Source organism: Coregonus lavaretus (genome assembly GCF_964263955.1).
Source record: "Coregonus lavaretus genome assembly, contig: HAP1_SCAFFOLD_559, whole genome shotgun sequence".
NCBI lineage: Eukaryota > Metazoa > Chordata > Actinopteri > Salmoniformes > Salmonidae > Coregonus > Coregonus lavaretus.
The window spans coordinates 206,898-278,045 of NW_028163104.1; the positions used below are offsets into that span (position 1 = coordinate 206,898).

At 44.0% G+C, this 71,148-nt stretch overlaps 3 protein-coding genes across 4 annotated transcripts in view; 2 read left to right on the plus strand and 1 right to left on the minus strand.

Moving 5' to 3' along the window:
- The first annotated feature begins 8,233 nt into the window (after positions 1-8,233).
- LOC311118483 (calcium-regulated heat stable protein 1-like) lies at positions 8,234-34,000 on the plus strand. The gene is made up of 4 exons (XM_084193274.1): positions 8,234-8,454; positions 21,518-21,762; positions 24,506-24,628; positions 33,646-34,000. The coding sequence occupies exons 2-4, from the start codon at positions 21,548-21,550 to the stop codon at positions 33,809-33,811; spliced, it is 504 nt and encodes a 167-aa protein (XP_084049400.1). The 5' UTR covers positions 8,234-8,454; positions 21,518-21,547; the 3' UTR covers positions 33,812-34,000.
- A 12,619-nt stretch (positions 34,001-46,619) lies between these two features.
- Positions 46,620-69,814, plus strand: LOC311118476 (NACHT, LRR and PYD domains-containing protein 3-like). The gene is made up of 11 exons (XM_084193268.1): positions 46,620-47,465; positions 47,685-47,858; positions 50,105-51,890; positions 52,043-52,219; positions 52,657-52,830; positions 53,009-53,176; positions 53,356-53,523; positions 53,974-54,147; positions 55,795-55,968; positions 57,843-57,889; positions 69,022-69,814. The coding sequence occupies exons 1-11, from the start codon at positions 47,180-47,182 to the stop codon at positions 69,561-69,563; spliced, it is 3,870 nt and encodes a 1,289-aa protein (XP_084049394.1). The 5' UTR covers positions 46,620-47,179; the 3' UTR covers positions 69,564-69,814.
- Positions 69,815-69,913: 99 nt separating this feature from the next.
- The window catches only part of LOC311118477 (4-aminobutyrate aminotransferase, mitochondrial-like), a 53,554-nt gene continuing 52,319 nt past the window's right edge, over positions 69,914-71,148 (minus strand). For both annotated transcript variants that reach the window (XM_084193270.1, XM_084193269.1), the window contains one exon: positions 69,914-71,148. This exon is cut by the window's right edge and continues 368 nt beyond it. The gene's annotated coding sequence lies outside the window, so the exon portion shown is untranslated.

Genomic DNA, 71,148 nt, shown 5'->3' on the forward strand with positions numbered 1-71,148 from the left:
GTTTGTTAGGGCATGTTAGTGTTTTGTTTGTTAGGGCATGTTAGTGTTTTGTTTGTTAGGGCATGTTAGAGTGTTTTGTTTGTTAGGGCATGTTAGAGTGTTTTGTTTGTTAGGGCATGTTAGTGTTTTGTTTGTTAGGGTATGTTAGTGTTTTGTTTGTTAGGGCATGTTAGTGTTTTGTTTGTTAGGGCATGTTAGTGTTTTGTTTGTTAGGGCATGTTAGAGTGTTTTGTTTATTAGGGCATGTTAGTGTTTTGTTTGTTAGGGCATGTTAGAGTGTTTTGTTTGTTAGGGCATGTTAGTGTTTTGTTTGTTAGGGCATGTTAGAGTGTTTTGTTTGTTAGGGCATGTTAGTGTTTTGTTTGTTAGGGCATGTTAGTGTTTTGTTTGTTAGGGCATGTTAGTGTTTTGTTTGTTAGGGCATGTTAGTGTTTTGTTTGTTAGGGCATGTTAGTGTTTTGTTTGTTAGGGCATGTTAGTGTTTTGTTTGTTAGGGCATGTTAGTGTTTTGTTTGTTAGGGCATGTTAGTGTTTTGTTTGTTAGGGTATGTTAGTGTTTTGTTTGTTAGGGCATGTTAGTGTTTTGTTTGTTAGGGCATGTTAGTGTTTTGTTTGTTAGGGTATGTTAGTGCTTTGTTTGTTAGGGCATGTTAGAGTGTTTTGTTTGTTAGGGCATGTTAGAGTGTTTTGTTTGTTAGGGCATGTTAGTGTTTTGTTTGTTAGGGCATGTTAGTGTTTTGTTTGTTAGGGCATGTTAGAGTGTTTTGTTTGTTAGGGCATGTTAGTGTTTTGTTTGTTAGGGTATGTTAGTGTTTTGTTTGTTAGGGCATGTTAGTGTTTTGTTTGTTAGGGCATGTTAGTGTTTTGTTTGTTAGGGCATGTTAGAGTGTTTTGTTTATTAGGGCATGTTAGTGTTTTGTTTGTTAGGGCATGTTAGAGTGTTTTGTTTGTTAGGGCATGTTAGTGTTTTGTTTGTTAGGGCATGTTAGAGTGTTTTGTTTGTTAGGGCATGTTAGTGTTTTGTTTGTTAGGGCATGTTAGAGTGTTTTGTTTGTTAGGGCATGTTAGTGTTTTGTTTGTTAGGGCATGTTAGTGTTTTGTTTGTTAGGGCATGTTAGTGTTTTGTTTGTTAGGGCATGTTAGAGTGTTTTGTTTATTAGGGCATGTTAGTGTTTTGTTTGTTAGGGCATGTTAGAGTGTTTTGTTTGTTAGGGCATGTTAGTGTTTTGTTTGTTAGGGCATGTTAGTGTTTTGTTTGTTAGGGCATGTTAGTGTTTTGTTTGTTAGGGCATGTTAGAGTGTTTTGTTTGTTAGGGCATGTTAGTGTTTTGTTTGTTAGGGCATGTTAGTGTTTTGTTTGTTAGGGCATGTTAGAGTGTTTTGTTTGTAATAATAATATAATAATATGCCATTTAGCAGACGCTTTTATCCAAAGCGACTTACAGTCATGCGTGCATACATTTTTTGTGTATGGGTGGTCCCGGGGATCGAACCCACTACCTTGGCGTTACAAGCGCCGTGCTCTACCAGCTGAGCTACAGAGGACCACTAGGGTTTGTTAGGGCATGTTAGTGTTTTGTTTGTTAGGGCATGTTAGTGTTTTGTTTGTTAGGGCATGTTAGTGTTTTGTTTGTTAGGGCATGTTAGTGTTTTGTTTGTTAGGGCATGTTAGTGTTTTGTTTGTTAGGGCATGTTAGTGTTTTGTTTGTTAGGGCATGTTAGAGTGTTTTGTTTGTTAGGGCATGTTAGAGTGTTTTGTTTGTTAGGGCAAGTTAGAGTGTTTTGTTTGTTAGGGCATGTTAGTGTTTTGTTTGTTAGGGCATGTTAGAGTGTTTTGTTTGTTAGGGCATGTTAGTGTTTTGTTTGTTAGGGCATGTTAGTGTTTTGTTTGTTAGGGCATGTTAGTGTTTTGTTTGTTAGGGCATGTTAGTGTTTTGTTTGTTAGGGCATGTTAGTGTTTTGTTTGTTAGGGCATGTTAGTGTTTTGTTTGTTAGGGCATGTTAGAGTGTTTTGTTTGTTAGGGCATGTTAGTGTTTTGTTTGTTAGGGCATGTTAGTGTTTTGTTTGTTAGGGCATGTTTGAGTGTTTTGTTTGTTAGGGCATGTTAGTGTTTTGTTTGTTAGGGCATGTTAGAGTGTTTTGTTTGTTAGGGCATGTTAGTGTTTTGTTTGTGAGGGCATGTTAGTGTTTTGTTTGTTAGGGCATGTTTGAGTGTTTTGTTTGTTAGGGCATGTTAGTGTTTTGTTTGTTAGGGCATGTTAGTGTTTTGTTTGTTAGGGCATGTTAGTGTTTTGTTAAGTAATGTTAGAGTGTTTTATTTGTTAGGGTATGTTATTGTTTTGTTTGTTAGGGTATGTTAGTGTTTTGTTTGTTAGGGCATGTTTGAGTGTTTTGTTTGTTAGGGCATGTTAGAGTGTTTTATTTGTTAGGGTATGTTAGTGTTTTGTTTGTTAGGGTATGTTAGTGTTTTGTTTGTTAGGGCATGTTTGAGTGTTTTGTTTGTTAGGGCATGTTAGTGTTTTGTTTGTTAGGGCATGTTAGAGTGTTTTGTTTGTTAGGGCATGTTAGTGTTTTGTTTGTTAGGGTATGTTAGTGTTTTGTTTGTTAGGGCATGTTAGAGTGTTTTGTTTGTTAGGGCATGTTAGTGTTTTGTTAAGTAATGTTAGAGTGTTTTATTTGTTAGGGTATGTTATTGTTTTGTTTGTTAGGGTATGTTAGTGTTTTGTTTGTTAGGGCATGTTTGAGTGTTTTGTTTGTTAGGGCATGTTAGAGTGTTTTGTTTGTTAGGGCATGTTAGTGTTTTGTTTGTTAGGGCATGTTTGAGTGTTTTGTTTGTTAGGGCATGTTAGAGTGTTTTGTTTGTTAGGGCATGTTAGAGTGTTTTGTTTGTTAGGGCATGTTAGAGTGTTTTGTTTGTTAGGGCATGTTAGAGTGTTTTGTTTGTTAGGGCATGTTAGTGTTTTGTTTGTTAGGGCATGTTAGAATGTTTTGTTTGTTAGGGCATGTTAGAGTGTTTTTTTTGTTAGGGCATGTTAGTGTTTTGTTTGTTAGGGCATGTTTGAGTGTTTTGTTTGTTAGGGCATGTTAGTATTTTGTTTGGTAGGGCATGTTAGTGTTTTGTTTGTTAGGGCATGTTAGTGTTTTGTTTGTTAGGGCATGTTAGTGTTTTGTTTGTTAGGGCATGTTTGAGTGTTTTGTTTGTTAGGGCATGTTAGAGTGTTTTGTTTGTTAGGGCATGTTAGAGTGTTTTGTTTGTTAGGGCATGTTAGAGTGTTTTGTTTGTTAGGGCATGTTAGTGTTTTGTTTGTTAGGGCATGTTTGAGTGTTTTGTTTGTTAGGGCATGTTAGAGTGTTTTGTTTGTTAGGATATGTTAGAGTGTTTTGTTTGTTAGGGCATGTTAGTGTTTTGTTTGTTAGGGCATGTTAGAGTGTTTTGTTTGTTAGGGCATGTTAGTGTTTTGTTTGTTAGGGCATGTTAGTGTTTTGTTTGTTAGGGCATGTTTGAGTGTTTTGTTTGTTAGGGCATGTTAGTGTTTTGTTTGTTAGGGCATGTTAGAGTGTTTTGTTTGTTAGGGCATGTTAGTGTTTTGTTTGTTAGGGTATGTTAGTGTTTTGTTTGTTAGGGCATGTTAGAGTGTTTTGTTTGTTAGGGCATGTTAGTGTTTTGTTTGTTAGGGCATGTTAGTGTTTTGTTTGTTTGGGCATGTTAGTGTTTTGTTAAGTAATGTTAGAGTGTTTTATTTGTTAGGGTATGTTATTGTTTTGTTTGTTAGGGTATGTTAGTGTTTTGTTTGTTAGGGCATGTTTGAGTGTTTTGTTTGTTAGGGCATGTTAGAGTGTTTTGTTTGTTAGGGCATGTTAGTGTTTTGTTTGTTAGGGCATGTTAGTGTTTTGTTTGTTAGGGCATGTTAGTGTTTTGTTTGTTAGGGCATGTTAGAGTGTTTTGTTTGTTAGGGCATGTTAGAGTGTTTTGTTTGTTAGGGCATGTTAGTGTTTTGTTTGTTAGGGCATGTTAGAGTGTTTTGTTTGTTAGGGCATGTTAGTGTTTTGTTTGTTAGGGCATGTTAGTGTTTTGTTTGTTAGGGCATGTTAGAGTGTTTTGTTTGTTAGGGCATGTTAGAGTGTTTTGTTTGTTAGGGCATGTTAGAGTGTTTTGTTTGTTAGGGCATGTTAGTGTTTTGTTTGTTAGGGCATGTTAGTGTTTTGTTTGTTAAGGCATGTTAGTGTTTTGTTTGTTAGGGCATGTTAGTGTTTTGTTAAGTAATGTTAGAGTGTTTTATTTGTTAGGGTATGTTAGTGTTTTGTTTGTTAGGGTATGTTAGTGTTTTGTTTGTTAGGGCATGTTTGAGTGTTTTGTTTGTTAGGGCATGTTATAGTGTTTTGTTTGTTAGGGCATGTTAGTGTTTTGTATGTTAGGGCATGTTAGTGTTTTGTTTGTTAGGGCATGTTAGTGTTTTGTTTGTTAGGGCATGTTAGTGTTTTGTTTGTTAGGGCATGTTAGTGTTTTGTTTGTTAGGGCATGTTAGTGTTTTGTTTGTTAGGGCATGTTAGAGTGTTTTGTTTGTTAGGGCATGTTAGTGTTTTGTTTGTTAGGGCATGTTAGTGTTTTGTTTGTTAGGGCATGTTAGAGTGTTTTGTTTGTTAGGGCATGTTAGAGTGTTTTGTTTGTTAGGGCATGTTAGAGTGTTTTGTTTGTTAGGGCATGTTAGTGTTTTGTTTGTTAGGGCATGTTTGAGTGTTTTGTTTGTTAGGGCATGTTAGAGTGTTTTGTTTGTTAGGGCATGTTAGAGTGTTTTGTTTGTTAGGGCATGTTAGTGTTTTGTTTGTTAGGGCATGTTAGAGTGTTTTGTTTGTTAGGGCATGTTAGTGTTTTGTTTGTTAGGGCATGTTAGTGTTTTGTTTGTTAGGGCATGTTTGAGTGTTTTGTTTGTTAGGGCATGTTAGTGTTTTGTTTGTTAGGGCATGTTAGAGTGTTTTGTTTGTTAGGGCATGTTAGTGTTTTGTTTGTTAGGGTATGTTAGTGTTTTGTTTGTTAGGGCATGTTAGAGTGTTTTGTTTGTTAGGGCATGTTAGTGTTTTGTTTGTTAGGGCATGTTAGTGTTTTGTTTGTTTGGGCATGTTAGTGTTTTGTTAAGTAATGTTAGAGTGTTTTATTTGTTAGGGTATGTTATTGTTTTGTTTGTTAGGGTATGTTAGTGTTTTGTTTGTTAGGGCATGTTTGAGTGTTTTGTTTGTTAGGGCATGTTAGAGTGTTTTGTTTGTTAGGGCATGTTAGTGTTTTGTTTGTTAGGGCATGTTAGTGTTTTGTTTGTTAGGGCATGTTAGTGTTTTGTTTGTTAGGGCATGTTAGAGTGTTTTGTTTGTTAGGGCATGTTAGAGTGTTTTGTTTGTTAGGGCATGTTAGTGTTTTGTTTGTTAGGGCATGTTAGAGTGTTTTGTTTGTTAGGGCATGTTAGTGTTTTGTTTGTTAGGGCATGTTAGTGTTTTGTTTGTTAGGGCATGTTAGAGTGTTTTGTTTGTTAGGGCATGTTAGAGTGTTTTGTTTGTTAGGGCATGTTAGAGTGTTTTGTTTGTTAGGGCATGTTAGTGTTTTGTTTGTTAGGGCATGTTAGTGTTTTGTTTGTTAGGGCATGTTAGTGTTTTGTTTGTTAGGGCATGTTTGAGTGTTTTGTTTGTTAGGGCATGTTAGAGTGTTTTGTTTGTTAGGGCATGTTAGAGGGTTTTGTTTGTTAGGGCATGTTAGAGTGTTTTGTTTGTTAGGGCATGTTAGTGTTTTGTTTGTTAGGGCATGTTAGTGTTTTGTTTGTTAGGGCATGTTTGAGTGTTTTGTTTGTTAGGGCATGTTAGAGTGTTTTGTTTGTTAGGGCATGTTAGAGTGTTTTGTTTGTTAGGGCATGTTAGTGTTTTGTTTGTTAGGGCATGTTAGAGTGTTTTGTTTGTTAGGGCATGTTAGTGTTTTGTTTGTTAGGGCATGTTAGAGTGTTTTGTTTGTTAGGGCATGTTAGTGTTTTGTTTGTTAGGGCATGTTAGAGTGTTTTGTTTGTTAGGGCATGTTAGTGTTTTGTTTGTTAGGGCATGTTAGTGTTTTGTTTGTTAGGGCATGTTTGAGTGTTTTGTTTGTTAGGGCATGTTAGTGTTTTGTTTGTTAGGGCATGTTAGAGTGTTTTGTTTGTTAGGGCATGTTAGTGTTTTGTTTGTTAGGGTATGTTAGTGTTTTGTTTGTTAGGGCATGTTAGAGTGTTTTGTTTGTTAGGGCATGTTAGTGTTTTGTTTGTTAGGGCATGTTAGTGTTTTGTTTGTTAGGGCATGCTAGTGTTTTGTTTGTTAGGGCATGTTAGAGTGTTTTGTTTGTTAGGGCATGTTAGAGTGTTTTGTTTGTTAGGGCATGTTAGTGTTTTGTTTGTTAGGGCATGTTAGAGTGTTTTGTTTGTTAGGGCATGTTAGTGTTTTGTTTGTTAGGGCATGTTAGTGTTTTGTTTGTTAGGGCATGTTAGAGTGTTTTGTTTGTTAGGGCATGTTAGAGTGTTTTGTTTGTTAGGGCATGTTAGTGTTTTGTTTGTTAGGGCATGTTAGAGTGTTTTGTTTGTTAGGGCATGTTAGTGTTTTGTTTGTTAGGGCATGTTAGTGTTTTGTTTGTTAGGGCATGTTAGAGTGTTTTGTTTGTTAGGGCATGTTAGAGTGTTTTGTTTGTTAGGGCATGTTAGTGTTTTGTTTGTTAGGGCATGTTAGTGTTTTGTTTGTTAGGGCATGTTAGTGTTTTGTTTGTTAGGGCATGTTAGAGTGTTTTGTTTGTTAGGGCATGTTAGTGTTTTGTTTGTTAGGGCATGTTAGTGTTTTGTTTGTTATGGCATGTTAGTGTTTTGTTTGTTAGGGCATGTTAGAGTGTTTTGTTTGTTAGGGCATGTTAGTGTTTTGTTTGTTAGGGCATGTTAGTGTTTTGTTTGTTAGGGTATGTTAGAGTGTTTTGTACAGATATCATGCTTGCAAACAAATTCTAGAGTTCAAAAACCATATTAACACTAGATTGCTTTTTATTAATATTGTTTTGTTATATTTAACTGCCGAAAATGCTGTTATCAAGGTTATTTCCTTAGTAGGTGATGTCAGAGGTCAGCATGTGGGGGAAGTGGGGGCTCAGGATGATAGACGAGTTTCCCACTAGTAATTACCAGGATTTCCCCTCCAGTCCTATGTGGTAAATTCCCACTTCCCAAACGGAAGCAAACAGGACGGAACGGGGAGTGACCTCTGTGATTTTGTCCAATAGAAACTCATTGTCGTTGCAAGACGTGCACTAATGGATACACCCCAGGTTAGTCCCTCCCCATTTAGTTCGTAGTGAATACCACCCACTTGTAGCCCACAGGGCAACAGTTTGTCCATTCCTCTAATGGTATTTCTATGGTTGTAGCCCACAGGGCAACAGTTTGTCCATTCCTCTAATGGTATTTCTATGGTTGTAGCCCACAGGGCAACAGTTTGTCCATTCCTCTAATGGTATTTCTATGGTTGTAGCCCACAGGGCAACAGTTTGTCCAGTCCTCTAATGGTATTTCTATGGTTGTAGCCCACAGGGCAACAGTTTGTCCAGTCCTCTAATGGTATTTCTATGGTTGTAGCCCACAGTGCAACAGTTTGTCCATTCCCCTAATGGTAGGTTAAAGCAGGGTTTCCCAAAGTCAGTTCTGGGGCCCTCCCTGGGTGCACGTTTTGGTTTTTTGCCCTAGCACTACACAGCTGATTCAAATAACCAACTCATCATCCAGCTTTGATTATTTGAATCAGCTGTGTAGTGCTAGGGCAAAAACCAGAACGTGCACCCAGGACTGAGTTTAGGTGCATTCAGGCATCAGATTGCTATATCATATGATGTGATTTGCTGATATAAATACCTAACCAGACATTGTAAGTTCTGGCATGCAATATAGTGAGGCAGGAACTCGACCAATGGCCTGGTAATCTGAGCCTAGATCTGTGGTTAAGGTCAACCCTTTACTGTAGGCTCATGTTGCGTAAGGTAAAAGGTGCACTGGGTGGTTGACGTTTGAACTTGGGGACTATTTTTTGGCGTCCTAACCCGCCCGCATGGAGAGAGCTGGACGATCAATATCGAGTGCCACTGAAAACATGGAGCTCCGTGGTGGGGGTTTAGAATCAGCTCTCTTAGGGGTGTTACGGTAATGACAACTCCGTGACTATGTCATCGTTAGATGAGAGCCAGTTGGTCACGCACATCGAGACTCGCACTGAAACGAAGCGAGAAACGAACCCACCTTCACTGCTGTCGTGTACTTTACATTTCCTATCTATTCCAAAAAAAGCATTTAGTTGTGAGAAAAGGTTACGAATTGATTGATTCCTATCTCACACTGTGGGGAGTTAGTTTCATCCATTGCCTGCTGCTCGACCTCAAAAGGAAAGTGTTTTTTTCTCCCCAGAAAAGTTCGGAAAAGGTGAGTGGTGACGCAATTCACTTCAAAGCTTTGCGCAAACATGATTGATTCATAAACACGATTCATATAATGCTTACACCATTCATATCATACGCCTCTTATAAACATTTACACTGTTAGCCTACATTATTGACACAGTTGAATGAAAATCAGTGCAGTCGCTCCATACAATCAAAATAACTGTGTAGTTGGTAATTTTACTATAGATTTGTCATAATTAAGACTAAATCATACGCATTCATGATTGATTAACTGATGGGGATTCAAAACGAAGTGAAGCATATTTTTAATTTAAATATTTGTAGTTTGACGTTGGGGCGGGAGTGGGTTGCGTGGGGGCGGGGTAGTTTAGGGGGGCGAATGGGTGGGTTTGTTAAGAGTCAAAGACTGTTGTAAATCCACGTTTTATTCTGTTGAGTGTTGTCAATATGAATGGTTGTAGAAGGCTAGTGTTCTGTTGTCAATAGGGATGGTTGTAGAAGGCTAGTGTTCTGTTGTCAATAGGGATGGTTGTAGAAGGCTAGTGTTCTGTTGTCAATAGGGATGGTTGTAGAAGGCTAGTGTTCTGTTGTCAATAGGGATGGTTGTAGAAGGCTAGTGTTCTGTTGTCAATAGGGATGGTTGTAGAAGGCTAGTGTTCTGTTGTCAATAGGGATGGTTGTAGAAGGCTAGTGTTCTGTTGTTGTACAACATGATCTGTGCTAATGGTCCCTAGTGGGCAATAATACGATAATAGGAGGGGAGAGAGATGGGGGAGGGAGGTATGGGAGAAGATAACATGATAATGAGAGAGAGAGAGAGAGAGAGAGGACCTGTAGAAAAGGGAGATGAGAAAAGATAGAGAGGGGTGGGAGTGAGGGGGAAGTTACAGTGAGGTAGGGTGAAGGAGGTAGGGGTGGGAGTGAGGGAGAAGTTACAGTGAGGTAGGGGTGGGAGTGAGGGAGAAGTTACAGTGAGGTAGGGTGAGGGAGAAGTTAGTGAGGTAGGGGTGGGAGTGAGGGAGAAGTTACAGTGAGGTAGGGGTGGGAGTGAGGGAGAAGTTACAGTGAGGTAGGGTGAGGGAGCAGTTAGTGAGGTAGGGGTGGGAGTGAGGGAGAAGTTACAGTGAGGTAGGGGTGGGAGTGAGGGAGAAGTTACAGTGAGGTAGGGGTGGGAGTGAGGGAGAAGTTACAGTGAGGTAGGGGTGGGAGTGAGGGAGAAGTATGAAAAAAATGTATGCACTCACTAACTGTAAGTCGCTCTGGATAAGAGCGTCTGCTAAATGACGTAAATGTAAAAAATAAATAATAAGTTACAGTGAGGTAGGGGTGGGAGTCAGGGAGGGAGTAAAAGGTGAAGGAGGTAGGGGTGGGAGGGAGACAGAGAAGAGGGGAAGGTTGAATGGGGAAGTAGCTGTGTGTCTCTACCACTCCAAGGTCAGGGAATGGGGAAGTAGCTGTGTCCCTACCACTCCAAGGTCTGGGAATGAGGAAGTAGCTGTGTCATCATAGAAATTGCTTAACTAGATCCGTACAGTAGATCCTGTGTGTTTCTCAGTGTCCGGGTAAACGTGTACAGTCCTGTTGTTTTGGTCCGCGTCCCAAATGGCACCCTAATCCCTACATAGTGCACTACTTTAGACCAGGACCCATAGACCTCTGGTCAAAAGTAGTGCACTATGTAGGGAATAGGGTGCCATTTGGGATGTAATCCTGGGAACCTTGCCTTTGTCCTGTAAGTATTATGACCGCTCACTCACACTAAGCGTATGTGTTTATAAAACACACTTGCTGTATTATCATGTCATTTCTGCTGTTGGTGAATATGATGTCAGGACCCATAATGTTTAGAAGGATCTTGACAGACAGAGCTGTTTGAATATGATGTCAGGACCCATAATGTTTAGAAGGATGTTGACAGACAGAGCTGTTTGAATATGATGTCATGACCCATAATGTTTAGAAGGATCTTGACAGACAGAGCTGTTTGAATATGATGTCAGGACCCATAATGTTTAGAAGGATCTTGACAGACAGAGCTGTTTGAATATGATGTCAGGACCCATAATGTTTAGAAGGATCTTGACAGACAGAGTAGAAGTTTTGTGTTACAATGTGGATGGATGGAAGGGCAGGCAGTCAGACAGAGAGACAGGCGGTCTGGGTGTTGGTGTGTCTGTGATTCCTTAGAGACCACCGTGAGTTGGCTACTTCCTTCCAGACTCCCCTCTGTGTGTTGTTGAACAGGCACAAAGACATGGACACACACCTGCTCCTAGCTATTAGCCGCTAGCCATTAGCTGTTAGCCTCTCGCTCCTGTTAGCCTGACAGTGGTGTTATGAAGCTGTTAGCCGCTAGCTCAGATCAGTCTGACCCACAGCATTGTAACCCACAATATTTCTGAGTCTGTGTCCCTCCATGCTTTTAAATCAAATGTAATTTTTCACATGCTTCGTAAACAACAGGTGTAGACTAACAGTGAAATGCTTAAGGTCCCTTCCCAACAATACAGAGATAAAGACAATAGAGAAATAATAGAAAAGTAAAACATGTAATAATACAAGTCATTATAAATACAATGAGTAACGATAACTTGGCTATATACACGGGGTACCAGTACTGAGTCTATGTGCTGGGGTACGAGGTAATTGAAGTACATATGACCATCTACAGTGCCTTCAGAAAGTATTCATACCCTTTGATTTATTCCACATTTAGTTGTGTTACAGCCTGAATTCAAAATGGATTAAATATATATATTTTCTCACCCATCTACACACAATACCCCATAATGACAAAGTGAAACATGTTTTTAGAAATGTTAGCAAATGTATTGAAAATGAAATACATAAATATCTAATTTACATAAGTATTCACACCTGAGTCAATACATGTTAGAATCACCTTTAGCAGCGATTACAGCTGTGAGTCTTTCTGGGTAAGACTCTAAGAGCTTTGCATACCTGGATTGTACAATATTTGCACGTTATTCTTAAAAAAATTCTTTAAGCTCTGTCAAGTTGGTTGTTGATCATTGCTAGACAGACATTTTCAAGTCTTGCCGAGATTTGAAGTGGTACTCAGTGATGTGTGTTGTGTTGGATTTTCCCCAAACATAATGCTTTGTATTCGGGACAAAAAGTTAATTTCTTTGCCACATTATTTTCAGTTTAACTTTAGTGCCTTATTGCAAACAGGATGCATGTTTTGGAATAGTTTTATGTACAGGCTTCCTTCTTTTCACTCTGTAATTTAGGTTAGTATTGTGGAGTAACTGCAATATTGTTGATCCATCCGCCGTTTTCTCCTATCACAGCCATTAAACTTGAACTGTTTTAAAGTCACCGTTGGCCTGATGGAAACCATTGGAAATCCCTGAGCGGTTTCCTTCCTCCCTGGCAACTGAGTTAGGAAGGACGCCTGTATCTTTGTAGTGACTGGGTATATTGATACACCATCCAAAGTTTAATTAATAACTTCACCATGCTCAAAGGGATATTCAATGTCTGCTTAAAAAAAACCATCTACCATTAGGTGTCCTTCTTTGCGAGGCATTGGAAAACCTCCCTGGTCTTTGTGGTTGAATCTGTGTTTTGAAATTCACTGCTCGACTGAGGGATAATTGTATGTGTGGGGTACAGAGATGAGGTAGTCATTGAAAAATCATGTTATCCACTATTATTGCACACAGTGAGTCCATGCAACTTATTATGTGACTTGTTAAGCAAATGTTTACTTCTGAATTTATTTAAGCTTGCCATAACAAAGGGGTTGAATACTTATTGAACTCAAGACATTTCAGCTTTTCCCTTTTCATGTCAATCCACGGAGGCAAAAAGGACAATGTCGAAGTTTAATTCAATAAGAGAAAAACAGTGAAAGGAGAGTTGAAGATAAAAGAGAAGGGAGGGCCTGAAAAGTCATGTTTGGGAAAGATTTGGTGACGTGGTAAAAGAGGATGATATCAGTGCTATGTTATGTGTGATGATGGTGAGACATCATTCCACTTTGTCATTATGGGGTATTGTGTGTGTGTGTGTAGGCCAGTGACACGCAATCTCAATTTAATCCATTTTGAATTCAGGCTGTAACACAACAAAATGTGAGGAAAGTCAAGGGGTGTGAATACTTTCTGAAGGCACTGTATGGACTGTTCTGTTCTGAATATATATTGACTGTTCTGTGTGTGTGTGTATGTGTATATATATATATATGGACTTTCTGAAGACACTGTAACTAAGAATAAAGTAGCTCGTCAACAGGATTGATAATAAACCGTAACAGCAGCATATGTGATGAGTTAGTGCAAAAAGGATCAATGCACATTAGTCCGGGTAGCTATTGGTTAACTATTTCACTAACTATTTAGCTATCTAATGGCTTGGGAGGTAGAAGCCGTTCAGGGTCCTGTTTGTTCCAGACTTGGTGCATTGGTACCGCTTGCCATGCAGTAGCAGAGAGAACAATCTAGGACTTTGGTTGCTGGAGTCTTTGACAGGGGTGGAGGGGGGGAAGTGGAGGAGGGGAGGGGTGGAAGAGAAGGGGCTGAATTGGTGGGGAGTGGAGGGGCGGGAGGGGAGGGGCTGAAGTGGGGGGAGGGGTGGAAGAGGAGGGGAGGGGCTTAAGTGGGGAGGAGGGGTGGAGAGAGTATATGAAAATACAACATCTGGGGCAGATATCAAAACTCTTCCTGGTAGGATACACTTGTGCTTCCGAAGAGGGGAGGACTACTCTCAGTCACATATATATATATATTTTCAAATAAAAGTGTTTTATATACCCTAAAAAACATGTTTAAATCCAGCGATAGAAAGATGTTTTTAATATTTTTGTTTTAAGCCTATCCCAAACCTTAACCATTTCAGAGTTAATGCCTAAACTTAACCATAAACACAAAATGTGATATTTGGAACAACTTTTAAATGTTATGTTTGAGAAACATGGTTGGATGTGTAATTCTGACCTGAGACTGAGAGAGCTGGTAGGACAAACACAGACCAGAAAGAAAGGGAAGGCTTCAGTGTTTCGTGTCACTACTAGAACCAACTGGATCTTCTCCATTATGTCAACCTGTTGTTGTTGTTGTGTGTTGTGTTGGCAGTTATTGTGAAGAAAAGAGGAACATTCTCTCGCTTTGAAGTTCACCAACGTTTCGGCTGCAAGCTTCATCAGGCTTTTAAAAAACTGAGCTGTAGTGTTTTCTGCAGGTTAGCGGCTACCAGTGGAGCGCAGGTCAGCTGTTTGTTCACCCGCCCGACTACTGTATATGTGATGAAGTGTAAATCTGAGGCCTGTACCCAAACCGAACACGCAAATATAGAAAAATGCGCTGCAGGCTACAGTCAAAGATGGCAGAATGATTTTTTGACGGGGTTCAGGATTATTTTCTATTTATAATTTCTGACATTTTGGTAGACTATTTGTTAGTCAACTTGTCTATAATTAGATACATGCAGCTTCTCTTCTGTCATTATACAGTGCCCTCCACAATTATTGGCACCCCTGTTTAAGATGTGGTCGAGGACTTCCAAAAATTATCCTTTTTTTTAAAACAACATAGAACCCAAATGCAAAAAAAGAGAAAAATCCAACCTTTTATTTAAGTACAGTGGGGAAAAAAAGTATTTAGTCAGCCACCAATTGTGCAAGTTCTCCCACTTAAAAAGATGAGAGAGGCCTGTAATTTTCATCATAGGTACACGTCAACTATGACAGACAAATTGAGGAAAAAAAATCCAGAAAATCACATTGTAGGATTTTTTATGAATTTATTTGCAAATTATGGTGGAAAATAAGTATTTGGTCAATAACAAAAGTTTCTCAATACTTTGTTATATACCCTTTGTTGGCAATGATTTCAAGTTTTTTTTTTCAAAATGTGTGATTTATTTTTTTTTACCACCAAAGTAATGTACTTAAATAAAAGGTTGGATTTTTCTCTTTTTTTTGCATTTGGGTTTTATGTTGTTTAAAAAAAAGGAGAATTTTTGGAAGTCCTCGACCACATCTTAAACAGGGGTGCCAATAATAGTGGAGGGCACTGTATGTTACCCTGGAAGACTAAATAAACCCTTGCTCAACAGAATAATGTCATGGATCGATAGAATGAATGCTTCAATCTAGTTGACATCAGTAAAGTTTTCTCTGTCATCTTTCACGGAGCGAAGACGTTGAGGGACTGGGGAGACAATACAATTAAAAATTAAAAAAACTTGCAAAATGTCCAAATGACATCAGTTTGACCGGTTGTAAGGAAAAAGAAAGCTGTGAAAACGACCCAACGTGTTTCTGATAAGATTTCAGTTCTGCTTCGATGCATATTTTATGTGTTTGAAATACTATCAGCTTTTATGATGAAGACAGCACCTCTACAGATGGTATCTAACTGAGCATTGCATTCTCTCAGAAAGAATGCAGAAAGAAATAAATCGTATTTCTCCACCTCTGTTCCCGAGTATACATTTAGCCTGCATTTGGTATATAATTCTGCAGGAGTTTATTATTAAGGCTATGTGAGAGGTTATAGACCTACGCCTCGATCACACCGACAGCTTTATTGGGCAAAATGGTACCCAGCATCATCTAGATAGGTGTGCAACAAAAGTTCAACATTCACCTTCTGCTACCGTTTCTGTCAAGCCGTCTACACATACAGTTTGACGCATACGTTCGATAAATCCAACATATGCACCACACAGAACGCACTGCAACTGTCTCTTCAACACGATGCTGCAGGGCAAACGCAGCGTTCCATTGGAAATGAATGTACTCCTGGTGTACCAAAACGCAATGACGCGGTTGGTGTGATCGAGGCGTAGTCCGTGTCCAGATTTCAGTTTCCATTTAACCAATCTCAACAGTAGGCTACAGTTCCCTTGACGTGCCGTAGACCTAGTTGAAGTCCCGTGTTGTGACTGTGGAATTTTGTATAGAGCCTCACCATCATCACACATAACATAGCCGGATATCATCCTCTTTTACCACTTCACCAAATCTTTCCCAAACATGACTTTTCTGGTCCTCCCTCCTCTTTTATCTTCAACTCTCCTTTCACAGTTTTTCTCTTATTGAATTAAACTTCGACATTGTCGTTTTTGCCTCCGTGGATTGACATTAACTTTTTTCTGGCTTGACGTGAACTTTTTCTGCCCGTTCCCAAAAGCATTATTTGGTGATTGGCTGTGCAGGCTATTTGGCGCGTGTCCAGTTAAGTCTTAAAGTTGAGGCTTATGTAGTAATACCAGATAGCCTCAAATAATGAGAGAACAACCTCCATGCAGCCTGTAGATAGAAAATTCATAAATGTATAATTATTGTGCAATTTCTAAGGTATTGTTTTCTCTTTATTCAAACCGCCCGTCTCCCACCTGCCCTTCGTTCTCACAATATTTAATGGCCCCTAAACCCGCCCGCACCGTGGATATAACCGTGGATATAACCGCGGCGACTGCGGGTTATGAGTCAACCCGCGCATCACTAGTGGCTACACGCTATTAAACAGTGATTGACTGGTACTGGACCGTAATTCAGCCACTCAAGTGGATACACTGCATTTAGAATCATGGAGGATAACTTAAAAAAAACGTTTTTCAACTTATTTCCATTGTAGTGTATAAAAAAAAAGAAAAATATTTATTAGGGGACACACACACACACACACACAATGAAGTCAATGAGGCTGGGGGGTGTGTGGGGGGGGTTAGAGACCTTTTGTATAGAGATCAGCGTTGGTCTCTGGTGGAATATTCCATGGGTATGATCACTACTGAAACCAGCCAGTGTCAGCAGGTGTGTGTGTGTGTGTGTGTGTGTGTGTGTGTTGTGTGTAATATCCACACACATGACAACCAGATGAACTCAATGGAACCATCTCCATTGCAGCCAGAGGAAGAGTGTCAGTTTATACAGGGAATGTATCCCAAATGGTACCCTAGTCCTTATATAGAGAGCCCTGTGGCACCCTATTCCCTATGTAGGGAACCATATAGTACCCTATTCACTATGTAGGGAACCATATAGTACCCTATTCCCTATGTAGGGAACCATCTAGTACCCTATTCACTATGTAGGGAACCATATAGTACCCTATTCCCTATGTAGGGAACCATATAGTACCCAATTCCCTATGTAGGGAACCATATAGTACCCTATTCCCTATGTAGGGAACCATATAGTACCCTATTCCCTATGTAGGGAACCATATAGTACCCTATTCCCTAAGTAGGGAACCATATAGTACCCTATTCCCTATGTAGGGAACCATATAGTACCCTATTCCCTATGTAGGGAACCATATAGTACCCTATTCCCTATGTAGGGAACCATATAGTACCCTATTCCCTATGTAGGGAACCATATAGTACCCTATTCACTATGTAGGGAACCATATAGTACCCTATTCCCTATGTAGGGAACCATATAGAACCATATTCTTATGTAGGGAACCATATAGTTCCCTATGTAGGGAACCATATAGTACCCTATTCCCTATGTAGGGAACCATATAGTACCCTATTCCCTATGTAGGGAACCATATAGTACCCTATTCACTATGTAGGGAACCATATAGTACCCTATTCACTATGTAGGGAACCATATAGTACCCTATTCACTATGTAGGGAACCATATAGTACCCTATTCACTATGTAGGGAACCATATAGTACCCTATTCACTATGTAGGGAACCATATAGTACCCTATTCCCTATGTAGGGAACCATATAGTACCCTATTCACTATGTAGGGAACCATATAGTACCCTATTGGCCCTGGTCAAAAGTAGTGCACTATATGAGTGATTCCTCACGAAAGGCAAAAATAGTTTGGGGATTTTCAGGAAACCCAGACCCCAAAAATAGGGCAGGGTTTTGTTATTCTTTGCAGTCAAATACAGGCCATCTGGTGTGTATAGGAAGTCCCCTCACTGTTGTGTGAGTGAGTGTCAACAAAGTTAGTGCTGGTAGGAAAAGACAAGTGCCCGTTTGTTTTGAGGAATAATAATAATATAAGACTGACTGAGATGTCTGATTTAAGATACTCTTTGAAGTGGTTGAAGTTTAACATGTTTTCGGAAGATGGTCAGGGACTCTACATCAGGGGGAAAGTATCACAGAATTCCATCCAGGTCACCAGGAGCAGTATTGGGGGGTGTAACGCGTAACGTAACGAGTAATATATCAGAGTACAGTTCCAATTTGAGTAATAACATTACAGTTACTGATCAAAGATGGTCGTCGCAGTAATGTTCCACCATCTGGGGGATTAGGCCTGGCTCGCAGTCGACGTTCCAGTTCATCCAAAAGGTGTTCGATGGGGTTGAGATCAGGGCTCTGTGCAGGCCAGTCAAGTTCTTCCACACCGATCTCAACAAACCATTTCTGTATGGACCTCGCTTTGTGCACAGGGCATTGTCATGCTGAAAGAGGAAAGAGCCTTCCCCAAACTGTTGCCACAAAATTGGAAGCACAAAATCGTCTAGAATGTAATTGTATGCTGTAGCGTTAAGATTTCCCTTCACTGGAACTAAGGAGCCTGAACCATGAAAAACAGCCCCAGACCATTATTCCTCCTCCACCAAACTTTACAGTTGGCACTATGCATTGGGGCAGGTAGCGTTCTCCTGGTATCCGCCAAACCCAGATTTGTCCATTGGACTGCCAGATGGTGAAGCGTGATTCATCACTCCAGAGAACGCGTTTCCACTACTCCAGTCGGCGAGCTTTACACCACTCCAGCCGACACTTGGCATTAAGCATGGTGATCTTAGGCTTGTGTGCGGCTGCTCGGCCATGGAAACTCATTTCATGAAGCTCCCGACGAACAGTTCTTGTGCTGACGTTGCTTCCAGAGGCCAGTTTGGAACTCGGTAGTGAGTGTTGCAACCGAGGACAGATGATTTTTACTCACTTCAGCGGTTCCGTTCTGTGAGCTTGTGTGGCCTACAACTTCACGGCTGAGCCCTTGTTGCTCCTAAACATTTCCACTTCACAATAACAGCACTTACAGTTGACCGGGGCAGCTCTAGCAGGGCAGAAATTTGACTAACTGATTTGTTGGAAAGGTGGCATTACATTTTACATTTTAGTCATTTAGCAGACGCTCTTATCCAGAGCGACTTACAGTTAGTGAATACATATATTTTTTTTATACTGGCCCCCCGTGGGAATCGAACCCACAACCCTGGCGTTGCAAACGCCATGCTCTATCAACTGAGCTACATCCCTGCCGGCCATTCCCTCCCCTACCCTGGACAACGCTGGGCCAATTGTGCGCCGCCCATGAGTCTCCCGGTCGCGGCCAGCTGCGACAGAGCCTGGATTCGAACCAGGATCTAGTGGCACAGTTAGCACTGCGATGCAGTGCCTTAGACCACTGCGCCACTCAGGAGCCATCCTATGACGGTGCCACGTTGAAAGTCACTGAGCTCTTCAGTAAGGCCATTCTACTGCCAATGTTTGTCTATGGAGATTGCATGGCGGCGTGCTCGATTTTATACACCTGTCAGAAACGGGTGTGGCTGAAATAGCCGAATCCACTCATTTGAAAGGGGTGTACATCAATACATTAAAAGATACAATAATACTAAATGTAATACAACAATAAAATAAATACTAAATGTGATCCTCTGGAGCTCGGTTGGTAGAGCATGACGCTTGCAACGCCAGGATATTGGGTTCGATTCCCGGGACCACCCATATGTGAAATGTAGGCACGCATGGCTAAGTTGCTTTGGATAAAAGCGTCTGCTGAATGGCAGATATAAAATGTGTTCTACACGTTGCATTTATATCTGAACGTTCTGTAACGTTAAACCCTCCTGAACAGGCCCCATGGGCTAGAACCTGGCAGCTCTCTGATTGGTGTTGCCATGGTGAAGAGGGTTCTTAGAATGTCCTAGGGAAGGCACTGATTGGACAGCCAGGGTTTGGAGTGGGTGTGGGTGTGTATGCAGTCAGGCTAGTGCCTAAGTAGCTGAGTGACAGTTTTCAGTTTGAGTCTAGGGAAGAAATAGCCTGGTCCCAGATCTACTGATCTATCATAGGAGAGTGGAAATAGCCTGGTCCCAGATCTACTGATCTATCATAGGAGAGTGGAAATAGCCTGGTCCCAGATCTACTGATCTATCATAGGAGAGTGGAAATAGCCTGGTCCCAGATCTACTGATCTATCATAGGAGAGTGGAAATAGCCTGGTCACGTCCCAGATCTGTTTGTGTATCATGCTAATACTTCTTGTCATATCAAACAGTGGCATGATGGCACAAACAGACTGGTACCCAGGCTAGAGAAGAAACAGACTGGTACCCAGGCTAGAGAAGAAACAGACTGGTACCCAGGCTAGAGAAGAAATGACAGACAAAATAAATATCCTAGACAGTGGAACAGGAAATGAAAGAGATGGATGGGCTAAGAGAGAGAGTTAGGAGGGAAAGACAAAAATGATACAACCCTCCCTCCCTCCCTCCCTCCCTATCTCTTATTATTCTCTGTAGTCACGACATCCACCTCTCCTGTCTATTGTAAACTGTTTAGAGGGTCCTCTCCTCTCTCCTGTCTATTGTAAACTGTTTAGAGGGTCCTCTCCTCTCTCTCCTCTCTCCTGTCTATTGTAAACTGTTTAGAGGATCCTCTCCTCTCTCCTGTCTATTGTAAACTGTTTAGAGGGTCCTCTCCTCTCTCCTGTCTATTGCAAACTGTTTAGAGGGTCCTCTCCTCTCTCTCCTCTCTCCTGTCTATTGTAAACTGTTTAGAGGGTCCTCTCCTCTCTCTCCTCTCTCCTGTCTATTGTAAACTGTTTAGAGGGTCCTCTCCTCTCTCCTGTCTATTGTAAACTGTTTAGAGGGTCCTCTCCTCTCTCTCCTCTCTCCTGTCTATTGTAAACTGTTTAGAGGGTCCTCTCCTCTCTCTCCTCTCTCCTGTCTATTGTAAACTGTTTAGAGGGTCCTCTCCTCTCTCCTGTCTATTGTAAACTGTTTAGAGGGTCCTCTCCTCTCTCTCCTCTCTCCTGTCTATTGTAAACTGTTTAGAGGGTCCTCTCCTCTCTCTCCTCTCTCCTGTCTATTGTAAACTGTTTAGAGGGTCCTCTTCTCTCTCTCCTCTCTCCTGTCTATTGTAAACTGTTTAGAGGGTCCTCTCCTCTCTCCTCTCTCCTGTCTATTGTAAACTGTTTAGAGGGTCCTCTCCTCTCTCTCCTCTCTCCTGTCTATTGTAAACTGTTTAGAGGGTCCTCTTCTCTCTCTCCTCTCTCCTGTCTATTGTAAACTGTTTAGAGGGTCCTCTCCTCTCTCCTGTCTATTGTAAACTGTTTAGAGGGTCCTCTCCTCTCTCTCCTCTCTCCTGTCTATTGTAAACTGTTTAGAGGGTCCTCTCCTCTCTCTCCTCTCTCCTGTCTATTGTAAACTGTTTAGAGGGTCCTCTTCTCTCTCTCCTCTCTCCTGTCTATTGTAAACTGTTTAGAGGGTCCTCTTCTCTCTCTCCTCTCTCCTGTCTATTGTAAACTGTTTAGAGGGTCCTCTTCTCTCTCTCCTCTCTCCTGTCTATTGTAAACTGTTTAGAGGGTCCTCTCCTCTCTCTCCTCTCTCCTGTCTATTGTAAACTGTTTAGAGGGTCCTCTCCTCTCTCTCCTCTCTCCTGTCTATTGTAAACTGTTTAGAGGGTCCTCTTCTCTCTCTCCTCTCTCCTGTCTATTGTAAACTGTTTAGAGGGTCCTCTCCTCTCTCCTGTCTATTGCAAACTGTTTAGAGGGTCCTCTCCTCTCCTCTCTCCTGTCTATTGTAAACTGTTTAGAGGGTCCTCTCCTCTCTCCTCTCTCCTGTCTATTGTAAACTGTTTAGAGGGTCCTCTCCTCTCTCTCCTCTCTCCTGTCTATTGTAAACTGTTTAGAGGGTCCTCTCCTCTCTCCTCTCTCCTGTCTATTGTAAACTGTTTAGAGGGTCCTCTCCTCTCTCTCCTCTCTCCTGTCTATTGTAAACTGTTTAGAGGGTCATTTGGAGCTGTGATGCTGATGCCATTATCAGGTGTATTAGTATAACGACTTAACTGGGTTTCTCCTCTTCTCTTTCTATCCGTCCGTCTGTCTACTCTAGGTGTTTGTCACGACTACCCTTCCTCCCCCAATGTCTTCCGAAGCCACGCCCATCCAGGGGTCAGTATCCCCATGCTCTACGACCCCTCCCCTGACCTCTAGGTCCCCGGTCTCCCCGGTCTCTCCGGTGTCCCCTGGGTCCCTGCGCCCGCCAGGCTCCCAGCACCCAGACCGCCCCCCCTCCCCCATGAGAGGTTACCTCATACCCAGCCCCCTGCCCACCAGACGCACTAGGACCTGCTCAGCGTGAGTACTGCACACACACACACACGTAAATACATTCAGCCTGTACACACAGATGTTCATACACACACGCATAGGCTGTACACACACACACACACACACACACACACACACCTAGTTAAACTTGTTTTAATGCAACAGTTATGAAACCGCTTAACTAGCCTGCTGATATTGTTGCACGCGTTATGTCTAGGGGGTCTTAGTCCTGGTTACATGGTCTGTAACCTGACTCATTATGTCTAGGGGGTCTTAGTCCTGGTTACATGGTCTGGAACCTGACTCATTATGTCTAGGGGTCTTAGTCCTGGTTACATGGTCTGTAACCTGACTCATTATGTCTAGGGGGTCTTAGTCCTGGTTACATGGTCTGGAACCTGACTCATTATGTCTAGGGGTCTTAGTCCTGGTTACATGGTCTGTAACCTGACTCATCACGTCTAGGGGTCTTAGTCCTGGTTACCTGGTCTGTAACCTGACTCATTATGTCTAGGGGTCTTAGTCCTGGTTACATGGTCTGTAACCTGACTCATTATGTCTAGGGGTCTTAGTCCTGGTTACATGGTCTGTAACCTGACTCATTATGTCTAGGGGTCTTAGTCCTGGTTACATGGTCTGTAACCTGACTCATTATGTCTAGGGGTCTTAGGCCTAGTTACATGGTCTGTAACCTGACTCATTATGTCTAGGGGTCTTAGTCCTGGTTACCTGGTCTGTAACCTGACTCATTATGTCTAGGGGTCTTAGTCCTGGTTACATGGTCTGTAACCTGACTCATTATGTCTAGGGGTCTTAGTCCTGGTTACATGGTCTGTAACCTGACTCATTATGTCTAGGGGTCTTAGTCCTAGTTACATGGTCTGTAACCTGACTCATTCTGTCTAGGGGTCTTAGGCCTAGCTATGCCGTGACCGTTTGTGGTAGATGGTGGCAGATTGTGGTAAATTGCGTCATTCTGTCATTGCACCACACTATCACAAGGGGGAGTTAGAACGCTGATCTATCGGTAGTCTAAACTGTGGCACAAATTGGGGGATTTTTCACACCTAGCCGAGCTATTAGACCAGGGTTCCCCAACTGGCGGCCCGCGGGCAGAATTTGGCCCACGGGTGGTTTTATTTGCACCACCCCCTGCAAGTACTAAGCAAAAAAAAAAAAAAAAAAAAAAGTGTTGTTGAATTTTCATTGTTGGACATAAAAGACTATAAAGGAACACCAGGAAATCAGCTCCAAATGATTTGAATTTAAGATACCATATTTCGGCTTCTTGCGGTCAATTTGCAGTCTACAAATTATATGTAATTATGTTCCGGCCCCGCTGACCATCCACTCAAGAAATAATCGGCCCGCGGCTGAATCTAGTTGATGATCCTCGTATTAGACTATCCTTGTGTAGGTTAATGGAAGTGTGAATGTTTCAGTCCGAGTCTCTCTTCAATGGCACTAGAGTCCTGCATCAGGCAACAACAACAAAATACCTGGCGGGTGGTCCCGGAGTTGAGAGAGAACTTGGGTAAATACAATGGCGCAATTACACTTGTCATGTGGACCGACGAATTTGGAAAAATAAGCACAGAGGGCTTTTGGTTCCTCTCCCTCTAAAAACAGAAATAAATCATTCTAAATAACAAACTGGCTTTATTTACCACAGTGTGAAAGAGTGATAAGCCCCTCTATATAAAGTGAGTTTGTGAAACACGGAGTCCTTCTTTGCTGATGTGAAGAAGAAACTGAATGAAAGAGTCCAGCGAGGAGAGGGAAGGGTGAAAGGTTGCCCATATTTTCAAGACCTGAGCTACTTCCTGTATTTATGAAATGTACTAGTTTATTTAGGCATTTTAATATATTCCTTTAGGCTTGGCCTATTTAATAGGCTATTTAATATATTCCTTTAGGCTTGGCCTATTTAATAGGCTATTTAATATATTCCTTTAGGCTTGGCCTATTTAATAGGCTATTTAATATATTCCTTTAGGCTTGGCCTATTTAATAGGCTATTTAATATATTCCTTTAGGCTTGGCCTATTTAATAGGCTATTTAATATATTCCTTTAGGCTTGGCCTATTTAATAGGCTATTTAATATATTCCTTTAGGCTTGGCCTATTTAATAGGCTATTTAATATATTCCTTTAGGCTTGGCCTATTTAATAGGCTATTTAATATATTCCTTTAGGCTTGGCCTATTTAATAGGCTATTTAATATATTCCTTTAGGCTTGGCCTATTTAATAGGCTATTTAATATATTCCTTTAGGCTTGGCCTATTTAATAGGCTATTTAATATATTCCTTTAGGCTTGGCCTATTTAATAGGCTATTTAATATATTCCTTTAGGCTTGGCCTATTTAATAGGCTATTTAATATATTCCTTTAGGCTTGGCCTATTTAATAGGCTATTTAATATATTAGCATAAAGCTGAGTGACTCACTCATTCCTGGCTTTGGATCAAAATAAATAAGTACCAACATTCTTTCTGATCGTCTTTAATAAATAAATGTTTTGACCAAGTTAATCTGCTCATGTTGTGTGTGTTCAATTATTTGTGATGTGGTTACAATGGAGAATGGAAAAAATGAAATAAATCAAATAAATCCTGTTTATAATGAATAATCTGATGCGTGTTGCAGTCATCTTTCCTTTTTAACATGTTGCCTGCCTTTATTGTGTGTGTGCCTGTTTTATGTGTGTGTGTGCCTGTTTTGTGTGTGTGTGTGTGTGTGTGTGTGTGTGTGTGTGTGTGTGTTTAGGGCGGCACGTGCAGCGGAGGGTCCATCGTTCAGCGGCGTATGTAAGTGTTTCTCTCGCACTAAAGGACACGGCTTCATCACACCAGCCGACGGAGGCAGCGACATCTTTGTCCACATCTCAGAGTAAGTGTGTGTGTGTGTGTCACAGCCTCAACACACATTAAAATAATGCCAGTCGCACAAGCCAAGTTTCACTATGGGTGATGAGGGCGGTGACGAGGGGGTACGGTCTGCAGTTCGCTGTGCGTCCTCCTCCTTTTCGTGGCGTCATTAGTCCCTGAGGTCCTAGTGCCTGTCTTTAGAGAGGAGATTTCCTCTCTCCTTCAAAAGCAGGCTATTCAAGTGGTCCCCGTATCAGAAGTACAGAGAGTATTGTCCTATCGGGATGATTGGCAGGTTGTTAGTGGAGTTGAGGGAACAGGTGGCGCTCTACCCTGCCACGCTGGTTTCCCATATTCAGTCTCTGGGGTTCATAGTGAATCACAAGAAAAGTTGTTTGACTCTGGCTCAGTGCGTTCAGTTTCTGGGTCTCGTTTTGGACTCGGTTCTGAATCATGCGTTTTTGTCCCAACAGAGCATTGCAGCTCTCTCTGGCACGGGTTCAGCTGGGGCACTCGGTGCCTTTTTTCACGTGTGCCTGCTGTTATTGTGTCTGACGGTCTCTATGATAGCTGTGGTGCCTCTGGGACTTCTGTTAATGCATCTGTTTCAGCTCTGGGTGATTGCTACGCGTCTTGACGCATCTCGCAACTGCCATCGGTTGCTCACGGTATCCCCGTTGTGCCCGAGGGCGTTGACTCCTTGAAGAGACCTGCTATTGCAGGAGGTTGTCATGGGCCGGGTAGTGTCCTGCAGGGTGGTCACAACAGACTCATCCTTACTGGGATGGGAGTGCTGTGTGTGGGCTACTCGGAAAGAGGGATTTGGTCAACAGCGCAACGGGTGCTGCATGTCAATTACCTAGAACTACAGACTGTTTTGCTGAGGCGTTTCCTTCCGATGCTGGAGGGCCAGCATGTGTTGGTAAGGTCCGACAACAGGACGGTGTTGGCTACTTCAACAGGCAAGGAGGTACTCTGTCTCTCTCTCTCCTAAACCTGTTCCGTTTATATGCTCGTATGGAGCAGTGCACATTTCTTGTCGCTCAGGGCGACGTATCTTCCCAGATGTCTCAAAGTGGGTTCTGATCTACTTTCCAGGTGGGTTTCTATCTCTACGGAGTGGAGACTGACTGCACCCCTCGGTGGTGGCCCAGATATGGACCGGTTCGGCAGGGCAGGCGTAGATCTTACGCATCGCAAGAAAATGCGCATTGTCATCAATTCTTCTCAATGAGGGATCTGGGCGCTCCGTTGGGAACGGATGCTTTGGCGTATCAGTGGCCTCGGACCCCGCTTTATGATTTAGGTCGCCATGGAGATGGTCCGTCAGGAGGTTACGTACTAATGCAGTTGCTCCCAAGGTTATGCCTATGTCTTACATGGTTAGGGTTAGATTATGTCTGTCTTACAGGTCTCTGGCTTTCAAGCTTTCCCTTTCTCACCTCCTCCGTTTGCTTCCAGTGAACACGGAGGTTGAATGGCCTGTGTTATGCACGTATATGGACAGGAACAAGGATGTCCACGTTGTGACCGGTTTTTTGTCTGTTTCGCTAATCCAGCTCGGGGTTTCTAAGCAGAGTCTTTCCCATTGGATTGTGGAGGCCATCTCCCAGGCAGAGGACAAGGGTAGCCTAGCGGTGGGTTTAGATTAAACTGAGGACATCCCTCTTTCTCTGTCTGCTGGGTTCTATAAGAAAATAAAGGGAAGCCTGGTGGTTGAGGTCAGAAGACTGGTAAAAGGTGGGATGGATGTTGAGGTCAGAAGACTGGTAAAAGGTGGGATGGATGTTGAGGTCAGAAGACTGGTAAAAGGTGGGATGGATGTTGAGGTCAGAAGACTGGTAAAAGGTGGGATGGATGTTGAGGTCAGAAGACTGGTAAAAGGTGGGATGGATGTTGAGGTCAGAAGACTGGTAAAAGGTGGGATGGATGTTGAGGTCAGAAGACTGGTAAAAGGTGGGATGGATGTTGAGGTCAGAAGACTGGTAAAAGGTGGGATGGATGTTGAGGTCAGAAGACTGGTAAAAGGTGGGATGGATGTTGAGGTCACGGTACTGTAGATGGAGAACACTCATGTTTCAAGTTGTAGTAGTCGTATGTACAGGAGTCACATGGTATACACCGTCCAACTAAATTCTTACTTGCAGGTTCCCTCTTGATAATGCAACAACAATAAGAAATAACACAACATTAGAATTAAAAATGTAAATGTCTCCGTATAATAGAATAAAACATTTAGCATCAGTATAAATACAGGAGACGCAGCAATTTATATTCCAATATTGACACGTGTCGGGCTGGACACGAGAGCAAGTGTTTAAATTGTGTAGTATTTAGTAGTGATGACGGGAAAAATCGATACAGTTACAAATCGCAATATTATTTTGGATGATATTATGTTGATACTTTCACTCCAAGTATCGATTTTAAAAACCGCTAGGTATCGTTCATTAGCGCTAATCGTCTTTACCTGCGCCAACACGCCAGTATTTTTTATCCTATAGCTTGTTTTCCATTTCTTTTTAAATAGTGAGCCAACATGTTTTCAACACTTATGTCCATGACTAATTTTCTAAAGCTCTCTCTTGTCTCTCTGCAGCAGACATAGTGAGCAATATGTTTGGATCATCGAATGGTAAAACAATCACAGTATTGAATCGCAATAAATATAAACTCAGCAAAAAAAGAAATGTCCTCTCACTGTCAACTGCGTTTATTTTCAGCAAACTTAACATGTGTACATATTTGTATGAACATAACAAGATTCAACAACTGAGACATAAACTGAACAGGTTCCACAGACATGTGACTAACAGAAATTGAATAATGTGTCCCTGAACAAAGGGGGGGGGGGGGTAAAAATCAAAAGTAACAGTCAGTATCTGGTGTGGCCACCAGCTGCATTAAGTACTGCAGTGCATCTCCTCCTCATGGACTGCACCAGATTTGCCAGTTCTTGCTGTGAGATGTTACCCCACTCTTTCACCAAGGCACCTGCAAGTTCCCGGACATTTCTGGGGGGAATGGCCCTAGCCCTCACCCTCCGATCCAACAGGTCCCAGACGTGCTCAATGGATTGAGATCCGGGCTCTTCGCTGGCCATGGCAGAACACTGACAATCCTGTCTTGCAGGAAATCACGTACAGAACGAGCAGTATGGCTGGTGGCATTGTCATGCTGGAGGGTCATGTCAGGATGAGCCTGCAGGAAGGGTACCACATGAGGGGGGAGGATGTCTTCCCTGTAACGCACAGCGTTGAGATTGCCTGCAATGACAACAAGCTCAGTCCGATGATGCTGTGACACACCGCCCCAGACCATGACGGACCCTCCACCTCCAAATCAATCCCGCTCCAGAGTACAGGCCTCGGTGTAATGCTCATTCCTTTGACGATAAACGCAAATCCGACATCATCCCTGGTGAGAGAAAACCGCGACTCGTCAGTGAAGAGCACTTTTTGCCAGTCCTGTCTGGTCCAGCGACGGTGGGTTTGTGCCCATAGGCGACGTTGTTGTCGGTGATGTCTGGTGAGGATCTGCCTTACAACAGGCCTACAAGACCTCAGTCCAGCCTCTCTCAGCCTATTGCGGACAGTCTGAGCACTGATGGAGGGATTGTGCGTTCCTGGTGTAACTCGGGCAGTTGTTGTTGCCATCCTGTACCTGTCCTGTAGGTGTGATGTTCGGATGTACCGATCCTGTGCAGGTGTTGTTACACGTGGTCTGCCACTGCGAGGACGATCAGCTGTCCGTCCTGTCTCCCTGTAGCGCTGTCTTAGGCGTCTCACAGTACGGACATTGCAATTTATTGCCCTGGCCACATCTGCAGTCCTCACGCCTCCTTGCAGCATGCCTAAGGCACGTTCACGCAGATGAGCAGGGAACCTGGGCATCTTTCTTTTGGTGTTTTTCAGAGTCAGTAGAAAGGCCTCTTTAGTGTCCTAAGTTTTCATAACTGTGACCTTAATTGCCTACCGTCTGTAAGCTGTTAGTGTCTTAACGACCGTTCCACAGGTGAATGTTCATTAATTGTTTATGTTTAATTGAACAAGCATGGGAAACAGTGTTTAAACCCTTTACAATGAAGATCTGTGAAGTTATTTGGGTTTTTACGAATTATCTTTGAAAGACAGGGTCCTGAAAAAGGGACGTTTCTTTTTTTGCTGAGTTTAGAATCATGAGAATCACAATACATAACAAATCTGCACCTAGGTATCGTGATAATATCGTATAGTGAGGTCCCTGGCAATTCCTAGCCCTAGTGTTTAGCAATTCTAAATAAAAGTCTAGTAGCAGCAGTCGTTGGGTGTGAGTGTGTGCTAAGGTACAGAGATTCAGTGCAGGTGGTGATTATTATTATTATTATTATTTATTCCAGTTGAAGTGTTCAGCAGTTTGATGGATAGAAACTGTCTCTGAGCATGTTGGTCCGAGACCCAATGCACCGATACAGTCTGCCCGACGGTAAGGGAGTGAACAATCCGTGTGTGTGGGGTCCTTGATGATGCTGCGGGACTTCATCAAGCACCGTTTCATTTCGATGTCCTTTAAGGGTGAAGCACGGTCCCAGTGATGTCCTGGATGGGTGGGAGCACGGTCCCAGTGATGTCCTGGATGGGTGGGAGCACGGTCCCAGTGATGTCCTGGTTGGGTGGGAGCACGGTCCCAGTGATGTCCTGGAAGGGTGGGAGCACGGTCCCAGTGATGTCCTGGATGGGTGGGAGCACGGTCCCAGTGATGTCCTGGATGGGTGGGAGCACGGTCCCAGTGATGTCCTGGGCCGTCTTCACCACCCACTGGAGGGCCTTGCGGTCGTGGGCGGAGCAATTCCCTTACCAGGCCGTGATGCAGCTCTCGATGGTGCAGCTTTAGCATTTGGAGAGGACCTGGAGTGGCATGTCGAATTTCTTCAGCGGCTTTAGGAAGTAGAGGCGCTGTTGCGCCCTCTTGACAAGAGTGGCACCTTGGTTTTCCTGGGCACTGGGACGATGGTGGTCTCCTTGAAACAAGTGGGGACTACAGCCTGGGACAGGTTGAAGATGTCAGAGAAGACGCCCGCCAGCTGGTCAGCGCACACTTTGAGGACGCTGCCAGGGATGACATCTGGGTCTTTCTCACGTCAGCCTCTGAGAGCGAAAACACCTGGTCGTCCTGCTCAGCGGGAGCTCTCCTGGATGGCTCAGTGTTGTTTGCCTCGACACGAGCATAGAATATGTTAAGCTCGTCTGGGAGGGAGGCTTCGGTGGGGCACCACGCAGCTGGATTTGCCTTTGTAGTCTGTGATGGTCTGTGATGGCCTGTAGTCCGTGATGGCCTGTAGTCCTTGCCACATGGGTCACCAGTGATTGATTCAAGTTTGAGTCTGTATTTTATTTTTTTCCCTAATGGATTTGCGGAGCTCATACCTGCTGGCCTTGTACAGCTCATACCTGCTGGCCTTGTACGCGCCACATTGGGGTAGGTCATCGGCGCTCGTTCTGCTGACATTGAATGCTGCGGTACGGGCTCTCAGCATGTTACGAATTTCTCATCCAGGGTTTTTGGTTGGGGTTTGTCCAGATTGTTATTGTGGGTACAACATTAACACATTTCCTAATGAAGCCTGTGACTGTTGATGTATATTGCTCAATGTTGATGGATGAGTCCTGGGTGGATGAGTATTTAAACATATTGCAATCAGTATTCTGAAAACAGCCCTGCAGCATTGAGTCTGCCTCCTCTGTCCAGCGCCTCACTATTCTCTGTGTTGGAGGCTCCCTCTTGAATTGCTGCTTGTAGGCGGGGAGTCGGAACAGAGAGACGTGATCTGATTGGACGAAGTGAGGGTGGGAGATGGTTATTTACGCGTTCACTCACCCCTCCTCCCTCTACAGTATCTCACTCACCCCTCCTCCCTCTACAGTATCTCACTCACCCCTCCTCCCTCTACAGTATCTCACTCACCCCTCCTCCCCCTACAGTATCCCTCTCACTCACCCCTCCTCCCTCTACAGTATCTCACTCACCCCTCCTCCCTCTACAGTATCTCTCACCCCTCCTCCCTCTACAGTATCTCTCACCCCTCCTCCCTCTACAGGATCCCTCACCCCTCCTCCCTCTACAGTGTCTCTCTCACTCACCCCTCCTCCCTCTACAGTATCTCTCACCCCTCCTCCCTCTACAGTATCTCTCACCCCTCCTCCCTCTACAGTATCTCTCACCCCTCCTCCCTCTACAGTATCTCACTCACCCCTCCTCCCTCTACAGTATCTCTCACCCCTCCTCCCTCTACAGGATCCCTCTCACTCACCCCTCCTCCCTCTACAGTATCTCACTCACCCCTCCTCCCTCTACAGTATCTCTCACCCCTCCTCCCTCTACAGTATCTCTCTCCCCTCCTCCCTCTACAGTATCTCACTCACCCCTCCTCCCTCTACAGTATCTCACTCACCCCTCCTCCCTCTACAGTATCTCACTCACCCCTCCTCCCTCTACAGTATCTCTCACCCCTCCTCCCTCTACAGTGTCTCTCTCACTCACCCCTCCTCCCTCTACAGTATCTCTCACCCCTCCTCCCTCTACAGTATCTCTCACCCCTCCTCCCTCTACAGTATCTCTCACCCCTCCTCCCTCTACAGTATCTCACTCACCCCTCCTCCCTCTACAGTATCTCACTCTCCCCTCCTCCCTCTACAGTATCTCACTCACCCCTCCTCCCTCTACAGTATCTCTCTCACTCACCCCTCCTCCCTCTACAGTATCTCTCTCACTCACCCCTCCTCCCTCTACAGTATCTCTCACCCCTCCTCCCTCTACAGTATCTCACTCACCCCTCCTCCCTCTACAGTATCTCACTCTCCCCTCCTCCCTCTACAGTATCTCTCTCACTCACCCCTCCTCCCTCTACAGTGTCTCTCTCACTCACCCCTCCTCCCTCTACAGTGTCTCTCACCCCTCCTCCCTCTACAGTATCTCTCACCCCTCCTCCCTCTACAGTATCTCTCACCCCTCCTCCCTCTACAGTATCTCTCACCCCTCCTCCCTCTACAGTATCTCTCACCCCTCCTCCCTCTACAGTATCACTCACCCCTCCTCCCTCTACAGTATCTCTCACCCCTCCTCCCTCTACAGTATCTCACTCACCCCTCCTCCCTCTACAGTATCTCTCACCCCTCCTCCCTCTACAGTATCTCTCACCCCTCCTCCCTCTACAGTATCTCTCTCACTCACCCCTCCTCCCTCTACAGTATCTCACTCTCCCCTCCTCCCTCTACAGTATCTCACTCACCCCTCCTCCCTCTACAGTATCTCTCTCACTCACCCCTCCTCCCTCTACAGTATCTCTCTCACTCACCCCTCCTCCCTCTACAGTATCTCTCTCACTCACCCCTCCTCCCTCTACAGTATCTCACTCACCCCTCCTCCCTCTACAGTATCTCACTCTCCCCTCCTCCCTCTACAGTATCTCACTCACCCCTCCTCCCTCTACAGTATCTCACTCTCCCCTCCTCCCTCTACAGTATCTCTCACCCCTCCTCCCTCTACAGTGTCTCTCTCACTCACCCCTCCTCCCTCTACAGTGTCTCTCTCACTCACCCCTCCTCCCTCTACAGTATCTCTCACCCCTCCTCCCTCTACAGTATCTCTCACCCCTCCTCCCTCTACAGTATCTCTCACCCCTCCTCCCTCTACAGTATCTCTCACCCCTCCTCCCTCTACAGTATCTCTCACTCCTCCTCCCTCTACAGTATCTCACTCACCCCTCCTCCCTCTACAGTATCTCACTCTCCCCTCCTCCCTCTACAGTATCTCTCTCTCTCACCCCTCCTCCCTCTACAGGATCCCTCTCACTCACCCCTCCTCCCTCTACAGTATCTCTCACCCCTCCTCCCTCTACAGTATCTCTCACCCCTCCTCCCTCTACAGTATCTCACTCACCCCTCCTCCCTCTACAGTATCTCACTCACCCCTCCTCCCTCTACAGTATCTCTCACCCCTCCTCCCTCTACAGTATCTCTCACCCCTCCTCCCTCTACAGTATCTCACTCACCCCTCCTCCCTCTACAGTATCTCTCACCCCTCCTCCCTCTACAGTATCTCACTCACCCCTCCTCCCTCTACAGTATCTCACTCACCCCTCCTCCCTCTACAGTATCTCACTCACCCCTCCTCCCTCTACAGGATCCCTCTCACTCACCCCTCCTCCCTCTACAGTATCTCTCACCCCTCCTCCCTCTACAGTATCTCTCACCCCTCCTCCCTCTACAGTATCTCACTCACCCCTCCTCCCTCTACAGTGTATCTCTCACCCCTCCTCCCTCTACAGTATCTCTCACCCCTCCTCCCTCTACAGTATCTCTCACCCCTCCTCCCTCTACAGTATCTCACTCACCCCTCCTCCCTCTACAGTATCTCACTCACCCCTCCTCCCTCTACAGTGTCTCTCTCACTCACCCCTCCTCCCTCTACAGTATCTCTCACCCCTCCTCCCTCTACAGTATCTCTCACCCCTCCTCCCTCTACAGTATCTCTCACCCCTCCTCCCTCTACAGTATCTCTCACCCCTCCTCCCTCTACAGTATCTCACTCACCCCTCCTCCCTCTACAGTATCTCTCACCCCTCCTCCCTCTACAGGATCCCTCTCACTCACCCCTCCTCCCTCTACAGTATCTCTCTCACTCACCCCTCCTCCCTCTACAGTATCTCACACCCCTCCTCCCTCTACAGTATCTCTCTCACTCACCCCTCCTCCCTCTACAGTATCTCTCACCCCTCCTCCCTCTACAGTATCTCTCTCACTCACCCCTCCTCCCTCTACAGTATCTCTCTCACTCACCCCTCCTCCCTCTACAGTATCTCTCTCACTCACCCCTCCTCCCTCTACAGTATCTCTCTCACTCACCCCTCCTCCCTCTACAGTATCTCTCACCCCTCCTCCCTCTACAGTATCTCTCTCTCACTCACTCCTCCTCCCTCTACAGTATCAAGGGGGAATAGGTACCAATGGAAGGAGATGAGTACGGTTTATCATTAATCTCTCCCCTCCCTCCCCTCTACAGTATCGAGGGGGAATACGTGCCAATGGAAGGAGATGAGGTGAGCTATAAGGTGTGCTCCATCCCTCCCAAGTACCAGAAGATCCAGGCGGTGGATGTCACCATCACCCACCTCAACCCAGGATCGAAGCACGAGACCTGGGGTGGGGCGCTGCTCAGCTCCTCCTGAATCCTGGACGTCCCTAGAGGGGACAAATGTCAACAGGGAGAAAAGTTGTGTTTTTTTTTTATTTTTTTGAAGGGACATATGGCTTCATGCTTGTTGTGGGAGGAAATGGAAAGGTTGGTATTTGAATGGGAAGACATGTATTATTAGACAGGAAGGTTTATTAAATAAATCTGTATTACTGCAACAATATATGGTTCTCTAGTTTTTATTCATGGTTTGAACTAATATCACTGAGATCTGGTGTTCAATTGGATTAAATTCCATAGTGCCTGTCGACAATGTGACATTTCAAGCATCTGCAGCGTTAATGCAATCTCCGCGGACATGGTAACATTGCCTTTAAAAGCCACATCGTCGACAACGGCTGATCAGATTGAATCTCGGCCTACATGTCAGTGTGACTGTTGAGTAAAACAACGGCTGATCAGATTCATTTATTTTGCCTGGATTTTATTTCTAGATGAGCAATATAAATAAATATGTAATTCTCAACATGTTGTTGTTGTGTGTCGTCTTATCACCTGAAAGACAATCAGTAGGGGACGTTTTGGCTCCACCTGCTAACTGTTGTTAGTGGGTTTCAATTTCAAGTCTCATAGCAAAGGGTCTGAATACTTATGTAAATAAGGTATTTCAGTTTTTTATTTTTAATAAATTTGCAAACATAAAAAAAAAAAAACGTTTTTGCTTTGTCATTTTGGGTTATTGTGTGTAGATTGATGAGTAAAGCAGTAACGTAACAATGTGGAAAAAGTCAAGGGGTCTGAATACTTTCAGAATGCACTGTAGGCCTAAAGGCCGAGACAATAAGAAGACACAGTGGCAGAATAAATTCAACCACACATTTTGTTTCATCACAAAACCGGAGAGCAACCTCTATCCGGTAAAGTCCACAAAGCATATTGCATGTAACAAACAGTTACATGACCTACAGCATGGTCAAGCAAGTTAATGTTTTCAGACATGTTCAGACTACTAAACAACTATTGGGTTACTGATGGTCGCTAAGAAAACAGGAGCTGCCTCCACTATTCCAGCACCATTTCAACTTCAACATTTCAACATCATCAAATCACCTATGCTTAGTCTCATGCAGTGAAAACTAAAAGATCCTAAAAACAATTTAGTCCAATCAACGTAAGCTAAATAGGATGTGGCTGGCCATGGGTCTGATTTCTGTGTGCCTAAGTAGAAAAAACATGTTGACTCACCCTACTTGTAGATAAAGGCCAACGCCACCTCCTCTCATATATGTTGTCTAAACAGACTTTCACTCTGGCATACAGTACATACTTTTAGTTTTTGTTGTCCTAGGCTACCTGGCTAAAATGCTTGCTCCCTACTACATCTATCTACATATTGAACTTCCATCCTCTCAGGCCAGGAGCACAATGTATGAATTTATGGTGGGATCAGAATCGCAGTTATAATGATTGGCCAGTACGGAGAATTACGTAAAACAAACGTCCAAATCCCCATCTCCGTACATGGCTAGTTTAGGAAAGGGACAATTTTAGCTATCTAGCTAGCCACCGGAGGACAACAACACAATGAGATGCAACAATTCAAGTTATTCTTTCTGTCAGTGACGTTAGGCTTTTGATGCGTTGTGATTGGTGTGAAGCCAAAATCCCTTGACACTTATTTTTTTGGTGCACCAGGACCAGTCACACAGTTCAGCTTAACGCTGATTGGCTATTAAATAATGATATCATTTTTGTTTATCAAGGGAGGGCGAATGCTCGCTGACTTCCCTTGCATTCAATGCTATGGGCGGCAACAATATCATACTATTTTTGACCAGACAGCATCAGATACAGTTGGGGAAAAAAGTATTTAGTCAGCCACCAATTGTGCAAGTTCTTCCACTTAAAAAGATGAGAGAGGCCTTTGATATTTCATATAACATTTAGTAGTCATTATTTGTGTCAGGGCGGCAGGTAGCTTAGTGGTTAAGAGCGTTGTGCCAGTAACCGAAAGGTCGCTGGTTCTAATCCCCGAGCCGACTAGGTGAAAAATCTGTCGATGTGCCCTTGAGCAAGGCACTTAACCCTAATTGCTCATGTAAGTCGCTCTGGATAAGAGCGTCTGCTAAATGACGTAAATGTAAAATGTAGTTAATACATCACTACTATACCATGTCTTCTGACAGGGACGTAGAGCCTAGTTAATACATCACTACTATACCATGTCTTCTGACAGGGACGTAGAGCCTAGTTAATACATCACTACTATACCATGTCTTCTGACAGGGACACAGAGCCTAGCTAATACATCACTACTATACCATGTCTTCTGACAGGGACGTAGAGCCTAGTTAATACATCACTACTATACCATGTCTTCTGACAGGGACGTAGAGCCTAGTTAATACATCACTACTATACCATGTCTTCTGACAGGGACACAGAGCCTAGTTAATACATCACTACTATACCATGTCTTCTGACAGGGACACAGAGCCTAGTTAATACATCACTACTATACCATGTCTTCTGACAGGGACACAGAGCCTAGTTAATACATCACTACTACTATACCATGTCTTCTGACAGGGTCATAGAGCCTAGTTAATACATCACTACTATACCATGTCTTCTGACAGGGACACAGAGCCTAGTTAATACATCACTACTACTATACCATGTCTTCTGACAGGGACACAGAGCCTAGTTAATACATCACTACTATACCATGTCTTCTGACAGGGACATAGAGCCTAGTTAATACATCACTACTATACCATGTCTTCTGACAGGGACACAGAGCCTAGTTAATACATCACTACTATACCATGTCTTCTGACAGGGACACAGAGCCTAGTTAATACATCACTACTACTATACCATGTCTTCTGACAGGGACACAGAGCCTAGTTAATACATCACTACTACTATACCATGTCTTCTGACAGGGACACAGAGCCTAGTTAATACATCACTACTATACCATGTCTTCTGACAGGGACATAGAGCCTAGTTAATACATCACTACTATACCATGTCTTCTGACAGGGACACAGAGCCTAGTTAATACATCACTACTATACCATGTCTTCTGACAGGGACACAGAGCCTAGTTAATACATCACTACTATACCATGTCTTCTGACAGGGACGTAGAGCCTAGTTAATACATCACTACTACTATACCATGTCTTCTGACAGGGACGTAGAGCGGGACTACATAACACTTCCCATAACAAAACGCTCATTGTCATTTTCCTGGGGGAAAAATGTTTTTCATTTCTCAAATGAACACAACCCGGAGGCAGACAGGTCAGAAAGTAGTGTGAACAGCTCTGATGGTGTGACAATACGTTGCTGTAGTGTTGGGGGCGTTCCCTGAGCGTAGCTCCTGTATCTCTGCATCACTCAGCAGCAGAGCCCTGCTCACGTAGAGCTGCTGCTCCAGACGGGGGTTGTCCCTGGGGTTGGCCCAGCGACCGCAGGAGGAGAAGTGATGGGCCAGCACCTCAAACACTGACCCTGCAGAACGAGACAATTACACTGAACAAAAATATAAACGCAACATGCAACAATTTCAGAGATTTTACTGAGTTACAGTTCATATATGGAAATCATTCAATTGAAATAAATTCATTAGGCCCTAATCTATGGATTTCACATGACTGGGAATACAGATATCTTCAGAATTCACTGATAAATTGGCCCACATGAAAAAGGCATAGGAACCGAGCTGAAATAAAACATCCCAGAAATGTTCCATACACATAAAAAGCTTTTTTCTCTCAAATGTTTTGCACAGATTTGTTTACATCCCTGTTAGTGAGCATTTCTCATTTTGCCAAGGTAATCCATCCACCTGACAGGTGTGGCATATCAAGAAGCTGATTAAACAGCATGATCATTACACAGGTACACCTTGTGCGGGGGACAATAAAAGGCCACTTTAAAATGTGCAGTTTTGTCACACAACACAATGCCACAGATGTCTCAAGTTTTGAGGGAGCATGCAATTTGCATACTGACTGCAGGAATGTCCAACAGAACTGTTGCCAGATAATGTAATGTAACTTCTATTCTATCAAATAAGCCTCATGTAGCAAATAAGCCATTACATTTTGTTGTTGACAAAATTCGTCACAGATTTGGGGCTGAGTTTCCCCTCTCGCTTCTCTTCCTCCCTGATCCTACCGCAGAATTATTTTGATATCTGCCACACCCCCTTTGAAGCTCTGTTGTACCCCTTTCTGTGTTTACAAAGTTGGTGGCAGAACAAGGGGGAGTTCTTATAGAACGCCAGGAACACTGGGGAGTTCTTATAGAACGCCAGGAACACTGGGGAGTTCTTATAGAACGCCAGGAACACTGGGGAGTTCTTATAGAACGCCAGGAACACTGGGGAGTTCTTATAGAACGCCAGGAACACTGGGGAGTTCTTATAGAACGCCAGGAACACTGGGGAGTTCTTATAGAACGCCAGGAACACTGGGGAGTTCTTATAGAACGCCAGGAACACTGGGGAGTTCTTATAGAACGCCAGGAACACTGGGGAGTTCTTATAGAACGCCAGGAACACTGGGGAGTTCTTATAGAACGCCAGGAACACTGGGGAGTTCTTATAGAACGCCAGCAAAAAAGCCTCTATTTACATGTTGCTTATGAGTGCATTCACACTACTTTCGGATTATAATGGGATTTTAAGGCTCATATGAATGTCCTGCTTAATATAAAGTTTGTGTCATCATCACAAATCAACTGCATTATACTTAAACACTTCAACTTCAACCAGTAAAATGGCTCTTTGGCTTGCTTTTGCTACAGGCTGTATCAATGAGCGTTAGCGTTCTAGTTAACAACTGCTGCATCCAAAATAGTTATTTTGCAAAGATCACAACCAAATATAATCTTAGCGACTGTTCAAGCAAGAATCAAAACATAATTGTAAGCGTATGAGAACCCCCAAAAAATTATTTTGCTTAGAAGTAATACAAATGTAAATCTATGCTGTGTTGAATGGTCGCAGATGGATATGGCTTTCTTACTGCCGCGCGTGACATCAGCGTGTCGTGACCCAAGTTAAACAATTTAAAGGCAATGCTACCAAATACTAATTGAGTGTATGTAAACTTCTGACCCACTGGGAATGTGATGAAAGATATAAAAGCTGAAATAAATCATTCTCTCTACTATTATTCTGACATTTCACATTCTTAAAATAAAGTGGTGATCCTAACTGACCTAAGACAGGGCATTTTTACTAAGATTAAATGTCAGGAATTGTGAGAAAAACAGTTAAAATTTCTTACGCGTGTATCTGTGCATGACATCAGCGTATCTGTGTGTGACATCAGCGTGTCGTGTACAGGAAGGAGGAGAAAAGCATGCAGACACAAAACAATATGCTACTTATACTTTTATCTATAAAATGTCTTGCGCATTTAACTTAATTTGTTTTTTATCACTTTACACATATATTTGGGGATCCAACCCTGTAAACGTAATTCGCTTGATGACGCGCGAGTGGAGAAGGAGCTTCTCATTTCATTCAAGGGTATTTTCGTCCACGTTCACGCTCCTCGCCGCCTCTCCTCGATTAACTTTGAACTTTATCAAAAAGAGGAGAAAGGATGCAGGAGTTGAGCAAACCTAATTGAGAGGTGATTGAAAAAAGAAAGGGATGATGCGATGCAGGAAGCAAATGTTTTCTTGAAGTCCCAGGTGGAAGCTGATTCCCAGTCCTTCTCCTCCATGCTGGACCCTCGTCCTCCACCTTTCCTTCCTCTGAGGTAAAAGTCCCAGGTGGAAGCTGATTCCCAGTCCTTCTCCTCCATGCTGGACCCTCGTCCTCCACCTTTCCTTCCTCTGAGGTAAAAGTCCCAGGTGGAAGCTGATTCCCAGTCCTTCTCCTCCATGCTGGACCCTCGTCCTCCACCTTTCCTTCCTCTGAGGTAAAAGTCCCAGGTGGAAGCTGATTCCCAGTCCTTCTCCTCCATGCTGGACCCTCATCCTTCCACCTTCCTTTCCTTCTGTTTAGAGAGAGGAGACTGGAGAGTTGATATACGCCTGTTCTTTAACATCTCCTAATAAGGTCACTTTGAATACTGTAAGCTCAACTTCCTGATCATAGTGATTTCTTCTCAGGGTTTCAAAGTTAAAGATGCTGTAACGCAACCAATGGCTAAAGTTATGCAATGTCTGCACATCTAGTCAGGCAGGAACTTAACCAGTGGTTTCCTGTCAGGGTGTTACAACTCAACGTGACGCCTCCATGACACCGACAGCTTCATTGTGCAAAATTGTACCCAGCATCATCTGGATATGTGTGCTACAAAAGTTCAACATTCACCTTCTGCTACCAGTTCTGTCAAGCCGTCTACACATACATTTTGATGCGATGAATCCAACATATGCACCACACAGAAATGAACTGCAACTGCCTCTGCAACACGATGCTGCAGGACAAACGCAGCAAGACAAACGCAGTGTTCTAATGGAAATGAGTGTACTTCTGGTGTACCAAAACGCAATGACTCTGTCGGTGTGATCTAGGCGTGACACCTCGATCAGACCGACAGTGATATTGCATCAATACTGTGTAATAAATTCTGCGGTCAAACTTTTTTTTCATCATGCAATCCAACATTTTAGTGGATATGTGTGCAACAAAAGTTCAACATTCACCTTCTGCTACAATTTCTGTCAAGTCTACACATACAGTCTGATGCATTCAGCCTATGGACAACACAGAACAAGAACACACTGCAGCTGCCTCTGCAATGCATTGCGGCAAGGCAAATGCAGCATTTCATTGGAAATGAATCATGACTCAATGACGCTGTCGGTCTGATGGAGGCGGGAGATGCTGTGATGCAGGAAGTTAACTGAGAAAACAGAGTGAATATGCAGCTGCTTTGAAGAGAACAGAGAATGAAGTAAGTTCAATAATATACATTACTAAGAACAGAGGAAGAGGAGATTACTAAATATGATTCATATAATGTTGTGATTTTTGTGGAATACTGTTCATGTGACTCAGTTTAGTCAAATATGGAAATATTTTCTGAATAGAAAGTGAACCAATATAGTCTGCCAAATATTATTCAATTCTAAACTTGATTGATTCAGTTAATTGACCTAATCAAAGCTATGTGTGTTATTAGTTAATCAGTTAAACTGGTGTTATTATAGATTTGTTCAGTATAATTACATCGTGTCCAAATCTAGCACGCCCCTATCGTGATGACATGCTTCAGAGTAATGAAAACTCTATTTTAAATGCAACATGCAACAATTTCAAAGATTTTACCGAGTTCCAGTTCATTTAAGGAAATCAGTCAATTGAAATAAATTCACTAGGCCCTAATCTATGGATTTCAGATGACTGGGAATACAGATATGCATCTGTTGGTTACAGATACCTTAAGAAAAAAAGGTAGGGGTGTGGATCAGAAAACCAGTCAGTATCTGGTGTGACCACCATTTGCCTCACGCAGCGCAACACATCTCCTTCGCATAGAGTTGATCAGGCTGTTCATTGTGGCCTGTGGAATGTTGTCCCACTCCTCTTCAATGGCTGTGCGAAGTTGCTGTATATTGGCGGGAACTGGAACACGCTGTCGTACACGTTGATCCAGAGCATCCCAAACATGCTGGTGAGTATGCAGGCCATGGAACTGGGACATGTTCAGCTTCTGAATTGTGTACAGTTCCTTGTGACATGGGGCCGTGCATGATCATGCTAAAATATGAGGTGATGGCAGCAGATGAACGGCACGACAATGGGCCTCAGGATCTCGTCACGGTATCTCTGTCCATTCAAATTGCCATCGATTAAATGCAATTGTGTTTGTTGTCCGTAGCTTATACCTGCCTAACCCATTACCCCACCGCCACCATGGGTCACTCTGTTCTCAACGTTGACATTAGCAAACCGCTCACCCACACAACAGGGCGGCAGGTAGCCTAGCGGTTAAGAGCAATGGGCCAGTAATCAAAAGGTCACTGGTTCGAATCCCAGAGACCACTAGGGTAACAATCTGTTGATGTGCCATTGAGCAAGGCACTTACAGATGAAGTCGGAAGTTTACATACACTTAGGTTGGAGTCATTAAAACTCGTTTTTCAACCACTCCACAAATTTCTTGTTAACAAACTATAGTTTTGGCAAGTCGGTTAGGACATCTACTTTGCGCATGACACAAGTAATTTTTCCAACAATTGTTTACAGACAGATTATTTCACTTATAATTCACTGTATCACAATTCCAGTGGGTCAGAAGTTTACATACACTAAGTTGACTGTGCCTTTAAACAGTTTGGAAAATTCCAGAAAATGATGTCATGGCTTTAGAAGCTTCTGATAGGCTAATTGACATCATTTGAGTCAATTGGAGGTGTACCTGTGGATGTATTTCAAGGCCTTACATCAAACTCAGTGCCTCTTTGCTTGACATCATGGGAAAATCAAAAGAAATCAGCCAAGACCTCAGAAAAAAAATTGTAGACCTCCACAAGTCTGGTTCATCCTTGGGAGTAATTTCCAAACACCTGAAGGTACCACGTTCATCTGTATAAGCAATAGTACGCAAGTATAAACACCATGGGACCACGCAGCCGTCATACTGCTCAGGAAGGAGACGCGTTCTGTCTCCTAGAGATTAACGTACTTTGGTGCAAATCAATCCCAGAACAACAGCAAAGGACCTTGTGAAGATGCTGGAGGAAACAGGTACAAAAGTATCTATATCCACAGTGAAACAAGTCCTATATTGACATAATCTGAAAGGCCGCTCAGCAAGGAAGAAGCCACTGCTCCAAAACCGCCATAAAAAAGCCAGACTACGGTTTGCAACTGCACATGGGGACAAAGATCGTACTTTTTGGAGAAATGTCCTCTGGTCTGATGAAACAAAAATATAACTATTTGGCCATAATGACCATCGTTATGTTTGGAGGAAAAAGGGGAAGGCTTGCAAGCCGAAGAACACCATCCCAACCGTGAAGCACTGGGGTGGCAGCTTCATGCTGTGGGGGTGCTTTGCTGCAGGAGGGACTGGTGCACTTCACAAAATAGATGGCATCACAAGGAAGGAAAATTATGTGGATATATTGAAGCAACATCTCAAGACATCAGTCAGGAAGTTAAAACTTGGTCGCAAATGGGTCTTCCAAATGGTCAATGACCCCAAGCATACTTCCAAAGTTGTGGCAAAATGGCTTAAGGACAACAAAGTCAAGGTATTGGAGTGGCCATCACAAAGCCCTGACCTCAATCTAATAGAACATTTGTGGGCAGAACTGAAAAAGCGTCTGCGAGCAAGGAGGCCTACAAACCTGACTCAGTTACACCAGCTCTGTCATTAGGAATGGGCCAAAATTCACCCAACTTATTGTGGGAAGCATGTGGAAGGCTACCCGAAACGTTTGACCCAAGTTAAATAATTTAAAGGCAATGCTACCAAATACTAATTGAGTGTATGTAAACTTCTGACCCACTGGGAATGTGATGAAAGAAATAAAAGCTTAAATAAATCCTTCTCTCTACTATTATTCTGACATTTCACATTCTTAAAATAAAGTGGTGATCCTAACTGACCTAAGACAGGGATCTTTTGCTAGGATTAAATGTCAGGAATGATAAAAAACTGAGTTTAAATGTATTTGTCTAAGGTGTATGTAAACTTCCGACTTCAACTGTAACTCTAATTGCTCCTGTAAGTCGCTCTGGATAAGAGCGTCTGCTAAATGGCTAAAATGTAAAACGACGCCATACACGCTGTCTGCCTTCTGCCCGGTACAGTTGAAACCGGGATTCATCTGTGAAGAGCACACTTCTCCAGTGTGCCAGTGGCCATTGAAGGTGAGTATTTGCCCTCTGAAGTCGGTTACGACGGCGAACTGCAGTCAGGTCAAGACCCTGGTGAGGACGCAGATTAGCTTTAGCTTCCCCAATACGGTTTCTGACAGTTTGTGCAGAAGTTCTTCGGTTGTCGCTCCCTCAAAACTTGAGACATCTGTGGCATTGTGTTGTGTGACAAAACTCCACATTTTAGAGTGGCCTTTTGTGGTCCCCAGCACAAGGTGAACCTGTGTAATGATCATGCTGTTTAATCAGCTTCTTGATATGCCACACCTGTCAGGTGGATGGATTATCTTGGCAAAGGAGAAATGCTCACTAACAGGGATTTGATAGAAATAAGCTTTTTGTGTGCATGGAACATTTCTGGGATCTTTTATTTCAGCTCATGAAACATGGGACCACCACTTTACATATTGCGTTTATATTTTTGTTCAGTGTATATTTATTCACCGATATTTATTGATATTTCAAAGCCCCAGGTGAGAGAAGACAGGTGGGCGGCTATAGTAGGACATGAGAAGACATTCATGAGGAAAGGTTAAGACGATGCCATTGTCATTAGTGGGGCTTGGAGTTACTGCACCAAAATCGACATTGTAGAATAATATATATATTTTTTTTTTATAACTCCCACATACACGATTTTACCTTTGAACATTTATTGTCATCAAGGTTATTGTCATTGAACTGTCCACACACTATTTAAAGATGAGGAAGTAATATGTTGCAATACTGATCATTACATAAAAAATAAGAAGAAATCGTTTTATCTGCAGTTATTGTCATCTTGCAGTTTAGGGCAAGACTAGAAAAGAAAGTATTGTACCGAAACGTTGACAATAAATGTGCAGAGGTAAAATCGTGTGTGCTCGATTTTTGTTGTTGTTGCAATGATCAGTTTTGCAACATATTACTTCATCTTTAAACAGTGTGTGAACATTTAATCAACATATTACTTCATCTTTAAACAGTGTGTGAACATTTAATCAACATATTACTTCATCTTTAAACAGTGTGTGAACATTTAATCAACATATTACTTCATCTTTAAACAGTGTGTGAACATTTAATCAACATATTACTTCATCTTTAAACAGTGTGTGAACATTTAATCAACATATTACTTAATATTTAAACAGTGTGGACAGTTAATCAATATATTACTTCATCTTTAAACAGTGTGGACAGTTAATCAACATATTACTTCATCTTTAAACAGTGTGGACAGTTAATCAACATATTACTTCATCTTTAAACAGTGTGGACAGTTAATCAACATATTCCTTCATCATCTTTAAACAGTGTGGACAGTTAATCAACATATTCCTTCATCATCTTTAAACAGTGTGGACAGTCAATCAGCTAAACCGATTCAAATAACTAGTTTAAGTGTTCATTCTGAGACTTATTAGACAGTGAAGGACTAAAGTAAAGTTTCTTGTTGTAAAGCTCCATTTCCAGATAACTGTTGTTCTCTTTCAGGCTGAGCAGCAGTGTATCTTTAAAGGGCAATTCCACCACTTTTCAACCTCATATTGTCTACATACCGTAAAACTTCAATTCAACTCCCAGTCTCAAATAGCCACCTGTCCCTTTTAATCAATGACTGTAGCTTTTAATAGCTGGGCAAAGGCACACATTTCAGCAAATAAACGCCTGTTTCAAATAAACGCCCGGTCTAAATGAATTGTTTACAACGTTACCATGAATTACCATGACTTGTTTACAAGGTTTAATGTTTGATTTGTTAAATTAAATAATTCAGTAATGACTCAAAATTATGGCAATCATCCATTTTTATCGCCAGTAAGAACCTGCTAGCCATTGGCTGCTAACAGCTGACAACTGCTAGCTAAATGGCAAGCACAAAAACAGTCAACAACTTCGGGAGTACAGACCCCAAGAAATCGGCCCTCTAGTGGCGGAAGTAAGAACTGCCGAAAATACACAGTCAAAGAGGAGATTATTATTTTTATTGTATTTTTTCGAGGCATACTAAAGAAACGTGAAACAGTGTGTAAATGATAACACATTAGTGCCGGAAATCAAGAAATGTATTAAAATGTTGGAAGTGAATGCTGGAATTAAACAATTAACTATGCAAATGAGCAAAAGCTGTGTGCATTAAGGAAATAGATGCCTGGCTCAAATAGAAGCCTGTCTCTAATAACTGCCTGTTGTGTCCAGTGCAAATAAAAGCCTGGGCTATTAATTGAAGTTTTACGGTATGTGAAAACGGCTCATTTCTATGATCTGTGGTTAGAAAGATAAGAAGAAAGGTCCTAAAAAATGCTTCTCTCTGACATCACAGGGTAGGATAAAATAATAATATATATATGAATAATAATCTAAACCTGCAAGGATTTTTTTTTTTTTACAACTATTTAAACTTTTGAAGATGTCATCAGATATAACTTTTTTAACTTTATATTTTTTTCCTACAAAACGTTTTCACTTATGTAGACACTGGTATTGTGTTGGAGATAGTGAAAATGAGGTTGAAAAGTGATGGAGTTGCCCTTTAAGTGAGAGCTGGGTCATACACATTAGTGCCTACATAGAAAAACATTTTGCAACGGAAAACTAAAACAAGTGCAGGCTGTCCCTCCCCGCTTTGGCCTGTTTGAAAAGAGGAAGAATGGGGAATTGTAGAGTTAATGTGCTGGTCCTTGTTGTTACATAACATGTTTATTTTTCCACAGTTTGCAACAACAACAAAAACATTCCTGTCCTTGTTCTTTATTTAGGTGTGGAAGCAGTGCAGATAGTTCAACTGCAGAATAGATTTTAAGATTCAGAGAGGTCTGTTGTATCCAATAGTCTGAATCAGTGCTAGTGCAAAGTCTTGGCTCCACCTCCTCCTGCTAACAGTTGTAAATTGTTTTTTTTCTCAGCTGTACATAAAAGAAGAAAGGGATCCATTTTGAGACAACACAGCTGTGTGCTGTTGAAGGGTGACCTGTAGGACGTTTGGTTCCTCCTATTGAATACCACCCTGGTTGGATCTAAGAAATGTACATCTTGAGACAATGAAACAGAATACACTGATTTATAGACAAGGAAATAAGGGAAGTTAGAGAATTCACGTGTTGGTCCTTGTGTTTGTTCACCGCGTGTTTTTCCCTCGAAGAAAAAAACGTACAGTTCCTCTTATTCTTCCTTATTTGGGTGTGGAAGCAGTGCAGAAAGTTGAACTGTTTCTGTGCACAATCTATTTTAAGATTGAGATCTGTTGTAGCTAATAAGATGGTGACTGAAGTGTGACACCAGACAGGCAGACACGTCGCTAGGACAACACGATTAAGCAGAAGACATAGCGTTCACATCATGCTACAGAACTGGATCCCGGTTCCCGGTGTTTATCCCTATTTTACACATACACTACCTGCCTCACTTGAAAAAACAACCTCCCCAACATTTTAACAGGTGATTGAAGACAGGAGAGATCTCTTGAGAGATCTCAATCTCCCTAGACGACTTTGTTTTGGGGGTCTTGTCAACATGTTATCTGCTATTTTGTTTCGTAGTGTCTGATGATCTACAATGGCCTCATCTGTACCAGAGCTGCTTCTGGCTACTCTGAATCAGCTGGCTGATGATGAGTTGAAGACATTTAAATGGTACCTGAAGCAACATGACGGATTTATATCTCAGATGGGCTTATATCCCATTTCAAAGAGTCAGTTAGAGAAAACTGACAGAGAGGACACAGTGGATAAGATGACAGAGACCTACGGTTATGTGGACACACTGAAGATCTCACTGGAGATACTGAGGAGGATTAACCACAACAATCTTGCAGAGAAGTTAAAGACTGACTATGAAATAGGTAATTCACAATTGATATGTGCATGATGTGTAAAAAAAATTGTGCACAGGAAGTTCATCATTATAAATGTGAAATGTTTTATTGTTGAAAGTCCTATCAAGCTGTTTCTGGGAGGAATATGTATTTTATCACCCTAACACCACCCCCTTCTTTTGAGGACAACTTAGTTCTGTATTTCCATGACTACCTCATTAGACTGATGTGTGTTGCTGTGCCTAGGTCCGCAGTCTGGGACGGGTCCTGATCAGCCCCAAGCGTCAGCAGCAGTATCAGCAGACACACCACCCACACACAGCCTGAACACAAGCACCTCAACACCAAGGGTCTACCCTGACACCAACCAACCATACCACCAGACTACACAGGAGTGGAAACCTCCAGGCTCAACAACAGGTAATATACTGTAGGGAAACCTCCTAGCTCAACAACAGGTAATATACTGCAGGGAAACTTCCTAGCTCAACAACAGGTAATATACTGCAGGGAAACTTCCTAGCTCAACAATAGGTAATATACTGCAGGGAAACTTCCTAGCTCAACAATAGGTAATATACTGCAGGGAAACTTCCTAGCTCAACAACAGGTAATATACTGCAGGGAAACTTCCTAGCTCAACAATAGGTAATATACTGCAGGGAAACCTCCTAGCTCAACAATAGGTAATATACTGCAGGGAAACTTCCTAGCTCAACAACAGGTAATATACTGTAGGGAAACTTCCTAGCTCAACAACAGGTAATATACTGTAGGGAAACTTCCTAGTAGGGAAACTTCCTAGCTCAACAACAGGTAATATACTGTAGGGAAACTTCCAGGCTCAACAACAGGTAATATACGGTAGGGAAACCTCCTATTTCAACAACAGGTAATATACTGCAGGGAAACTTCCTAGCTCAACAACAGGTAATATACTGTAGGGAAACTTCCTAGTAGGGAAACTTCCTAGCTCAACAACAGGTAATATACTGTAGGGAAACTTCCTAGCTCAACAACAGGTAATATACTGTAGGGAAACTTCCTAGCTCAACAACAGGTAATATACTGTAGGGAAACTTCCTAGCTCAACAACAGGTAATATACTGTAGGGAAACTTCCTAGCTCAACAACAGGTAATATACTGTAGATAGTTCCTCTATTGTTTATTGATGTTGAGTAGCCAGAGAACACATGCTTGCCAACTTGATATCCAACAGAACAGCTGGTAGAGAGGACATGGGAGGATGGTAATATTAGTGTTGCATACTGTACATACCCCCCCCCCCCCCACCCCATCTATGTACATACATACCCCTTCTCTTAGCAGAGGTTGATGTTGAGAAAGAAGCTGCTGAGGAAACATCTACTTCCTCTGTTCTAGTTCAGAGTCCCTCTGCAGATCCCTCCAACAACATTGAGACTGAAGACCCTGGTGTTGCCCCTACACTTCCTGTTTTAAAGTCTACAAAAGATGGTAATGCTTAATCAACATTTTAATATTCACTAAACCATTCACAAAAAAGAATGATTCTATACAGTGCCAAATAAGGGTTATTTGGTTCGTGGCCATAGCGGATCCCTTTTTGGTGCTATTTAGAACCTTTTTTTGAAGGTTCTATAAAGAACCATGCTCATAAGGTTCCAAATGGAACCTTTAGGGTGCTATAAAGAGCCCTTTCCTAAGATTCTATAAATAACCATTAATAAAGGTTTCTATGGTTAGAACCCTTTTTGGGGCTCTATAAAACCCTTTTATGTTTTTTTTATAGAACCTTTATGGAGAACGGTACTATAAAGAACCTTCCTCAATCTCAAAGGTTCTTTGTAAACCCCTTTGAAGAACCATACAGGGCTTTTTATTCTGGGTAGCCATATTACATCTGGTTAATTCCATAGATGTAATTATTGTGTTAATTGGTTAAATCAGGTGTGGTACCTCTGGAACAGCTGGGGGTCCCTGAGGAGAACATTGAGAACCACCGACTTAATCAACCGTTGTCAGTTGACACAAGGCCATATGTGACAAAAAAAACTAACAAAACTAATAAGTCTGGAAATGTATGACCTCACTAACTGTAAGTCGCTCTGGATGAGAGTGTCTGCTAAATGACTTCATTGTAAATGTGAGGTTTTCACAAGACACCGTCACTGGCCATAGTCATATTTAACATGGAATGGCATAACACAACTGATTAGATCAACTGGAATTACACTCTCACGGTTGCACAAAAAGAGCTGTGCGCAAACCACGCCACAAAAATATTCTAATGAGCCACCGCCCCTACATTTTTATTATCACTAAAAAAAAGGGAAGAACCCTTTTCTGAACTGCAATGGGTTCTTTGCGTCATTATGGTTCCACATTGAACCAAGGTTTAGTGAATATTAAAATGTTGATTAAACATGACCATTTTTTACAGTCTTTAAAAACCAGGAAGTGTAGGGGTAACACCAGGATCTCCAGTCTAAATGTTGTTGGAGGGATCTGCAGAGGGACTCTGAACTGGAACAGAAGAATTAGATGTTTCCTCAACAGCTTCTTTCTCAACACCAACCTCTGCTTAGAGAAAGAGGAAGGGGTATGTCCCAGAGAACCCTTGAGGAACCCTCTTTTCTTAATGTGTATGAACATTTACTAAATTAACTGTTGTTTGGATATATAGATGGGTCTGCATACCATTGGAAACTCAAGTCTTACCTGAAAGATGCCTACACAAATATATTTGAGGGGATACCTGAGGCAGGAAATTCAGTACATCTAAATGAGATCTACACAGAGCTCTACATCACAGAGGGTGGAAGAGGAGAGGTCATAACTGGACATGAGGTGAGGCATATTGAGACAACAACCAGGAGACCAGCAAGACCAGAGACATCAATCAAATGCAATGACATCTTTAAACCCTCAACTGGACGAGGCAAACGTATCAGAACTGTGCTGACAAAGGGAGTCGCTGGCATTGGAAAAACAGTCTCTGTGCAGAAGTTCATTCTGGACTGGGCTAGAGGAAACGCAAATCAAGATATTCATTTCATTTTCCCACTCCCTTTTCCAGAGCTGAATTTAATGAAAAAGGAACAGCATAGCTTCGTTGGCATTGTAGATCATTTTTTTGTAGGCGTGAAAGAATCAGGAATTTTCAAGAATGACAATTTCAAATTTCTGTTTGTCTTTGATGGTCTGGATGAGTGCCGACTGCCCCTAGACTTTGAAAATAACAAGAGTTGCCGTGATGTAACAAAGTCAACCTCAGTGGACGTGCTGCTGACAAACCTCATCCACAGGAAGCTGCTTCCCTCTGCTCTCCTCTGGATAACCTCCCGACCTGCAGCAGCCAATCAGATCCCTCCTGAATGTGTTGACCAGGTGACAGAGGTACGAGGGTTTAACGATCCACAGAAGGAGGAGTATTTCAGGAAGAGATTCAGTGATGATGAGGACGTGGCCAGCAAAATAATCACTCACATAAAGACGTCAAGGAGCCTCCACATCATGTGCCACATTCCAGTCTTCTGTTGGATTTCTGCCACAATTCTTGAAGACCTGTTGTCTGGAAAGAAGACAGGAGAGATACCCAAGAACCTGACTGAGATGTACTCACAATTCTTTGTATTTCAGTCCAAACAGAAGAATAGGAAGTATCATGGAAATGCAGCGTCACACTGGAATAAAAAGATTATCATGAAAATGGGTAAGCTGGCTTTTCAACAGCTTCAAAATGGCAACCTGATCTTCTACGAGTCAGACCTGAAAGAGTGTAGCATTGATGTCACTGAAGCCTCAGTGTACTCAGGAGTGTGCACACAGATCTTTAGACAGGAGACTAGGATTTCCAAGGAGAAGGTGTACTGCTTTGTGCATCTCAGCATACAGGAGTTTCTTGCTGCTGTATACGTCTTTCTCTCATTCAACAACAGAAATCTAAATCTATTGTCTAAGACACTGTCAACCCCCCGAAGGCTTCTCACGCAGTTCAGGACAATATCTACAATTGAAGTCCACAAGCGTGCAGTGGACAAGGCCTTACAGAGTAAGAATGGACACCTGGACTTGTTCCTCCGTTTCCTTCTGGGCCTCTCACTGGAGTCCAATCAGATTCTCTTACGAGGCCTACTGAACGAAAGAACAAGAAGATTAGAGGACAATGAGGAAACAGTCAAGTACATCAAGGAGAAGATCAGGAAGAATCCCTCTCCAGAGAGGTGCATCAATCTGTTCCACTGTCTGAATGAACTGAATGATAATTCTCTAGTGGAGGAGATCCAAAGATACCTGAATTCAGGAAATCTGTCCAAAACCAACCTGTCACCTGCACAGTGGTCAGCTCTGGTCTTTGTGTTGCTGACTTCAGAAAAGGAGCTGGATGTGTTTGACCTGAAGAAATACTCCAGATCAGAGGAAGGTCTTCTGAGGCTGCTGCCAGTGGTCAAAGCCTCCAAAACCGCTCTGTAAATATGGGTTTTTAATATAATCATCAGTCAGAATACACAGATACACATGAGCATATTACTTACTCATTGGTGATTCTCAAATGTTCTGTACATGTACACAGTACACACAGTTGTCTAAATTCATGTTCATTGTGTTTTACTTTTCAAAGGCTTAGTGGGTGTAACCTCACTGTGAAATGCTGTGAAGCCTTGGCCTCAGCTCTTTACACAACCTTTAAACAACACCTGAGAGAGCTGGACCTGAGTAACAATGACCTGCAGGATTCAGGAGTAAAGCTGCTCTCTGCTGGACTGGAGAATCCACAGTGTAAACTGGAGACTCTGAGGTCAGTAAATCTTATTGTTTTGTCATTAATCCAAAGTTCAGAGTTAATAATATGCCATTTAGCAGACACTTTTATCCAAAGCGACTTACAGTCATGCGTGCATACATTTGGGTGGTCCCGGGGATCGAACCCACTACCTTGGCGTTACAAGCGCCGTGCTCTACCAGCTGAGCTACAGAGGTCCTGTTCTCCTGATGTTCTTAGTTTCCATTAAACTGAACTTTCACTGTTCCCAAGCTAACCAATTAAAATCCTGTTTGTAAATGAAAATCGAACTCACCATACAATACAGTACAGTATGTGATTAAACTGACCGTATACAGTTGACATGATGGTTGGGTTTTAAACTTGATGTTCTGTCAGTTGGAATGAGACTTGTTAGAAGTGTGATCATCCAATCGGCTCCCTTGAACCCTTCAAATCTAATCTCTCTGCAGGCTGTCAGGCTGTCAGGTCACAGAGGAAGGCTGTGCTTCTCTGGTCTCAGCAATGAGGTTAAACCCCTCCCACCTGAGAGAGTTGGACCTGAGTGACAATGACCTGCAGGATTCAGGAGTGAAGCTGCTCTCTGCTGGACTGGGGAATCCACACTATGAACTGAAGACACTGAGGTCAGTATTCCTGTACTTGTGATAGTTCATTAGAACCATATGTTTATAGTAGACAATATCAGCCTGATGTGTTTGGTATCAGCTGATTTGAAATGAAATGTCATGGGTCCCATACTTCTAATGGTACAGCATCTTTATGCGACACGCTGATCATTTCGTCTTTTTACTTTTCAAATAGGCTTCTTAGATGCAACATCACAGAGAAAAGTTGTGAATTTTTTGCTTCAAATCTCAACTCCTCAAACCTGAAAGAGCTGGATGTGAGTGAAAACAACCTGCAGGATTCAGGAGTGAAGCTGCTCTCTGCTGGACTGGGGAATCCCCACTGTAAACTGGAGACACTGAGGTCAGTATTCCTGTACTTGTGATAGTTCATTAGAACCATATGTTTATAGCGGACAGTATCAAACTAATGTGTTTGGTGTCAGCTGAAATTCAATGTCATTGTTCCCAAACTTCAACTTGTATATGTATAGTATATTTATGTGACATGCTGATCATTTAGTCTTTTTGGTGTTCATGTAGAGTTAGAGGATGTAACCTCACAGAGAAAAGCTGTGAATTTCTGGCCTCAAATCCCAACCCCTCCCACCTGAGAGAGTTGGACCTGAGTGACAACAACCTGAAGGATTCAGGCGTGAAGCTGCTCTCTGCTGGACTGGGGAATCCACACTGTAAACTGGAGACTCTGAGGTCAGTAAATCTTTGTGTTTTGTCTTCAATCCACATGTCTACAGAGATCAATGTTCTCCTAATCTTCTTAGTTTCCATTTAACTTAACTTTCACTGTTTCCAAGCTACCCAATTAAAATCCGGCTGGTAATCTTTCATTTTACTCACCATACCGTATGTGATTAGACTGACCATATACAGTATACATTGTGGTTGGGTTTTAAACTTGAGGTTCTGTGAACTGGAATGAGACTTCTAATAATATAATATGCCATTTAGCAGACGCTTTTATCCAATGCGACTTACAGTCATGTGTGCATACATTTTTACGTGTGGATGGTCCCGGGGATGGAACCCACTACCTTGGCGTTACAAGCGCCATTCTCTACCAATTGAGCTACAGAGGACTTGTTAGAAGCGTGATCATCAAGGAGGCCCCACTTGAACCCTTCAAATGTAATCTCTATGCAGGCTGTCAGGCTGTCTGGTCACAGAGGAAGGCTGTGCTTCTCTGGTAGCAGCAATGAGGTTAAACCCCTCCCACCTGAGAGAGTTGGACCTGAGTGACAATGACCTGAAGGATTCAGGAGTGGAGCTGCTCTCTGCTGGACTGGGGAATCCACACTGTAAACTGGAGACACTGAGGTTAGTAGTCTGTATTAGTTCAACAAGTGATAGTTTATTAGAACCACATGTTTTATAATGGACAGTCTCAACCTATGTGTTTGGTACAATACAGCAATACAGGTGTACAGCAATCTTTAAGTCATACCACAGATTCTCAATTGGAATGAGGTCTGGGCTTTGACTAGACCATTCCAAGACATTTAAATGTTTCCCCTTAAACCACTCGAGTGTTGCTTTAGCAGTATGCTTAGGGTCATTGTCCTGCTGGAAGGTGAACCTCCGTCCCAGTCTCAAATCTCTGGAACACTGAAACAGGTTTCCCTCAAGAATTTCCCTGTATTTAGCGCCATCCATCATTCCTTCAATTCTGACCAGTTTCCCAGTCCATGCCGATGAAAAACATCCCCACAGCAGGATGGCGTTCTCGGGGTGATGAGAGGTGTTGGGTTTGCGCCAGACATAACGTTTTCCTTGATGACCAAAAAGCTCAATTTTTGTCTCATCTGACCAGAGTACCTTCTTCCATATGTTTGGGGAGTCTCCCACATGCCTTTCGACGAACACCAAACGTGTTTGCTTATTTTTTTCTTTAAGCAATGGCTTTTTTCTGGCCACTCTTCCGTAAAGCCCAGCTCTGTGGAGTGTACGGCTTAAAGTGGTCCTATGGACAGATACTCCAATCTCTACTGTGAAGCTTTGCAGCTCCTTCAGGGTTATCTTTGGTCTCTTTGTTGCCTCTCTGATTAATGCCCTCCTTGCCTGGTCCATGAGTTTTTGTGGGCAGCCCTCTCTTGGCAGGTTTGTTGTGGTGCCATATTCTTTCCATTTTTTAATAATGGAATATGGTGATATTTTTTTATAACCCAACCCTGATCTGTACTTCTCCACAACTTTGTCCCTGATCTGTTTGGAGAGCTCCTTGGTCTTCATGGTGCCGCTTGCTTGGTGGTGCCCGTTGCTTAGTGGTGTTGCAGACTCTGGGGCCTTTTAGAACAGGTGTATATATACTGAGATCATGTGACAGATCATGTGACACTTAGATTGCACACAGGGGGACTTTATTTAACTAATTACAGTGGGGGAAAAAAGTATTTAGTCAGCCACCAATTGTGCAAGCTCTCCCACTTAAAAAGATGAGAGAGGCCTGTAATTTTCATCATAGGTACACCTCAACTATGACAGAAAAAAATGAGGGGAAAAAATCCAGAAAATCACATTGTAGGATTTTTTATGAATTTATTTGCAAATGATGGTGGAAAATAAGTATTTGGTCAATAACAAAAGTTTCTCAATACTTTATTTTGTCCAAATCCAAAATGCTGGAGTATAGAGCCACATTTAAAATGTTAGCTTCACTGTCAAACTAGATATGGTGTGGACTGTATACTCAATACAATCTAAATCTGATACCTCACTGTCTGTCTTTTGACTGATACTGCTTTTTAAACTACTCTGGTCAGTCTACTCAAATATGTGTACTGTACATTTTTCTATCTGCAGGCAATACTTTGATAATGTCATTTCTAATAATGATACATTCATTTATGAATAGATATGTCAGGTTTCAGGACACTGATATATCTGAATATGTTGAAAAATATATTGCCACTATTTTCCCCACCAAAGAATAGCAGTGTGGTTTTAATATGATTTGACTCTTTGCAGGCTGTCAGGCTGTCTAGTCACAGAGGAAGGCTGTGCTTCTCTGGTCTCAGCTCTGAAGTCAAACCCCTCACACCTGAGAGAGCTGGACCTGAGCTACAATCACCCAGGAGACTCAGGAGTCAGACTGCTCTCTGCTGGACTGGAAGATCCACACTGGAGACTGGGGAACCTTGAGTAAATTGATAACTTATGTCAATCACTAATGTGTGTTATGTAACATAGACCATTTTGTTGTGTAAAATGATATGATTTATTGTGGGCCAAAACGTCCATTTAACTGATAACCAGTAAGATAACAGTTAAGTTAGGACAGTTAAGTTAGGACAGTTAAGTTAGGACAGTTAAGTTAGGACAGTTAAGTTAGGACATGTACCAGTCTGGAGCGCTTTCTTTGTCACACAGAATCTGAATGTCCGTAATGTACATACACTATCAGTCAAAAGTTTGGACACATCTACTCATTCAAGGGTTTTTCTTAATTTTTTACTATTTTCTACATTGTAGAACAATAGTGAAGACATCAAACTATGAAATAACACATATGGAATCATGTAGTAACCAAATAAGTGTTAAACAAATCAAAATATATTTTATATTTGAGATTATTCATGATGACAGCTTTTCACACTCTTGGCGTTCTCTCAACCAGGTTCACCTGGAATGCTTTTCCAACAGTCTTACAGGAATTCCCAGTGCTGAGCACTTGTTGGCTACTTTTCCTTCAGTCTGCCGTCCGATTCATCCCAAACCATCTCAATTGGGTTGAGGTCGGGGGATTGTGGAGGCCAGGTCATCTGATGCAGCACTCCATTACTCTTCTTCTTGGTCAAATAGCCCTTACACAGCCTGGAGGTGTGTTGGGTCATTGTCCTGTTAAAAAAACCAATTATAGTCCCACTAAGCCCAAACCAGATGGGATGGCATATCACTGCAGAATGCTGTGGTAGCCATGCTGGTTAAGTGTGCCTTGAATTCTAAATAAATCACAGACAGTGTCACCAGCAAAGCACCATAACACCTCCTCCTCCATGCTTTACGGTGGGAACTACACATGCGGAGATCATCCGTTCACCCACACCGCGTCTCACAAAGACACGGCGGTTGGAACCAAAAATCTCAAATTTGGACTCCAGACCAAAGGACAAATTTCCACCGGTCTAATGTCCATTGCTCTTGTTTCTTGGCCCAAGCAAGTCTCTTCTTCTTATTGGTGTCCTTTAGTAGTGGTTTCTTTCCAGGAATTCGACCATGAAGGCCTGATTCACACAGTCCCCTCTGAACAGTTGATGTTGAGATGTGTCTGTGACTTGAACTCTGTGAAGCATTTATTTGGGCTGCAATTTCTGAGGCTGGTAACTCTAATGAACTTATCCTCTGCAGCAGAGGTAACTCTGGGTCTTCCATTCCTGTGGCGGTCCTCATGAGAGCCAGTTTCATCATAGCGCTTGATGGTTTTTGCGACTGCACTTGAAGAAACTTTCAAAGTTCTTGAAATGTTCCTTATTGACTGACCTTCATGTCTTAAAGTAATGATGGACTGTCGTTTCTCTTTGCTTATTTGAGCTGTTCTTGCTATAATATGGACTTGGTCTTTTACCAAATAGGGCTATCTTCTGTATACCCCCCCTACCTTGTCACAACACAACTGATTGGCTCAAACACATTAAGAAAGAAATTCCACAAATTAACTTTTAAGAAGGCACACCTGTTAATTAAAATGCATTCCAGGTGACTACCTCATGAAATTGGTTGAGAGGGTGGCTATTTGAAGAATCTGAAATATAAAATATATTTAAAAAAAATTTGGTTACTACATGATTCCATATGTGTAATTTCATAGTTTTGATGTCTTCACTATTATTCTACTATGTAAAAATAAAGAAAAACCCTTGAATGAGTAGGTGTGTCCAAACTTTTGACTGGTAGTGTATTTATTTGTGTGTGTCTATTACGTGTGTGTGTGTGTGTGTGTGTGTATTACGTGTGTGTGTGTGTGTGTGTATGTATGTGTGTGTCTGTGTTTTACTGTCTATTTGATTCTCCTTCAGCATTGAAAATGGTGAAAAGTGCAGAATCATACCAGGGCTGAAAAAATGTGAGTATTGGCTGCTGGGAAGAATAACCTATACTTCATATATCTTCAAAGTTGATATTGAATTGATTTTAGTTCAGGACGGTCTGATTTATAGTGGGAGGGGAGCTAGTAGACAGTGGGAGGGGAGATAGTAGACAGTGGGAGGGGAGATAGTAGACAGTGGGAGGGGAGCTAGTAGACAGTGGGAGGGGAGCTAGTAGACAGTGGGAGGGGAGATAGTAGACAGTGGGAGGGGAGCTAGTAGACAGTGGGAGGGGAGCTAGTAGACAGTGGGAGGGGAGATAGTAGACAGTGGGAGGGGGGAGATAGTAGACAGTGGGAGGGGAGATAGTAGACAGTGGGAGGGGAGATAGTAGACAGTGGGAGGGGAGATAGTAGACAGTGGGAGGGGAGATAGTAGACAGTGGGAGGGGGGAGCTAGTAGACAGTGGGAGGGGAGATAGTAGACAGTGGGAGGGGAGATAGTAGACAGTGGGAGGGGAGATAGTAGACAGTGGGAGGGGAGATAGTAGACAGTGGGAGGGGAGATAGTAGACAGTGGGAGGGGAGATAGTAGACAGGGAGGGGAGCTAGTAGACAGTGGGAGGGGAGATAGTAGACAGTGGGAGGGGAGCTAGTAGACAGTGGGAGGGGAGCTAGTAGACAGTGGGAGGGGAGATAGTAGACAGTGGGAGGGGAGATAGTAGACAGTGGGAGGGGAGATAGTAGACAGGGAGGGGAGCTAGTAGACAGTGGGAGGGGAGATAGTAGACAGGGAGGGGAGATAGTAGACAGGGAGGGGAGATAGTAGACAGGGAGGGGAGCTAGTAGACAGTGGGAGGGGAGCTAGTAGACAGTGGGAGGGGAGCTAGTAGACAGTGGGAGGGGAGCTAGTAGACAGTGGGAGGGGAGTTAGTAGACAGTGGGAGGGGAGATAGTAGACAGTGGGAGGGGAGATAGTAGACAGTGGGAGGGGGGAGATAGTAGACAGTGGGAGGGGGGAGATAGTAGACAGTGGGAGGGGAGATAGTAGACAGTGGGAGGGGGGAGCTAGTAGACAGTGGGAGGGGAGATAGTAGACAGGGAGGGGAGCTAGTAAACAGTGGGAGGGGAGCTAGTAGACAGTGGGAGGGGAGATAGTAGACAGTGGGAGGGGAGCTAGTAGACAGTGGGAGGGGGAGATAGTAGACAGTGGGAGGGGGGAGATAGTAGACAGTGGGAGGGGAGATAGTAGACAGTGGGAGGGGGGAGCTAGTAGACAGTGGGAGGGGGGAGCTAGTAGACAGTGGGAGGGGAGATAGTAGACAGTGGGAGGGGAGATAGTAGACAGGGAGGGGAGCTAGTAGACAGTGGGAGGGGAGATAGTAGACAGGGAGGGGAGCTAGTAGACAGTGGGAGGGGAGCTAGTAAACAGTGGGAGGGGAGCTAGTAAACAGTGGGAGGGGAGATAGTAGACAGTGGGAGGGGAGATAGTAGACAGTGGGAGGGGAGCTAGTAGACAGTGGGAGCTAGTAGACAGTGGGAGGGGAGCTAGTAGACAGTGGGAGGGGAGATAGTAGACAGTGGGAGGGGAGATAGTAGACAGTGGGAGGGGAGATAGTAGACAGGGAGGGGAGCTAGTAGACAGTGGGAGGGGAGCTAGTAAACAGTGGGAGGGGAGCTAGTAAACAGTGGGAGGGGAGATAGTAGACAGTGGGAGGGGAGATAGTAGACAGTGGGAGGGGAGCTAGTAAACAGTGGGAGGGGAGCTAGTAGACAGTGGGAGGGGAGCTAGTAGACAGTGGGAGGGGAGCTAGTAGACAGTGGGAGGGGAGATAGTAGACAGGGAGGGGAGATAGTAGACAGTGGGAGGGGAGATAGTAGACAGGGAGGGGAGCTAGTAGACAGTGGGAGGGGAGCTAGTAAACAGTGGGAGGGGAGATAGTAGACAGTGGGAGGGGAGATAGTAGACAGTGGGAGGGGAGCTAGTAGACAGTGGGAGGGGAGCTAGTAGACAGTGGGAGGGGAGATAGTAGACAGTGGGAGGGGAGATAGTAGACAGTGGGAGGGGAGATAGTAGACAGTGGGAGGGGAGATAGTAGACAGTGGGATGGGGGAGATAGTAGACAGTGGGATGGGGGAGATAGTAGACAGTGGGATGGGGGAGATAGTAGACAGTGGGATGGGGAGCTAGTAGACAGTGGGAGGGGAGCTAGTAGACAGTGGGAGGGGAGATAGTAGACAGGGAGGGGAGATAGTAGACAGTGGGAGGGGAGCTAGTAGACAGTGGGAGGGGAGCTAGTAGACAGTGGGAGGGGAGCTAGTAGACAGTGGGAGGGGAGTTAGTAGACAGTGGGAGGGGAGATAGTAGACAGTGGGAGGGGAGATAGTAGACAGTGGGAGGGGAGATAGTAGACAGGGAGGGGAGCTAGTAGACAGTGGGAGGGGAGCTAGTAGACAGTGGGAGGGGAGCTAGTAGACAGTGGGAGGGGAGTTAGTAGACAGTGGGAGGGGAGATAGTAGACAGTGGGAGGGGAGATAGTAGACAGGGAGGGGAGATAGTAGACAGGGAGGGGAGATAGTAGACAGGGAGGGGAGATAGTAGACAGTGGGAGGGGAGATAGTAGACAGTGGGAGGGGAGCTAGTAGACAGTGGGAGGGGAGATAGTAGACAGTGGGAGGGGAGATAGTAGACAGTGGGAGGGGAGATAGTAGACAGTGGGAGGGGAGATAGTAGACAGTGGGAGGGGAGATATTAGACAGTGGGAGGGGGGAGATAGTAGACAGTGGGAGGGGGGAGATAGTAGACAGTGGGAGGGGAGATAGTAGACAGTGGGAGGGGAGATAGTAGACAGTGGGAGGGGAGATAGTAGACAGTGGGAGGGGAGATAGTAGACAGTGGGATGGGAGATAGTAGACAGTGGGAGGGGGAGATAGTAGACAGTGGGAGGGGAGATAGTAGACAGTGGGAGGGGAGATAGTAGACAGGGAGGGGAGCTAGTAGACAGTGGGAGGGGAGCTAGTAAACAGTGGGAGGGGAGATAGTAGACAGTGGGAGGGGAGCTAGTAGACAGTGGGAGGGGAGATAGTAGACAGTGGGAGGGGAGATAGTAGACAGGGAGGGGAGCTAGTAGACAGTGGGAGGGGAGATAGTAGACAGGGAGGGGAGATAGTAGACAGGGAGGGGAGCTAGTAGACAGGGAGGGGAGCTAGTAGACAGTGGGAGGGGAGCTAGTAAACAGTGGGAGGGGGGAGATAGTAGACAGTGGGAGGGGAGATAGTAGACAGTGGGAGGGGGAGATAGTAGACAGTGGGAGGGGGAGATAGTAGACGGTGGGAGGGGGGAGATAGTAGACGGTGGGAGGGGGAGCTAGTAGACGGTGGGAGGGGGAGATAGTAGACGGTGGGAGGGGGGAGCTAGTAGACGGTGGGAGGGGGGAGCTAGTAGACAGTGGGAGGGGGGAGATAGTAGACAGTGGGAGGGGAGCTAGTAGACAGTGGGAGGGGGGAGATAGTAGACAGTGGGAGGGGGAGATAGTAGACGGTGGGAGGGGGGAGATAGTAGACAGTGGGAGGGGGAGATAGTAGACGGTGGGAGGGGGGAGATAGTAGACGGTGGGAGGGGGAGCTAGTAGACGGTGGGAGGGGGAGATAGTAGACGGTGGGAGGGGGGAGCTAGTAGACGGTGGGAGGGGGGAGCTAGTAGACAGTGGGAGGGGGGAGATAGTAGACAGTGGGAGGGGAGCTAGTAGACAGTGGGAGGGGGGAGATAGTAGACAGTGGGAGGGGGAGATAGTAGACGGTGGGAGGGGGGAGATAGTAGACGGTGGGAGGGGGAGATAGTAGACGGTGGGAGGGGGGAGATAGTAGACGGTGGGAGGGGGAGCTAGTAGACGGTGGGAGGGGGAGATAGTAGACGGTGGGAGGGGGGAGCTAGTAGACGGTGGGAGGGGGGAGCTAGTAGACAGTGGGAGGGGGGAGATAGTAGACAGTGGGAGGGGAGCTAGTAGACAGTGGGAGGGGGGAGATAGTAGACAGTGGGAGGGGGAGATAGTAGACGGTGGGAGGGGGGAGATAGTAGACAGTGGGAGGGGGAGATAGTAGACGGTGGGAGGGGGAGCTAGTAGACGGTGGGAGGGGGAGATAGTAGACGGTGGGAGGGGGGAGCTAGTAGACGGTGGGAGGGGGGAGCTAGTAGACGGTGGGGGGGGGTTGGTAGACAGTGGGGGGGGGGGATAGTAGACGGTGGGGGGGGTTGGTAGACAGTGGGGGGGAGATAGTAGACGGTGGGGGGGAGATAGTAGACGGTGGGAGGGGGGAGATAGTAGACGGTGGGAGGGGAGATAGTAGATGGTGGGAGGGGAGATAATAGGCTCCCCCTCCCACTGTCTACTATCTCCCCTCCCATTGGATGAATAAATTAGGGCGTCCACCCACACAGCCAGTGCCGTCAGTAAATGAGGGATATTGGCCAAATGAGCCACATTTACATGCCCTTAAAGACAGCTTATAGCAAATTACAAAAACACTATTCCTTGTGTTTTCAATTGATGTGTAGCATATTCTAAACGTTATAGTCAATAGTTTTATTGGTTTTTACTTTCCTAAAACAATAATTGTTCACCTCACGGTTCAGCTGTTGGAGATTTGAGCACTAAATGCATCAGGGCGTTGCATGCATAGGCCTATAGGTTTAGGAGTCCACTGTATGATATGAATATAAAAAAATATAAAGGAAGAGAAGCTTAGGTATAGCCCCAGAGAGAGAGATATGCTGGCGGCATGCTACAACACCGACATTCTTCATGTCAGATGGCTGCTGCGTCTACAGATAAAGGCGTACAGAAGGAGGCTAATTCGTTCATTTTCTATCCAGATTTTTGTATATAAAGATAAGCATTATATTGTTAGATTATAGGAGTAACTCTGTTAGGCCTAAAACACTTCCTCACCTCAAGTTCAACTGTCAGAGTCAGTTGGAGCGCCGGTGCCCACTGCCTTCATACCATAGTCCTGTTGAACAGTCAGAGTCAGTTGGAGCGCCGGTGCCCACTGCCTTCATATCATAGTCCTGTTGAACAGTCAGAGTCAGTTGGAGCGCCGGTGCCCACTGCCTTCATATCATAGTCCTGTTGAACAGTCAGAGTCAGTTGGAGCGCCGGTGCCCACTGCCTTCATATCATAGTCCTGTTGAACAGTCAGAGTCAGTTGGAGCGCCGGGGCCCACTGCCTTCATATCATAGTCCTGTTGAACAGTCAGAGTCAGTTGGAGCGCCGGTGCCCACTGCCTTCATATCATAGTCCTGTTGAACAGTCAGAGTCAGTTGGAGCGCCGGTGCCCACTGCCTTCATATCATAGTCCTGTTGAACAGTCAGAGTCAGTTGGAGCGCCGGTGCCCACTGCCTTCATATCATAGTCCTGTTGAACAGTCAGAGTCAGTTGGAGCGCCGGTGCCCACTGCCTTCATATCATAGTCCTGTTGAACAGTCAGAGTCAGTTGGAGCGCCGGGGCCCACTGCCTTCATATCATAGTCCTGTTGAACAGTCAGAGTCAGTTGGAGCGCCGGGGCCCACTGCCTTCATATCATAGTCCTGTTGAACAGTCAGAGTCAGTTGGAGCGCCGGGGCCCACTGCCTTCATATCATAGTCCTGTTGAACAGTCAGAGTCAGTTGGAGCGCCGGGGCCCACTGCCTTCATATCATAGTCCTGTTGAACAGTCAGAGTCAGTTGGAGCGCCGGTGCCCACTGCCTTCATATCATAGTCCTGTTGAACAGTCAGAGTCAGTTGGAGCGCCGGTGCCCACTGCCTTCATATCATAGTCCTGTTGAACAGTCAGAGTCAGTTGGAGCGCCGGTGCCCACTGCCTTCATATCATAGTCCTGTTGAACAGTCAGAGTCAGTTGGAGCGCCGGTGCCCACTGCCTTCATATCATAGTCCTGTTGAACAGTCAGAGTCAGTTGGAGCGCCGGGGCCCACTGCCTTCATATCATAGTCCTGTTGAACAGTCAGAGTCAGTTGGAGCGCCGGTGCCCACTGCCTTCATATCATAGTCCTGTTGAACAGTCAGAGTCAGTTGGAGCGCCGGTGCCCACTGCCTTCATATCATAGTCCTGTTGAACAGTCAGAGTCAGTTGGAGCGCCGGTGCCCACTGCCTTCATATCATAGTCCTGTTGAACAGTCAGAGTCAGTTGGAGCGCCGGTGCCCACTGCCTTCATATCATAGTCCTGTTGAACAGTCAGAGTCAGTTGGAGCGCCGGTGCCCACTGCCTTCATATCATAGTCCTGTTGAACAGTCAGAGTCAGTTGGAGCGCCGGTGCCCACTGCCTTCATATCATAGTCCTGTTGAACAGTCAGAGTCAGTTGGAGCGCCGGGGCCCACTGCCTTCATATCATAGTCCTGTTGAACAGTCAGAGTCAGTTGGAGCGCCGGGGCCCACTGCCTTCATATCATAGTCCTGTTGAACAGTCAGAGTCAGTTGGAGCGCCGGTGCCCACTGCCTTCATATCATAGTCCTGTTGAACTGTCAGAGTCAGTTGGAGCGCCGGTGCCCACTGCCTTCATATCATAGTCCTGTTGAACAGTCAGAGTCAGTTGGAGCGCCGGGGCCCACTGCCTTCATATCATAGTCCTGTTGAACAGTCAGAGTCAGTTGGAGCGCCGGGGCCCACTGCCTTCATATCATAGTCCTGTTGAACAGTCAGAGTCAGTTGGAGCGCCGGGGCCCACTGCCTTCATATCATAGTCCTGTTGAACAGTCAGAGTCAGTTGGAGCGCCGGTGCCCACTGCCTTCATATCATAGTCCTGTTGAACAGTCAGAGTCAGTTGGAGCGCCGGTGCCCACTGCCTTCATATCATAGTCCTGTTGAACAGTCAGAGTCAGTTGGAGCGCCGGGGCCCACTGCCTTCATATCATAGTCCTGTTGAACAGTCAGAGTCAGTTGGAGCGCCGGTGCCCACTGCCTTCATATCATAGTCCTGTTGAACAGTCAGAGTCAGTTGGAGCGCCGGTGCCCACTGCCTTCATATCATAGTCCTGTTGAACTGTCAGAGTCAGTTGGAGCGCCGGTGCCCACTGCCTTCATATCATAGTCCTGTTGAACAGTCAGAGTCAGTTGGAGCGCCGGTGCCCACTGCCTTCATATCATAGTCCTGTTGAACAGTCAGAGTCAGTTGGAGCGCCGGTGCCCACTGCCTTCATATCATAGTCCTGTTGAACAGTCAGAGTCAGTTGGAGCGCCGGGGCCCACTGCCTTCATATCATAGTCCTGTTGAACAGTCAGAGTCAGTTGGAGCGCCGGGGCCCACTGCCTTCATATCATAGTCCTGTTGAACAGTCAGAGTCAGTTGGAGCGCCGGGGCCCACTGCCTTCATATCATAGTCCTGTTGAACAGTCAGAGTCAGTTGGAGCGCCGGGGCCCACTGCCTTCATATCATAGTCCTGTTGAACAGTCAGAGTCAGTTGGAGCGCCGGTGCCCACTGCCTTCATATCATAGTCCTGTTGAACAGTCAGAGTCAGTTGGAGCGCCGGTGCCCACTGCCTTCATATCATAGTCCTGTTGAACAGTCAGAGTCAGTTGGAGCGCCGGGGCCCACTGCCTTCATATCATAGTCCTGTTGAACAGTCAGAGTCAGTTGGAGCGCCGGGGCCCACTGCCTTCATATCATAGTCCTGTTGAACAGTCAGAGTCAGTTGGAGCGCCGGGGCCCACTGCCTTCATATCATAGTCCTGTTGAACAGTCAGAGTCAGTTGGAGCGCCGGGGCCCACTGCCTTCATATCATAGTCCTGTTGAACAGTCAGAGTCAGTTGGAGCGCCGGTGCCCACTGCCTTCATATCATAGTCCTGTTGAACAGTCAGAGTCAGTTGGAGCGCCGGTGCCCACTGCCTTCATATCATAGTCCTGTTGAACAGTCAGAGTCAGTTGGAGCGCCGGTGCCCACTGCCTTCATATCATAGTCCTGTTGAACAGTCAGAGTCAGTTGGAGCGCCGGTGCCCACTGCCTTCATATCATAGTCCTGTTGAACAGTCAGAGTCAGTTGGAGCGCCGGTGCCCACTGCCTTCATATCATAGTCCTGTTGAACAGTCAGAGTCAGTTGGAGCGCCGGGGCCCACTGCCTTCATATCATAGTCCTGTTGAACTGTCAGAGTCAGTTGGAGCGCCGGTGCCCACTGCCTTCATATCATAGTCCTGTTGAACAGTCAGAGTCAGTTGGAGCGCCGGGGCCCACTGCCTTCATATCATAGTCCTGTTGAACAGTCAGAGTCAGTTGGAGCGCCGGGGCCCACTGCCTTCATATCACATATCATAGTCCTGTTGAACTGTCAGAGTCAGTTGGAGCGCCGGGGCCCACTGCCTTCATATCATAGTCCTGTTGAACAGTCAGAGTCAGTTGGAGCGCCGGGGCCCACTGCCTTCATATCACATATCATAGTCCTGTTGAACTGTCAGAGTCAGTTGGAGCGCCGGGGCCCACTGCCTTCATATCATAGTCCTGTTGAACTGTCAGAGTCAGTTGGAGCGCCGGGGCCCACTGCCTTCATATCATAGTCCTGTTGAACAGTCAGAGTCAGTTGGAGCGCCGGGGCCCACTGCCTTCATATCACATATCATAGTCCTGTTGAACTGTCAGAGTCAGTTGGAGCGCCGGTGCCCACTGCCTTCATATCATAGTCCTGTTGAACAGTCAGAGTCAGTTGGAGCGCCGGTGCCCACTGCCTTCATATCATAGTCCTGTTGAACTGTCAGAGTCAGTTGGAGCGCCGGTGCCCACTGCCTTCATATCATAGTCCTGTTGAACAGTCAGAGTCAGTTGGAGCGCCGGTGCCCACTGCCTTCATATCATAGTCCTGTTGAACAGTCAGAGTCAGTTGGAGCGCCGGTGCCCACTGCCTTCATATCATAGTCCTGTTGAACAGTCAGAGTCAGTTGGAGCGCCGGTGCCCACTGCCTTCATATCATAGTCCTGTTGAACAGTCAGAGTCAGTTGGAGCGCCGGTGCCCACTGCCTTCATATCATAGTCCTGTTGAACAGTCAGAGTCAGTTGGAGCGCCGGTGCCCACTGCCTTCATATCATAGTCCTGTTGAACAGTCAGAGTCAGTTGGAGCGCCGGGGCCCACTGCCTTCATATCATAGTCCTGTTGAACTGTCAGAGTCAGTTGGAGCGCCGGGGCCCACTGCCTTCATATCATAGTCCTGTTGAACTGTCAGAGTCAGTTGGAGCGCCGGTGCCCACTGCCTTCATATCATAGTCCTGTTGAACAGTCAGAGTCAGTTGGAGCGCCGGTGCCCACTGCCTTCATATCATAGTCCTGTTGAACAGTCAGAGTCAGTTGGAGCGCCGGTGCCCACTGCCTTCATATCATAGTCCTGTTGAACAGTCAGAGTCAGTTGGAGCGCCGGTGCCCACTGCCTTCATATCATAGTCCTGCAGTATAATAGACCAATAGCCACACCACAACTTCACAAAAGTTTCTAAACTTTATTAACGTAATATCAAAAGAAATCAAGCCATTGTTTACAGGGAAAATACGATCAGGAACTCATAAAATAGGACTATAATAATAACAATGATATATCATTATTATAATAATGATAAAACAAACGATTATAAATACGATTTTTGTTAATACATTAAGTTCCAAAATTGCATCCTACCTGAATAGCGAGTTGCACAGTCGCTTGCATTTGGCCATTTGTGTGGTATTAAAACATATTCTGCTAAATATACCCCCCCCTCCCCCTCCCCCTCCCCCCACCGTTCAGCACCCTCAACTCAAAACATCTTCCCGCGGCTATGAACCTGTATGGTGCTATAAAGAACCCTTTCATAAGGTTCTATAAAGAACCATTCAAAAAAGGTTATATAAAAAAAAGGCTACCACTATGGTTAATTTGTAAGTCGCTCTGGATAAGAGCGTCTGCTAAATGACTTAAATGTAATGACCCTTTTTGGTGCTATATAGAACCCTTTTTATGGTTCTTTTTAGAACCTTGATCAATCTCAAAGAAGAAGAACCATACCAGGTTTTTTTATTCTGGTTAGCCATATTACTGTTAAAATTCCATAGATATTATATATTGTGTTCATTGGCAAGTTAAATCAGTTATGGGATGCGCAAATCTGATATGGGTCACATGTAAAACTGTGTGTGGACAGTCGTAAAAAAAAGAGAATCAGATTTGGGTTCTTAGGGTGTCTGTGTAAACACAGCCAATGTATCAATCCAGTTTATAAAAGGTCTGGATAATCATCCGGGATGTGAATTGTGATCAATACCATCTCCATCTCCCCAGTCATACCACAGGAGGTTGGTGACACCTAAATTGGGGAGGACGGCTGGAGCGGGAAAAGTGGTATGGTATCAAAGACATCAAACACAACACATGGTTTCCATGGTTTCCATGTGTTTGATGCCATTCCATTCGCTCCGTTCCAGCCATTATTATGAGCCGTCCTCCCCTCACCAGCCTCCCCTGGTCACAAAATCATCAGACTTGAGATTAAAAGACAATAACAGAACATATTGATGGCAGTCTGATAACTGTATTAAAGAGGAACTATCGCCAAAAACCTACTTTTCTGGTTGACAACGGCCTATGTGGCATCGGTACTAGAGATCCTGGTTCGAATCCAGGCTCTGTCGCAGCCGGCCGCGACCGGGAGACTCATGGGCGGCGCACAATTGGCCCAGCGTCGTCCAGGGTAGGGGAGGGAATGGCCGGCAGGGATGTAGCTCAGTTGATAGAGCATGGTGTTTGCAACGCCAGGGTTGTGGGTTCGTTTCCCACGGGGGGCCAGTATGAAAAAAAAAAAAAAAAAAAAATATTTTTTGTTAAAAATAAATAAATAAAATGTATTAAAATATATATATAAATAATAAATAAATAAATAATAATGAAAAATAAATATATAAAAAAGTCAAAAATATATATTTTTTATTTATAAATATATATATGTATTCACTAACTGTAAATGACTAAATGTAAATGTAAAATGTACATAAATTATAATCCCAAAAATACAAGAGACTAGAAAAAGCAGTTTGTCTGTAAGATTGTAATAATTACATTACATCATTCGGTCTTCATAAAAGGCCTTGATGATTAACATTCTGATGTGAATGATGATGATTTCTAATATTGGTCTTCCCTATCAGATGCCTGTGATGTCACACTGGACCCAAACACAGCATACAGATACCTCTCTCTGTCTGAGGAGAACAGGAAGGTGACTGGGGGGAAAGAGGATCAGATGTATCCTGATCACCCAGAGAGATTTAACTACTGGGACCAGATTCTGTGTAGAGAGGGTCTGACTGGGCGCTGTTACTGGGAGGTAGAGTGGAGTGGGAGGGGTCGTATAGGAGTGGCATATAAAGGAATCAGCAGGAGAGGATACAGTAATGACTGTGTGCTGGGAGCCAATAACATGTCTTGGACTCTATGGACCTCTAATAACAGTTACTCTGCCTGGCACAATAACAAGGAAACTAACATACCTGTTCCATCCCCCCACTCCAACAGAGTAGGAGTGTATCTGGACTGGCCAGCCGGCACTCTGTCCTTCTACAGAGTCTCCTCTGACACACTGACCCACCTGTACACATTCCACACCACATTCACTGAGCCCCTCTACCCAGGGTTTTGGGTTTGGACAGACTCCTCAGTGTCCCTGTGTCAGGTAAAACCTTTTCATTAGGAAAGCTGGGATCTTGTTGTTATTGACTGATGTTTGTAAATAATGATGTTTTGTAGAATGTTTATTTTGTCAAATTGTTGATGTGACAACCTAGCTTCTGTTTGAATTCGGTTCCACTGAATGGGACGTTCCTGGTTCAGATTGAGTCACATAAAGACAAATAAAGCTGTTGTTTTAAAACACATTAAAGATGTTTGCTTTTTTTATCCTATGAAAGAAGAATGGGCTGTTAATTAAATGTAGTGTTTTGGTGGAAAACCTCTCTGTCAGAAACCTACACAGCCCTCTCCATTGTTGTAGACAGGGCAAACAGGACCATGTGATAAGGAACACCAAAAACTCCAGAGGAATTAATTAAAATGTGATCCTGGTTTATTTTAGGATACATAAAGAGGATGCTTCATAGACAACAATAATTAGAGATCATCTGCAATAAACCTTTAACCTCACAGAACAATGTAAACCAACATAGCAATGCTTCTACTATTGTTAATGGTTAACAGGAAATCAACGATACACAGTTCTCTATACAATACTGACTGGGCTGGTTAACAAGACAGGTATCATCCTCACTGTAATCCTCATCCCCTTCATCATGGCCATATTATAGAGCCTCTACAGTGCTAATGGTGGAGCCTAAGCTACTCCTTCCTGTTACTGCTGCTATAAAAAAAAAAAAAAAAACAGGCATTCAGAACAACGTAGATACCTTGTGCTGTACATCAATAATGAGTTCAGTCGTTTCATGAGGAAACCGGAGGAATATGGCAAGATGCAGAACTCTAATACGACTGTGGGTTCAAGGCCAAACAAGTCAACAAATATAATACATCTTTTTATTAGGAGTCCTGACTGCAAAAAAACTGCCTTTAATGTAGACATGTCAATGTTTACATATTTATATTTGTAGATAAGTATGGTTATGTGTTAATAAGTATGGGTTTAAAATAGATTGTTAGCCCTAATGTATAGTGAGTCTGGAACCCAGGTCTCAATTCCTTGAATCCAAAGGAAGTTTAGGTACAACAACATGCAGACACACACTACATAATCTTCTATAATATTCTCCTTCACAAATTGCCAATGTTCGGGGTTGAGATAATCCAAGTCAAGCTGAAACATTATTGTTCTGTTAAAACACCTAGAACACCCAGAGAACCCACAGAACCCAAACTAGGACATATTTAAAGGTCAGGGGTTAAAGGTCGTCATGCGGCAGTAGAACCTTGTTTAGGTTAGCTTGCTGCTATCCGCTCCTGTCAGGTGGGTTTGCTCTAAAAACATATTGTTGTGCCTTTATCTGTTGGGGAGTTGGAGGGTTTGTGTGATATTACCAAAGTAAGATGTTTTGTGCTTGTGCCTTTTGCAGGGCTATCAATAAGACATCACTGTGATATGGGGAATGCTAGGACTGCCACATGAGCAATGGGACAAATTCAAGTGTGGTGTGTGAGTGTTAAAGGGATACTTTGGGATGTTGGCAATGAGGCCCTTTATCAACTTCCCCAGAGTCAGATAGACTCGCGGATACCGTTTTTATGTCTCTGTGTCCAGTATGAAGAAAGTCAGAGGTAGTTTCACGAGC

What these genes read in the sequence shown, in the direction of transcription:
- LOC311118483 (XM_084193274.1), top strand. Translation starts at nt 21,548, where the DNA reads ATGTCTTCCGAAGCCACGCCCATCCAGGGGTCAGTATCCCCATGCTCT. An exon ending in CGCACTAGGACCTGCTCAGC is followed by an intron (nt 21,763 to 24,505) that starts GTGAGTACTGCA and finishes GTGTGTGTTTAG; the next exon opens with GGCGGCACGTGCAGCGGAGG. An exon ending in ATCTTTGTCCACATCTCAGA is followed by an intron (nt 24,629 to 33,645) that starts GTAAGTGTGTGT and finishes TCCCCTCTACAG; the next exon opens with TATCGAGGGGGAATACGTGC.
- LOC311118476 (XM_084193268.1), top strand. Translation starts at nt 47,180, where the DNA reads ATGGCCTCATCTGTACCAGAGCTGCTTCTGGCTACTCTGAATCAGCTG. An exon ending in TGTAAACTGGAGACACTGAG is followed by an intron (nt 53,177 to 53,355) that starts GTCAGTATTCCT and finishes GTGTTCATGTAG; the next exon opens with AGTTAGAGGATGTAACCTCA. An exon ending in TGTAAACTGGAGACACTGAG is followed by an intron (nt 54,148 to 55,794) that starts GTTAGTAGTCTG and finishes GACTCTTTGCAG; the next exon opens with GCTGTCAGGCTGTCTAGTCA.